This window comes from Nymphalis io, chromosome Z, assembly GCF_905147045.1.
Source record: "Nymphalis io chromosome Z, ilAglIoxx1.1, whole genome shotgun sequence".
NCBI classification, from domain to species: Eukaryota; Metazoa; Arthropoda; class Insecta; order Lepidoptera; family Nymphalidae; genus Nymphalis; species Nymphalis io.
Genome location: NC_065918.1, coordinates 7,101,088 through 7,173,176, shown reverse-complemented (window position 1 = coordinate 7,173,176; position 72,089 = coordinate 7,101,088). Strand labels below are relative to the sequence as shown.

At 36.4% G+C, this 72,089-nt stretch overlaps 1 protein-coding gene and 3 long non-coding RNA genes across 4 annotated transcripts; 3 read left to right on the top strand and 1 right to left on the bottom strand.

Moving 5' to 3' along the window:
- Positions 1-25,745: 25,745 nt before the first annotated feature.
- LOC126780432 (uncharacterized) lies at positions 25,746-29,999 on the bottom strand. The gene is made up of 6 exons (XR_007670500.1): positions 29,910-29,999; positions 29,629-29,725; positions 29,419-29,505; positions 29,107-29,183; positions 28,899-29,002; positions 25,746-26,143 (listed from the first exon to the last, which is right to left on the bottom strand). It is a non-coding gene; the product is annotated as an uncharacterized LOC126780432 (long non-coding RNA).
- Positions 30,000-36,293: 6,294 nt separating this feature from the next.
- LOC126780434 (uncharacterized) lies at positions 36,294-39,084 on the top strand. The gene is made up of 4 exons (XR_007670502.1): positions 36,294-36,437; positions 38,320-38,377; positions 38,788-38,891; positions 38,998-39,084. It is a non-coding gene; the product is annotated as an uncharacterized LOC126780434 (long non-coding RNA).
- Positions 39,085-51,168: 12,084 nt separating this feature from the next.
- LOC126780436 (uncharacterized) lies at positions 51,169-53,124 on the top strand. The gene is made up of 4 exons (XR_007670505.1): positions 51,169-51,237; positions 51,635-51,677; positions 52,080-52,204; positions 53,020-53,124. It is a non-coding gene; the product is annotated as an uncharacterized LOC126780436 (long non-coding RNA).
- Positions 53,125-66,161: 13,037 nt separating this feature from the next.
- On the top strand, positions 66,162-68,399 carry LOC126780414 (uncharacterized). Its single transcript, XM_050504889.1, has 6 exons — positions 66,162-66,277; positions 66,793-66,916; positions 66,993-67,073; positions 67,152-67,276; positions 67,353-67,439; positions 67,751-68,399. Exons 1-6 carry the CDS (start codon positions 66,239-66,241, stop codon positions 67,853-67,855), a joined length of 561 nt encoding a protein of 186 aa, XP_050360846.1. The 5' UTR covers positions 66,162-66,238; the 3' UTR covers positions 67,856-68,399.
- Positions 68,400-72,089: the final 3,690 nt, after the last annotated feature.

Genomic DNA, 72,089 nt, shown 5'->3' with positions numbered 1-72,089 from the left:
GTAACGGAGTAAGTGAAGTAGAGAGCCAAAAACTTACTACGATAGGGTTATAGGCATTCTCTACCAATATATTATTGATAGACGTGGAAGAATAATTTTATTTTTAGTTTTAATTTCTTCTATGTCCGAAGAAAAAATTTAATATTTCGATAGGTAACCCAGCAAAATCGTATTTCTCTAGTAATAATTTTACAAAATTGTATTTAGATTATATAGTTCATTAATGTAGATATCAAGCGTTAGGAAATTAGACTATTTTGCTCACATCATCTATCGATGTGGTACGTGAGCGATACTTTTATAATTATTTATTGAAAGGCACTTCCTAAGATATTTAATGTTTCTAGTTTCATTAAATTATTTCGCTGCTTATAGTACCGAAAGTTTTTTTTTACATGTAAAAAATAATTAATATTCTAGAAAATGTTGGGACTTATAATTGCTACGTGATAGTAGCGCATTTTTGATATTGGTCGACGTGGGCTAAATTATACTTTCTAGTTGTTTAATGTCTGGTGAAATATTTAAACTGTTTCTATTTATGAGAATATGTTTTATACCCCATCCATTAAAATATCATTAATGCATTATGAATATTTATATTGCTTAGTTATTATTAAAAGGTCAACAATCACCACAGCTCTATAGCTTTGTTTCTTTTTTGAAGTTATGATTCATAAATTTGAAAAAAGTCTTTCTAGTTAGTATCACAAGTTATATACAACATCAGCTTCACGAACATTTATCTTACCAGTTTTATTCACAAATAGTGGTTTTTTCTTTAAAAAAGTTTATTAGGATTGTCTACTACTATTTTAATTCATGAATATATGCTAAAGCTCCAACCTTTGAATCATTCCTATATTTGTAATAGTGTGTAGTTTATAATAAGCGTGTAATAATTAATTTGTATTTTAAAAGTATGAGCTTCATTTCTAATTACTTCGTAAGCTAATATGCATGGCCTTTCGACAGTTATCGAAAAGGCATTTTTATTTGTCAAATTTAGGCATTAAGATATAAGAAACTAAAAGCAACCTACTAGTTTGTAAGTACTTGATAGGTATGGATGTTTGTGTTATTTATTATATTTGGGAGTATTAATAGTAGGCTTATTTGGAATAGATTTTCTTACTGTGGATGTTCCAATCATGTACTTTATGGGAAAGTCAAATTCGTCATCGCTAGTTCATCTATTACGCTGTATAAGCACATTGGCTGTGTTGGAGATTGATCGGAAAATATTTTTATGTTTAATGGTAGCTTATCTCGGTTGCGCAAAAGTAGTTTTACGGGTTCTGATGAATTATAGCATACCTTAATACGACGGTTCTTTCCTGGCATATATTTACCAATTCTATAGATTTGAGTTGGTTTAGGAATATCCTTACTCACCAAGGATGTTATACTATATATATCAGCTTCATCTTTCATTAACCTTTCGTTTGCACCTCGGTAGTTCTGCTCCTCTAAGCCTGCAAATATGATATTCCTTTCCCTTTTATGGCAGGTTTGTGTTTCCCTAAATGTTTGTTCATTCATGCATAACTGATCGTTTAATTTAGAGGTTGAAGGTTGAGGTTCATATTTAAAGTCGTCTAAATTGGTTTCAAGAAATTTTACTCTATTTTTGCTCTGAGGGATTTGCTTTTCTGTAGGTGATACGGTGGCCATCTTTATTTCTTTTTGTTCAGCTGTTATGTTTAATGTAGATGCATTAGTCTCGTTATTTTGTGTAATATTTTCGTGGATCATGTTTAAAGTTTGCCCATTAGAAGATTTCGGCGTAGTTATTTGTGTTTTCACCTCTTTTATAATTTCTTGCATTTTAATAAGTATTTGTTCATTAGATCCAACATACTTCTCCAATAATAAGCCGATACGCGTCAATTCTAAACGTATTTCTTTGACTTCATTATTGCATACGCAGGTTTCATTTGAGGGGTATTTTCTGTTCCTAAAAGTTATCTGTGGATCCAATGCAGCTAAACTCAGTTTAGATAAATCGGGATGTGAACCACTGCTAAGCCCAGTAGCCTCAACAATCGAACGTGGTGGCGATCGTCGTCTGCTCATAATATCGCAGTAGTACAACTCAAATTAAACAAAATTAACTTCTATAAAATAGGCGTCCTGTTTTTATTACCGACGAAGTTGAGCTATACAGCTTCTAGCGGAGTTGGTGCATAAAAGAGTAAAAAAATGGCAATTGTCTTGCTTTCGCGGGGGTGAGGCCCTCCACCAAAGTGCGCGTCCGCTATTGACGCCGAGTAATATTCAGAATAAAAGCGTTTCAATGAAATCAACAGAAAATTTACAATTTAAATTCAATTGTATAATACACTAAGACTCATTTTTAAAGGACATCGATGATTATATTTTGAATATAAATCGACACACGTCTATTCTTGGCGACTAACGAACGACAAGTTACATAAAATATGGCAGTTAGCTATTTATTAACTATATTTATATTTTTGCAACTGAAAGTATTTTGTTTTATCATAATATATATATGCGTAATAATTAATTTTAAAATGATAGTGATTCTATATTTAAAATTATAATAAAATATTCATAGTTGGTTTTATATTTTAGCTGATATTGGCCTGCTGCAGGTGATTTATTATTCAAAATCCATCAGTGAATGGGTCAATTGATTAGTAAAATTGTCATTACACGGCTTTTTGTATCACTTATAGACTGAGAGCCAGCGATCGGCAGACTTGCGGTAAATTAGCAATACATCCATATTGATGCCAGGTACACTTTTTTACCTGACGTAGTTGAAATGGGAATTCACTATGATTTCCATCGATGGTTCCTTTGGGAGTGTTCAGACGACAAAAAACGTTAAAATTGACCTTAAAACATGATCGCTGGTTGTCTGTTGTGGATGGATGCGAATAGCTCAGAACCGAATAAGCCATAATGCGCCAGCACCGGTAAGGAGGACTTTTCTTTTTTTTTTTAACGCTGGAAAAACGCATTACGTGTTTCCCCTACGGGAACAGTGGGGTGGTATGTTGGGCTCGCCGGTGTCCGAGGCGCCGAGTGTGCCCCGAACATCGGAATACCCACTAAAAACCAGCGGTACCCTTTCCGTCTTGACGAGGAGCGCCACGGGATCGCTTTCGCATGCTACTGTGACGGCCGGTAAGGAGGCCTATATCAAGCAGTGGCTTAATATGGGATATTTTTAATTAAAAATAACAATTTATCCTAAATTTTAAATTGAAACATTAATGTTAAATCAGCTTAGTCCGTGTTCATCTCCAATCTCTCTATTTCTATTTCTTTATTGTTATCTTTGGCCAAACTTTCCCTATACTTTTTCACATATTTTACCAGCTCTCCTTACTTAGCAAAAAATAACTTAATTACAAATAACTCCAAGCCATCTTCGAATAACCCAAGTTCCCTGCAAGATGCCTGAATCGTAGGATACTCAACTTAATTAAGACCACGAATCTCATGCAGGAGAAGGCGCAAATAGTTACATTTAGTATTATCGGGAAGTTGTGTGTATTTTGTGAATAGTTTTGTGTATACTATAACCAACACGTCATCTTTTTTTATTCTTGAAAAACTTGTCACTTCCTTTACTCTTTTCCTGCAAATAAGTTTGTTTGTCTCCAAACGTAAAATAAGCTGGAATTTCACTATATAAAATATGTTCGTGAAAACATCTACTATTTCTCATTTTAATACCCGTCGATGTGTCACCGTACACCCGTAAAGACAAAGATTTATATCGTGTTATAGATTGTAAATTGAATAAAGAATTTCATACGATTACTTTGTATGTTTTAATTCTTCTTTTTAAAATATTAATGTTTTAATTAAAAATATACTACAATATTTTTAAATATTTGTAATCATTTTATAGTTTTATATATAATAATTTAGAATAATTACGTGAGACGATTGAAATGACTTCGAAGCAACAATTTCAGAACAAAAGTAAAATCAGCTTAAAAACGTTTTTGTTTTGTATTTTTTTTAATATCTTTCCAGAAACAGTTTAACAATCATGGACTGTATTTACAAACACATAAAAAAGTGACTTTATAAAACAATTGTTTTCAGGAGGTAAGTAATATTAAAAAAAGATAATTATGCAAAATCTTAGTTATTGTTACCAAAAAATATTAAATTTCAGAAATGTGGCTGTGGCAGACTGATTAGTGTCTATATTTAGATGCATAATGCTGTTGCATAGGTTGAAATTCTAGCGCCTGTATTATGAGCACCATCCTTACCTATGCAATCGTCGTTTTATACAGAAATGAACTTTTGTTTAATGTATTATTATATAAATATACCTAATATCTAATACTTGTTTAATTTGTTGAAATAGACCTTTTATTTTAGTCGCTGAGATGTATATAATGTTAGACGAATTAGTGGTTGATTATGTTGTAACAAGCCAGATATATTGATTTCGAGTCGACATCATAATTATGTCCTAGAATAAACCCAATAATTTAAACATGCATTTAAGCGCATATAGGTATTTTATTTATTTTTCAACTTTACTTTAACCTAATAATACGTCTCTATTGGTAGACCGGATAGGAACGTTGGACTTGGGGGTCTCAAAAATGGAGGACTTTATACTCCACGGTCGACGACGGGGTGCTCCCCGGAGGGGTGTGTATTGTCGTCTGGAATGGTAATAGAGGAAAATATTCGGATTATCTGGGCCTTATCCGGACGATGAAGATGAAATTTCGGGCACTTTGTTGAACTGGGTCCGAAGTTAGAAGGGTAAAGCCTTTCTGCGGAGACCGCAGAGGGTCATAGTGGTGAGGGCGATACGTGGTTACTGTATGGTGTCATAGACGGCGGCTACACTTCTTGCAAGCGATCCGCCTTGGCGACTCCAGGTAGAGGTGTTCGCAGAAATGTAACGGTTTCGGGTGGAAGCCAGAGCAAGCTGCGACCGTCCAGAATCCGTGGGGTTAATCAGGGATCTAGCCTAACATGCCCAGATACGCAGATGGACCTGAAGTTCCCATCAGCATGCCTGGTAACATTGGAGGCGATCCGTTTCCAGTCGCTAAGTTGCAGGGTAGTAAGGAAAAGCGGCACACTTATGTGTCGGTTGAAGCTTACCGGAAATTGCTTTTTCGGTAAGTTCCTACACGGCATTACGAGGTGGGTGGCATCAACCTCCTACCACAAGTGTGGTGAGCCAATGGTCACGGTACAACACACCCTGACCCTGGTCCTCAAAAGCATACCTTGGCGATGATAATTAGCGGGGATCTCTCGCTGCCAAGTGTAATTAACGCCATGCAGTGATGCAGGTGCTGGTTGAAAATGATCTCCTTCTGTGAGAGTGTCATGTCGGAGAGACAGGCCATGGAGCGACAGCGCGAGAAAAATACCTCCGCTGATTCGATCCGCCGAAGAAGACCAGGGAGGAGGCGTAGGCGCTATGCGCACCTTCTACTCCCGCCGATATAGTTGCCGGGGCTAGGTGGGTTTCCCGTATCCAAAAACCCCTTCTAGAAATGAAGGCCCGCACAGGTGAGCTGACCGTTGGGACATCACGGTAGCATGTGCAACCGATCCCGTGTTGCCCCCCAACCAGATGGAGAGGATACCACTGGTTTGTTAGTGGTTATTCCGGCGCCGTCAACGCAGGTTTCACGTGGGAGAAACTCGTAAACGCATTTTTTCAGATTCCGAAGAACTCCAAAGTTCATCACTGCCACTACCGCTTTAGGCCGTCTCCTACCCAACATGGGTAAATTATAAAAATAATTTGTAAAATTATTTATTGTACAAAATTTTGCTCTATCAAATAGTTTATTTGTCAATTGTGATCCCTTATGGATTAAAACGGGAATTATAACATTTCTTTGTTCTTTATTACCGATATAAATCCATACATATCTGAGGGGGGTGTATTAATTTTATCCGTTTTGCGTAGGTGCAACATGTAGGCAATACCCAATGGAGTTCAATGAAGGGTGGTCAAAGCCAGACCTCTTCCTCCATACCCATACCAAAACAGATAGATATTTATATTCCTATACACACTACAATTGGGATGTAATAGGATACTACAATCAATATTTGCACATGTAGGATGTTTTCGAACATTCCATGCAACTTTACGTAAGTTCGTCTCTCTCTCCCGAGCTTGGGGAGGTAGGGAGGTGCGCGACATGGTATGCGCGATTTAAACATAACCAATCAACGTGTAACCAGCAATATTATCCAGGTACACTAAAAAGGTAGGGTAAAAAGGAGGGAGGGGGTTTATTCCGTGGGCAGCTGTACGTTTTTATTTGAAATCTAGGAAAGAATTTCACCTGGTGAAAGGGCAGGGCGTAGCATTTTCCATAGCAGGAACAAAGGATGAGCAATCTATATTTACAATGCCATTTAAGATGCATACCTAGGCAGTTTTACCAAGTTTATTTATCGACGTTTTATTCTATATATGGGTAAGGCTATAGGTATTCAAGTAAAATTTTTCGACGTTTTATTAATTTTAAACCAAAATTTTGGTCAACAGATTGATGTTCGTGCTAATAACTTTAATTCTAATTCTATTTAAATTTTAATCTATGTAAATTTTAATTCTAAAAGTGTCAAGCGATTGATTAATAGTGTCAATTTTGTTCAAATGCGGATGTAATTGCACTTCAAGAAACATGGTAGTTTCCCGGCGAGTTCTCGTTTCTTTAAACGTTAGTAATGAATTTAGTAGTGCAGGCTCATCTACAATACATACAACAGCAGGAATGGTGTTAGGACGGTGTTGCACTACTGTGGCAATGATTGAAACAGATGAGTGCTGTGAGTGTTTATGAGAAGTTTGCCACAATACATTAGTTAAAAACGCACCCAAATCAACTAAGCCGTTTCAAAGATTAGCGCGCCGAAACGCACAGACAAACAGACAAAAATTCTAGCAATCAATGATTTAGATTTTATTGCGTTAATAAAGGCTAAAAAAATTGTTTTACTCATATATCTTCCATCTACAAACAACGATCAGATACATTTTTATTATATAAATAAATACGATAAGATAAGACGGTCTGATCACTTTCCATTAGTAATTGAATGCAACCTATCTATATAATATATGTATTTGGAACATGAATCGAGTAATTACATGTCTATAAATTATACATATAGTCTTTATCTATTTACATTAGAGTATTAAATAAATACAAATAAAAAAAATGTGAAAATAAAAAATAAACTTTCATGAAAAATACTACACCCCGTCTTACTGGTGACAAGAGGATTGGTTCATTTTTCGCCGGAATCGGAATTGTGACTAAAATGGGAAATGCTGCTAACATTCTTGCCACCATTCCACGTGGTCACGACTTGTACAGTAAATATTTTTAATTTTAATTTTTAATGTTCTAAATTCTTTTTAAAATAATTATCTAGATATTATATTATTAATAATAAAAAATAAAATGTCAAATATAAATGTATCATACATTTCAATATATCATTTGTAGTCATTATGTATGTAATAATTTAAGTCATACTATATATTAATAAAATGAACAATTATGTTATTAGTTATCTAAATGAGTCGGTTCTTTTAATGTCGGGAAAGAAATACATTTAAAAAACATAAAAAAATATTTGCAGGAACAGACAAAAACAATTCTTGTTATGATAAATACTGGAAAGCCCGTTGCAAGTCGTTTATATGAACAAATGTTTGAAGCTAGAAGAATATTTAAATCACTTCTGAAATTGTACCAAGATCATGAAAATCAAAATAAGATAACTATTTTAGCTTCATATTTAAAAAAAAAGTCTTCAACAGTTTTTGTAAACATTAAAATAATCTAAACAATAATACCTGTGACAACGATCACAGGTATTATATATGGTGTAAGTGATTCTATTGAGATAGCAAATATCTTTGTGAATCACTTTTCTGTTAAATCGTCTCTAGGTTCAGTAAAGTCTATGATTCATTCTCAGTCTGATCTGTAACTCATCACTGGCAATACACACTGATCGAAGACTTTCGATTTATGACATTGCGGTAATTAAAATAAGAAGATATCGCGTAGCTTCGCTGCCCAGCTGAGTTAGATTTGACGATTGACCACTTTTCCAAAGTTTCACCTACGTAGTTGGTCTCAACTAGGTAAAATTAATTTAGTTAGTAGTTAGTGGGTGCAAGTTACTCTTCATAAAATACAGTAATACCTTAATGCGAGTCATCATTCCTCTAATTGAAACATCGAATAACAAAATTGGTATGGATCAGCTCTAGCATTTCATTTGCCCGGAGTCGTTCAATAAACGATTGTCTGCTTCGTTTATCTTCTAGGCAGACATGACATATGCAATGCATAACAACTTTCTTTCACTTTTGCTTAAAACCGGTGTATAGGACTTAATTGACAACAATAAAATTCAAATGACCCATGCGTTGATGTCATAAGTAGAAGAAGAAGATCTTTTAATTTTTATATCAACTGTGTACTAGGTTTCACACCGAATAACAGCTTTCTATAATTTCAGAAAGTACCCTAACTGTTTTGATGATCATCAATCAGTGAGTGACGAAATCTGAGCATTTTCGATATTAATATATATTATATTGTATAATAACTATTGACATCATATTCTAAGAACTTTGCCTTGCTAACGCTGTCCAAACCGAATCTATAAGGGTACAAAATACTAAAAAAAATTTGGAGAAAAGGTAGGCAGTCTCTATGGAAGCGCCCATTATCTTGTTTTGGCGTTTGACAATGTAAGAAATATATCTTTTTTTTTAAATTGACCAGTGCTGCACAACAGAGACAAGATTTTTGATAAATTAAATGAAACAAAACATATTATATAACAATATACATTATAATGTATTCTATTTATTAATGAGTATATTTTAATGATTACGATAATGATCTCATTTCCTCGTTACTATTTTTATTTGTAGCTACATATAACAAAGCAACTTAAAAAAATTAAACAGTTTCTAAATATGGGCTGAGCTTCTTGTTCTTTTGACAAAAAGGCTTCGAGCTTAGTTCACCATGCTACTTTCAAGTAGGTTGATAGCGTGGATACACATATGGTATATTTTTATTCGATAAATGCATTCGTGTTTGAAAAGTCTATTTGAAGTTCGTCTATAGGTTTTAGAATAGAGCGCCTCTAGATGAAAAGTTTCTTTTTACAGCTTTAGAGAGAAGATTTCCAAAGTGAACACCGTGAAACCTTGAAAAAGAAAAGAACATTTATAAATAAAACGTTATTTTATTTTATACAATAAATTAAAAGAAGTAAATATAAATTTTAGTTAATTTAAAGTTCGTTTTTTAATAATTTGTATATTAAAAAAAAATAAAAGTAAAAAACTACCTTTCCAAAGTCATCAAAGTTTTGTGTTGCGCTTCCGTCTTCACTTCCATCAACTGCGCAGCGATACGCAGAGAGGGTTAAGCCTGAAATATATAATAATTATAAAAATGTTGACATAATATAATATATGATCATTATTATTCTAGTTATTTAATTAGGTTCTGTGTTTATATTTTACCTACATTTAATTATTTAGTTTTAGTTGTCGCCATTGCTCGAAATTTGACCGTAATTCATATATTGTTATTAAAAATGAGAGTGGATTATAAAAAATTATCTAAAGTTAATTCCAATAGATTGCATTTAATTCTTGATAATTCTAAATTGGAGATAATCTACAACAAAGTTTATATCTTTTAATTTTCATATATACAATAAATTACACGATGGATAACAACAACTTCACAACGCATCAACAAACAGCCAACGTGTACCTTATCCAGGCCGTCTGCCAACAAGGCGTTTGGATGTTGCCGCGCCACCATATCCGCTGCAGCGGCCCATCGACGCGCCGACGGTAATGCTGGGGCGCAGAACTTTATACGGGGGCGCCTACGCTGCTGGGAGGGCGCCAACGCGGCTGGCATGGGGCTATCGCTGCCGGCGAGGCCACCATGCTGTCGACGAGGCGCCGTTACTCCTGGTGCTGCTCCGACGCTCCCGACAAGTCGCTGATGCTGCCAATAAGGCGCTGACGCTACTATTGATGTGATGATACTGCCACCAGGCACCGACGCTGCGGCAGCCCACCGACGCACTGAAGGTTCTGCTGGGGCGCAGAACTTTATGCGAGGCCGCCTACGCTGTTCTGGGGGTGCCAATTCTGCTGGCAAGGTGCTATTGCTACCGACTAGGCTCCCATGCTCTCGACAAGGCACTACCACTGCTGGCGCTGCCCCGACGCTGCCAACGAGTCGCTGACGCTGCTGAAAATACGCTGACACTGCTGTTGATGCGCTGACGCAGCCACCAGTCACTGATGTTGCGGCAGCCCTCCGACGCGCCGACGGTTCTGCTGGGGCGCAGAACTTTATGCGGGGGCGCCTACGCTGCTGGGGGGGTGGCGATGCTACTGGCATGGTGCTTTCTTTGCTGGTGGGGCTCCCATGCTGTCGACTAGGTGCAGTCACTGCCGGCGCTGCCCCAGCGCTGCGGAGGAGTTGCTGTAGCTGCCGATAAGGAAATGACGCTGCAGTTGATGCAGCGACACTGCCATTAGGCACCAACGCTGTGGTTGGGCACCGACGCACTGATGCTACTGCTGATACGCTGACGCTGCTGTGGTGCCTACTCTGCTGGCATGCTGCTATCGCTGCTGGCGACTCACTAACGCTGCCGGGGAGGCTCCCACTCTGTTGGTGAGGCTCTAACGCTGCCGACGATGTACTAGCGATGCCAACAAGGCGCCATTGCTGCTGGCGAGGCGCCAACGCTGTTGATGGTGTACTGGCACTGCCAACAAGGCGCCACTGCTGCCGGCGAGGTGTCAACGCTGTCGACGATGAGCTAGCGTTGCCAACAAGGCGCCATTGCTGCTGGCGAAGTGCCAACGCTGCCGACGATGCGCTGGTGTTGTCAACACGACGCCACTGCTGCTGGCGAGGTGCCAATGCTGCCGACGATGAGCTGGCGATGTCATCAAGGTACCACTGCTGCCGGCGAGGCGCCATTACGGTCGGTTTGAGCGCTGTAGTTGCTGACAATGCGCTGACACTGCCGGGAAGATGGCAACACTGTCAACAAATAAGGAGCTCTTTATTGCTGACGAGGCACCGACTCTATCGGTGACGTTAGTACCGATGTTGCCGAAGAGGGGCCGATGCCACCGACAAAGCGCCAATGTAACTGATGTTAACAGCTCCACCGCCGATCTAAATGCTTGCCGAAATTAATTAAGAATATCGAAGCCTATATGCCTGAATATCGAAGGCTAGTTTTTATAGAAAATAAATATCATTATAGCTAAGAGGCAGAAATTAGTAGATTACATAGCACAAATTTATTAAAAAGATTTTTGAACATAAGCATCTGTGGAAGGCGTGACCAAATAATATAAAACCCCCTTCTAATAAAATCAAAGCACTGTCAATTGACAATGCAGCGCAGCTACTACGGTCGCAGACGCGTTACTTTACGTTTACCACATGCACAAATCATATATAAATTTTGCTCGCCAGCTCCCTAGCCATAGATATATTTAGATATTAATACAATTTATTAATTCGTTTGTGTTTTATGATTTCCTAGCCCGTATCTGTTGTATTTTTGACACAGTGTTGATTAATTTACTATTAAGCAAAATTTTAAAATACTCACAATATTTAATCTTCACCCCTCGTCGTTTCCATGTTTCGTTGTTTATCTTATTTCGACACTCCAACTGTAATTATTTTTATCACTATTTAACTATTTTAATTTTTGTATATATTACTCAGTAAACTATTATTCCAAAATATTATTCACATGGGTGCTGCCTACGTTAACAGCTATTTACTAGTAACTGCGTCTCCGGCGTAGACTGACATGCGCAGTAATGGCCTGAAATCAACAACCTCCAGAACTATTTAAATAGGAGTGGCACCTATTCTATATCAATGATGCTGACAAGTATAGATATGTGTACACTCATACACATTGTTTTACATAAAATATAAATATCATTTTACTACATTGCCGTGTAGGTACTACACATAATCTATTATATTTTACCAACAGAAAGCTACATTATGAGCGAGTAACATAGAATATTCAAAATAATACGTATATTATTTTGAAAATATCATACAATGAAGGTATCATTTTTTTCCTAGTTCCAAGTCATTATTTTGTTTGCGCTTCGAAAACTATTGATGGTACCTAAAATTTATGTATTACACGTTTATAGTATTTATTATTACTTATAAAAAAGTCCGCGAGGCTATGTATTTATCTATTATAGTTAAATCACAATAACTGTTTTTTGTTCAAATTAGTCAATAAAACACGGGTAGGATCAAAAGATGATGACATCCGTATCACGATATCAATATGCAATAAAATAATAAATTCTTAATAATAAAAGACCTTTATTATAAACCTATGTATCAACCTTTATTATAAAAATATGTAAATTCTACACAGTACACAGGAGACCTTATCGCTAAAGCGACCTCTACCAGGCAAACAATATAACAAAATCCTCAATTAAAAAATAAGATGCAATTTTATAATAATAAAAAAAGTTACAAAATTAAGCATATTTATGATACTATTATCCATACTAATATTATAACGAGGTAAAGTTTGTGAGGTTGTAGGGTGTAATCTCTGGATCTACTGAACCGATTTTGAAAATTCTAGTACCAATAGAAAGCCACATTATTAGTTAGTGTCATTGACTATATATTAACCCAAAAAATGAAAAGAATTTTTCGTGGTAATCGGATTTGCAAAGTAAGTCGGAGAAAAACGGTCGAACGCAAACGTTTCTTACGAACGCTGCCTTAATGATGATATATTACTGACTTCTAGAAAAAAGTGTTAGAGCTTAATAATTCCTACAAAAAAGTCAACAACAATATATATGTCTAACTTTTATATTTAAGTCACAAAAAGTAGTTTATATATTTATATATTTTATAATTTTTTTAACAAAAACGTCCAATCGTACCAATCATAATGACTCGCAATGTGGTTTACAAAAATGAATATACTTAGTGATGTGTATGTCTTGTTTTATTTAAAAAAAAGAATAGTCGATGCTAATAAATTCAGAATTGGGATCGCTCTTCACGCGCAAATCTGTTGCATACCTTTTATCGTGTTTTTATGTAACAAATTATGTCCAAATATTTTTAAATATTTCAGTAAGAATAATGAACGATTCAATGGAACAAAATCGTCAGTCAAGATCTCCAGGGTTAAGCATTGCCAAAATACATCGAAGCAGAGTGGCCTGTAGCAGAACTGTTTGCACGCCATTGCGCCGCAATCGACAAAGAAGATAAGCGGGAGAAATCGAAGTTGAAGTCGCTGCCGGAGCCGGGAACGAGACCGTTGTAGCGGTCAAAGAACGTGTAATGTCGGCAGGGAGTGACATCATTCACGGAGACCAGCAACATGAAATCGATCTCGAACTCGTGGAAGGTGGATGGATTCAGCGAGTGAGTTAATTTCAAAATTTACCGATATTATTCAGAGTATAAATGGTAGTTACAATAAGGAACACTTTTCAAGTTCTAATGTTGTCCCAGAGTTCGACCCATCTAAAATAAATCGGACAATAAGTAATAGGTTAACTAAGGTTAATGTGGTTATGTGCTATTTTGTATGGATGGAGCGATAGACATTATGCGTTACTAAAACTAAGCGGTGTACAAAAAAAAAAAACAAAAAATGGTATGAGAGATTACCAATGAATAGTTTTGTTTACGTAGGCAGAGTGGCAAACTAAATTTTTAAATGCGTTCAAGTCAGATTAAAATTATGGTCAGATGTTATCGGATACGTTAGATAAGAAAGCAAAATTGACAATTCTTTAGGGGATTACTTTATTTGCGCTTTGCGACATGGAATGCCCGAACGATGAGAACAGGCTTCCCGATCCCGATCCCGAGAACACCTACGGAAGCTCCGATTGCGCCCAAGAACTGCGCAAAAGGCTCAATATCGATATTGTAGCCTTACAAGAGACCAGAACTGAAGACGAAGGGTCTTTGCGTGAAGCTAACTACACTTTTTACTGGAAGGAAAAGAGTTCCTTGGAAACACGAGAGCATGGTGTAGGTTTCGCGGTTCGAAACCATCTCATCAACGCCATAGAGACACCTGTAGGCGTTTCCGAGCGGATTATGGTCTTGCGTCTAAACACAAAAAGCGGCTTTGTCACGTTAATTTCCGCTTACGCACCGACGCTTGATTCAAAACCCAAGACCAAGGATCAATTCTACGGCCAGCTCGATGAGACAGTGCGCAGGGTGAATCCAACTGACAGACTGCATATTTTGGGTGACTTTAATGCCCGCGTCGGTCAGGGCACATCAGCCTGGCCTGAATGCCACGGTGCACACGGCATAGGCAAGCTGAACGACAACGGACAACGACTGTTGGAGTTTTGCTCAAGGCGCCAGCTGTGTGTTACCAGGTGTTGGTAACACACAGCTGGTGCCTTGGTTTTTAAAGGCAAAATGATGCGGAAACTTGATAATTCAAAACGCCAAGCCACTTTAAATTTTCGCTTTAACCATTGCGATGCGACGCGTAAAGATCTCACGAAGGCAAAAGCCTCACTCCAGCGTAGCACGCGCTTCTTTGTAAATGCGTATTGGACAGAGCTTTGCCAAAGCATCAAAGCGTGTGCAAACGTGGGGGATATTGGCGGGGTGTACGCGGGCATCAAAAGAGCTCTTGGACCTACTCCAAAAAAGACGGCACCTCTCAAGGAAACCGACGGTTCTGTTATAACAGACAGCACCCGTCAGATGGCAAGATGGGTAGAATACTACAAGGGGCTCTACTCGTGCCCAGTGGATATTCAGCCAGAAGCAGTGGAGCTTGTCCCGAATCTGGCAACTTGGCACGAGCTAGACGTTGCACCCACAGTAGAGGAACTTTATCTGGCCGTCAAGAAGCTCAAATGCGGAAAGAGCCCCGGAAAAGACGATGTTGTCACCGAAGTCGTCAAGCTTGAGTGCCTCTTGCCCATGCATTTACTGGTGGTAGGGCTTTGTGCAAGCTCGTCTGGGTAGGTACCACCCAATCATCAGATATTCTACCGCAAAACAGCAATACTTGATATTGTTGTGTTCCGGTTTGAAGGGTGAGTGAGCCAGTGTAATTACAGGAACAAGGGACATAAAATCTTAGTTCTCAAGGTTGGTGGCGCATTGGCTATAAGCGATGGTTGACATTTCTTACAATGCCAATGTCTAAGGGCGTTTGGTGACCACTTACCATCAGGTGGCCCATATGCTCGTCCACCTTCCTATTCTATAAAAAAAAAATCCTTCATAACTACCTGGCTAAGTGCTGGGAAGAAAACTACGTCCCTCGGGATATGCGAGATGCTAACATCGTCACTCTTTATAAAGGCAAAGGCGATCATGGCGACTGCAACTGTTACCGCAGAATATCTCTTCTTAGCATCGTCGGTAAAGCCTTTGCTAGGGCCATTTTAGGCAAACTACAAAGGCTTGCCGACCGCGTATACCCTGAGGCATGTGGTTTTAGGTCCCAACGGTCAACTGTCGACATGATATTTTCACTCAGACAGCTACAAGAAAAGTGTAGGGAGCAACATACCCCCCTTTTTTTTTTTTTTTTTTTTTTTCGCTGGAAAAACACATTTATGTGTTTCCCCCACATAAGGTGGGGGGGTATGTGGGACTCGCCGGCGCTGAAGGCGCCGGAATACCCACTAAAAACCAGCGGTACCCACTCCATCTTGTCGGGGGACGTCACGGGATCGCTTGCGCATACTACCGTGCCGTCCCGACGGTTGGCCCGCTTCTGCGGGCCTCCAAATCCTAGGGGGTACTCGGGGTACAGAGACCCTCTGGCCCCGGCGACACTCACGGCGGGAGGAGAAGATGCGCATAGCGCTGGCGTCTTCTCCCCGGTCTTCTTCGACGAAGCGGGTCAGCGGAGGCACTCTCCTCGCGCTCCCGCTCCGCGGCCTCCTTCTGCGACATGACATTTTCGCAGAAGGAGACCATCTCCATCCAGCACCTTTCGCTACCAAGCATGGCATTTATCACGCTCGGCAGCGAAAGGTCTCCGCCGATTAAAGTCGCCAGGGAAAGGCGCTGAGGCCCCCAAGCGGCACACTCCATCAGAGTGTGGCATGCCGTGTCCGTAGGCGCACCACACTCGTGGCAGGAGGGCGTTACCTCCCGCCTGACTATTCCGTGCAGGTACTTACCGAAGCACCCATGTCCAGTAAGCACCTGAGTCAGTCTGAAGGTCAGTGTGCCGCCTTTTCTCGTTACCCAGCGACTCAAGTGGGGACGGATCGCCTCCACTGTCGCCAGGCCTGCTGATGGGGACCTCAGATCCTCCTCCCACCTGCGAATCAGGGCTTGCTGGGCGAGAGTCCTGATTCGCAGCACCTCCTCCAACCCTGGACGGTCGCCACGCGACCTCACTTCCGCCCGGAACCGGTACACTTCCGCGAGCACCTCCGCCTGGAGCTCCCAAGGCGGATCGCCCGCGAGAAGTGTTGCCGCCGTCCACGACACCGTACGATATCCGCGTATCACCCTCACCGCTATGATTCTTTGCGGCCTTCGCAAGAGAACCTTGTTCCGAGCGGTGAGAGCGTCCACCCAGATGGGAGCACCGTACAGAGCCATGGACCGCACAACACCGGCGTATAATCGCCGGCATGGCGTTTCCGGCCCTCCTACATTTGGTAGGAGCCGGCTTAAGGCAGCAGCAGCGTTGATGAGCTTCGGGCCAAGTTGGACAAAATGCTGCCCGAAGCTCCATCTTCCGTCCAGGGTCAGGCCCAGATACTTCATGTGGGCCTGCACCTTAATCACCGTCCCCTGGACGGTGATAAACGCCCCTCGAGGGGGGCCTCGACGTGGACCGTGGAATAAGAGGGCCTCCGTTTTTGAGATGGAGACCCTCAAGCCCAACATTCCTATGCGGTCCACTGTGAGCGACGTACCGACTTCGGCCAGGCGAGCCGCCTCCTGATAATTCCGCCCTGTCGCCGTGATGAGAGTGTCGTCCGCATAGCACAACACCCCCATTCTGGGAAGGACGGATGTCCGCAGGAGCCAGTCGAAGCCAACGTTCCACAGAATTGGGCCGAGAACTGACCCCTGTGGAACGCCACAGCCTACCCGACGCCGGACAAGACGCCCATCGCCCCCCTCCCAGAGGACTACCCGGTCCTGGAGGTATGCCCCCAACAGCCTCCTGAGATAGGAAGGCACCCCGTGGTATCGGAGTGCCTCCCCAATAGTCTCGAAAGGAAGACTATTGAAGGCGTTCGCAACATCTATCGATACCGCCAGAACTACGTCCCCTCGGGCCACCGCATCCGTGGTCCGGGTTTTCAGGGCGTCCAGGGCGTCGATAGTTGATCGACCCGCCCTGAACCCGTACTGAGCCTCTGACAGACCCGGCCCCACCTCGTCGAGGTGCTGAATAAGACGGGCAGCGAGAATTTTTTCGAAGAATTTGCCCGTCTCGTTCAGCAGCACAATCGGCCTGTATGCCGAGGAAGAATCTGGCGGTCGACCTTGCTTTGGCAACAAGACCAACTTTCCCTCTTTCCAAGGCTTCGGAAACTGCCCGCTGCACAGACATTGGTCGAACAGCTCCCGAAGCCTTACGCCTAGGTATTCCAGAGCGTCACATAGAACACGCCCTGGAATCCCGTCTGGGCCCGGCGCAGTGTTTTTGGCCCTCAAGCGGTCGAAGGCCACCTCCATCTCCCGCTCCGTGATCAGTGGTGGAGCCACTGTGTCGTCAATCATAGAGCGAGGGACCATCTGTGGAGGGACATGCTCACCTGGATGGGGGAAAAGTTCCCCGACCAGGCGCAGGAGGAGATCCGATGACATTGTCTCTGTCACGGGGGCACCCTGCGTGCGGAATTTTCCACGCACACCGCGGAACGGACGCCCCCAGGGGTCCCGGTTTAGGCCCGCCAGTAGTTCTTCCCTAGCTTTCTCCTTGGCCTGACTTATCGCCAGCTGTAGGTCTTTTTTCAGCTGACGATAAGCGGCCAATAGCTGTCCCTCCAAGTCCGCATCCAAACCGTTGCGCCTCCTACAACGGACGTAAGCCCTTCGCGCCCGGCTGCACGTCGCCCGAAGCTCTGCTATTTCGGGCGACCACCAATACACCTGCCGGCGCGGAACTCTTTGCCGGAACCTAGGCATGGCAGCATCGCAGACCTCTTTGAGGGCACTGCGCATGTGGCCCGCTAGCTCTTCTGCACTGGCGCCCTCCCACCTTCCTGTGGAACCCCATCGCTGTACGATGGCAGCCTCCCTGGCCAGCTCACGATCTAGCTGGCTAAGAGACCACCTTGGAAGCGTGGTTGGCACCCTAGAGGGTTCCACCGACCTGCGAGAGGTAGAGATCTCAAACCGGATGTACCTGTGGTCCGACAGAGTCTCCACCTCCTCCTCTACTCTCCAATTCAACACTCTGCGTGCTACAGCATGGGTGGCGAAAGAGAGATCCACCACGGACCCCCCCTGTTGCCGCACGCACGTGTAAACCTGCCCCCTGTTGAGTAGGGACAGGCTGGAGAGAAGTGCCCACACCTGAATAGCCCTTCCTCGTGGATTCGTGGCAGGGTTGCCCCAGGCACGTGACTTAGCATTGAAGTCGCCCAAGACCAGTATCGGCCTCGGTGACTGCCTGGTCACCGCAGCTCTGATCGAGCCGAGATAAATCTCGAACTCCGCCAGGCCGCGGTTGGGAGAGAAGTACGTACCCACAACAACGAATTCTCTCCACCCTGCCACTACGTAACCCGAGCCCCTCTCAATGAGTGAGAGAGAACTCGTTTCACTCCGGGTAGTAACCACCACGGTGCCGTCCAAGTCTCCTAACCAGTTAGGTAGGGGAGGGACATAATATGGCTCGCAGGCCACAGCCAGGTCGATCTGCCACTCCGCCATGGACTGCAGCAGCAGGTCCTGCGCCGCGGCGCAGTGGTTGACGTTCGTCTGGAGGAACTTTATGTTTGTGCTCATGTTGACATTGAAGCTTCCTCCTCGGCCTGGCGCCGTCCGACATTGGTGGTAGTCTGGGTGCCTAAGACCACCGTACCCTTTGTGATGGGGGGGTTGCACTCCCCTGATCCCATCACGTGCCCAGAGGGCTTGCCAGCGTCTGCGCACACAGCACAGCGCAGTTTCTCGGTACAGCCCGCCGACTTGTGGCCATCTACGCCACACCGGAAGCATAGACCCCCCCGTTCCGCTTTGGATGGGCAAAGCACCTTCGTGTGGCCAAGGCCCATACACTTGAAGCAGCGCAAAGGGCGCTGCTCCAATACGCATACCTTGGCCGAGCTCCATCCTACGAGGAGGCGACCGGCATCTGATATCTTCTTCGCCGCTGTGAGAGGACAGGTGACGCGGACCATTCCCATATATCCGGGACCACGCTGCAACACTCCGCATCTGACTGAGTCAGGGGAGCAGTTCCCTGCACGAGCAACTGCAGCGACCAATTTATCTTTGGTGACGGAATCATCCAATCCCGTCACCTTAAGGTCCACTCGCTTTACAGGTCGAACGACGCTTGCGACACCATCCAGCACAGTGCGGAGCTTCTCAGCAAGCTTATCCGCCTGCTCCGCCTGTGCTTTCGGCAGCTCGAGGAGTCTGGCTCCCGTCGCCGATCGTCGGACCCTAAGGCCGCCACAGATTCCAATATCCTGAAGCTTAACGCCCTGCTGCGCGCGCTCCAGGATGTGAGCGTATGTAACGCCCTTCTCCTGCGCATCCGGCTGCAGAGTGACCATTACTGCAGCCCTGCGAGGAGCAACCAGCCTCGGTTTGGCCACCGGCGGAGCCTTCGCCACTGTTGATGGTACTGTGGCGGACGCTGCGGCCGAGGGGGAAGCCTTTTTCTTCTTTCCCTTTTTAACCACGGTGGACCATGATGTCTCCTGGGCCTCCCGTGGTTGGGACTCCGACGTGGTCGGGGTGGCTGATAGGCACGTAGTCGGTGCCAGCGGGACTGACTCGACTGCAGGCACCCGTTTCGGCGCCTGTGCGGGTTTCGGTGGTGGGGTCGGATGGACCACTTGCGCGTATGTAGGTGCAGTTTTCTGCACTACAGCCTGTTTCTTGTCCGCGGCCAGAGGGGGACAGAGCACTTTAGCTGGAAGGAGACGGTCCTGAATTCCTTCCATTTGAGCTTTAATCATAAAGCCCACCGACGACATTATAGAGGCCTTAAATTCCTCCAAAGCCTGTGTGTCCCGCACAGTGCTGGTGGACGCCTCATTTGCCACTGCCACCGTGGTCCGCATTTCCGCAAACTCACGGCGGTGGGCTTTTAACTCAGTCTTGAGGCTGTCCACCTCCTTGCGCAGGCGGCCATTATCAGCGCGAAGCCTGCGCGTCTCTTCCGCCTCGGTCCTTAATGCCAGAGCATCTACGATGGACTGGAGCGAAGATGCAGATTCTTTGAGCTTCTTGATGAAGCCACCCTTCAGGTTGCTGGATTTCTGGGCAATCTCCAGAATAAGTGCTGCATTGCGACCAGCCTCCGCACGCAGCTCCTCTGCACCCAATTTTAGGGGATCCTCCCTACGGACCTCCGAGGAAGAGGATTCCTCAGAGTCAAGCGCGATCACAGCCGTCTCCTTACGGAAAGCCCGACTTCTCAAGGAGCGCTCAAACGCCTCCTCCCTAGCCTCGGCGGCCTTTGCTTTAAGCTCGGCTTTGGCGCGAGCGAGGCCAGTTCCGCGTCCCTTGGAAGTGAGCTTCCCCCGGCTAGCACTGTTACGTTTCGCCGCCGATCTGATTTCGGTCTCCGTATCCGAACCGGAATCAAAGAGCGCAAGGCCCACAAGTGGGCGTTTACGCCCAGCATTTGCGTCGGACGACGACAACTCCGTGTCGACGTCCATCAGAACAAAAAAAAAAAAAAAAAACCAACGAACAATCAAACGAAACAAAAGAAAACAAAAATACCCTATATAAATTTAAAAAATGAAAATAATTGAACAACAAAAACAGATCAACAAACAACAGTGAAAACCAACATAACCAATCTCAAGACGAAACAACAATCCATTTGCACAGCCGAGTTCAGAATATGTCACAACAGAAACAACAAAAACCCTTAAAGAAAGCCAAAGTAGTCGTAAAAACATCCACAACGCATAGATAACGCAGCCAAAGCCACGATGTTTCGCTTCAGTTAGTATTCGTAACTTGCTTAGCAACATTCGCTCGAGATAACGAACACGTCCGCACGCTACGACGGTCAACGACGAATCCGCAACATACCCCCCTAGTCATTGCATTTGTAGACCTAAACAAGGCTTTTGACTCCATGAGCAGAGAGGGGTTGTACTCGGTTCTTGTCAGAATTGGATGCTCCCCAAAACTCCTAAGGATAGTGCAATCGTTCCACGAAGGTATGGAAGTCACCACCCTGCACAATGGCAACACATCCACGCCATTCGACGTACGCCGTGGTGCTCGTCAAGGTTGTGCACTAGCCCCCACCTTGTTCGGAATATTCTTCTCGGTGCTTCTGAAGGTTGCTTTTGGAGATGAACAGCAAGGCGTCCACTTACACACGCGAACCGATGGTAGGCTGTACAACATCTCAATGCTCAAGTCCAAACGCCACAGGGAGGACCTATTTGTAGACAGTCTCCTCTTTGCTGACGACGCTGCCTTCGTTGCTCATGACCAAGCTCAACTCCAGAGTCTAATGGACAAATTTGCCAGAGCGTGCGACCTCTTTTCAATGTCCATAAACTCCAAGAAGACCGTTATTTTAGCGCAAGGATGTTTAGAGCAACCAGTCATCTTGCTTAACGGCGCACCTTTACAAGTGGTTAACAAATTTTGCTACCTTGGGTCGCATTAGTCGAGCAATCTCTCGCTTGATGCAGAGATCGACTTCCGCATCGGCAAAGCAGCCTCTACGTTCGGGAGGCTTTGTACAAGGGCTTGGGATAACAGACACCTTACGGTAAAAACGAAAATGCTTGTTTACCAATCATGTGTCCTAAGCACACTCTTGTATGGAGCAGAAACGTGGACAACGTACGCAAAACAAGAACGCCGACTAAACACATTTCACTTGTGCTGTCTTCGGAACATTCTGGGCATCACATGGCAGGATCGCGTGACAAACGAGTCTGTTCTAGGTGAGGCCTAGCATAATGGCCATTCTCAAAAAAAAAACGGTTACGGTGGTTGGGACACGTGCATCGAATGGAACAGACTCGTCTTCCAAGGCAAATACTACTGGGAGAGGTTGTGGATGCAAAGAGGTCTGTTGGGCGGCCTATGCTCCGTTACAAAGATTGCGCTAAGCGTGATATGGTTGCGTTTAACATCCCTAGCAATCGATGGGAGGAACTGGCAGTTGACCGTGCCAAGTGGCGACGCCTTATTCACGAAGGTCAATCAAAGCATGACAATGACTGGTTTAAATTACTAAAAGAAAAACGCACTAGGCGTCATGAGCGGGCTTCAAACCCCCGCCCATCTGGGGACGCATACACTTGTCGGAAGTGCGGCCGAAGGATCCTCTCTCGCATTGGTCTTTTCAGTCATGAACGCAAGTGCCTTCGCGATGCCGCTTAAATCATCTGTCAAAGATGCAGAGGCCTAAAGTAAAATAACAACTAACTTTACACACTATATAAATTTTAGTTACGCTTTTTTTAGAATAAACAAGAACATGTAATACATGCTTGTAACATCAATAGTCTCAATTCAAAGCAGGTGAAATCGCAGAACGCGGCCTCTTTTATTATTATATACTAAAACCTTTTCTTGTAACGAGCTGTATCTGATGGCTGGCTTAAGTTTCTGTACATTGGTTTAGTTTTTTTCAGTCTTAGTCTTTAGAAGTTTTCTTTTCCATATCATTTCAGTCGCTTGAATTAGGCTGAGATGCAAAATAACAATAACAAAATATTTTGTTCTATAACTTTTAGCTTGAATAGGATGCCAACGGTAAAGAAACACGTCTTGGGTCCGTATGTCATCCTGTCCTGTCACCTGTAACACAAATTGCTCGAACACAATCAACTTGAGGTTCTAAGATAATTTGATTGTTACATTTGTCTTAATACACATAAATATTTTTATTTTATTTTTAAATGAATGTAATTGACGAAAATAGGAATAAAAAAAACAGATTGTGAAGCGGATATATTTATTAAATACGACTAAATTAAATACATGATATCGATCATTTATTATATCAATTACATTGATTATTATTACAAATACTTAATCTAAAATGTAAATTTCATGAAACTAGGTAAAATTCAAAAATGGTAAAATATAATAAATATTATCATATATTGAACATAAATATGATGAACTTGAGGAACTAGCTTGTTACAGTATTGTTTGGTTTCCGTAAAAATCCGTAACAGCCTGTGAATGTCCCACTGCTGGGCTAAAGGCCTCCTCTCCTCTCTTCTTTTCTCACGATGTTTTCCTTCACCGTAAAGCACGAGATGAATCATAATCACAAATTAAGCACATGAAAATTCAGTGGTGCTTGCCCGGGTTTGAACCCACGATCATCGGTTAAGATTCACGCGTTCTTACCGCAGGGCCATCTCGGCTTTTCCACAGGGCCATCTCGGCTTTTGTTTGGTTTACATAAATATAATGTTACAATTTTTCATAATTATTACAAAACTGATTTTTAATAGCATTTAAAGTCAGTTCTATATAAAATTACAAATCAATATGATTGTTAATTAAAACATACCAGTTCCTTAAAAAATGTTTTCTATTTTATATTATCGTATAAAATTTATTAACCCTAATATATTTAATTAATGTTTTATTGAATATTTATTCAATAAAATTAATTTGAATATATATACAGAACATATTCTTATCCATACATTATTTTATGTTTTGTTCCTGTTGATATGAAACAATATTAATATAAAAAAGTATAATGATATCAACTTCAAATTACATAAAAGATACGTTGAATTTATAAAAATTAATTATATATTTCAGACATAAAATAAATGCAAAAATAATATATTAATAATGACTTTCAATGAGAAATTAACGAAGAGAGCCTTAGTAAAACCTTGGTAAAGCCTTATCTACAATATACTACATATCAATGACTACGTTTATTTTAGCTCTTTGCTCCGACATGCTAAGTTACTTACAAAAGTTGTATATAATTATGATAAATTATTCCAATTAATACTATTAAATGTTAAGTTACTACTAATACCATTAAGTGTTATGTTTTTTTATAATTAACTAAATATACAAAAATAATTTCAGATAAAGAGAAAATTTTGAATTAAATTAATTAGAATAATTTAAAAAACACTGAATTAAAATTATAATTCAGAAGACAAATGATAAATGAATGAATATAAAATAAATAAAAAAAAACTTAGTAATAATGATTCAACGAATAATCGCAAGTACAAGGATATCAATATATATAAAACCCCAATTGCAATATAATATTACCAATTATTTACAACTATTATTATTTTGACATTTTTTATTACAAATGCCAAAATTTACGATTGTATTCAATTAAAGAGAATTCAAGAACTACTTAATTTTAAATGCCTAACCTATACATTATAATTAAGAATTTCCCAATAAATTGCCATTATTTATTTTACTTATTTTCTACGACGCGTCCAAATTTAAGAAAAAATATTGATAATTACGTACGACTACTATTACATATACGAAGTCATTATTTAAAAACAGTGTTTCATCGCGATACAATTCCCTCATTTACCCATCAACCGACTTAGCCCATTCGTCTACATACCCTAAATAATAAGTCCATTCGAACCACCACCAAAGTAGTCAACCATTCACTTAACCTGATCTTTCTACTTTTCTACCCGTTAAATAAAATGAGGTGCATATTGAAGATATTGAGATAATGAAAGGCGATAATGACATTACAGAATTATACTTAACATATATTGTTAACGAACGAAGCCTTTTAATTGTGAACTGGTTGCAGTGCGAAACAATTATTTTGTGAATTTGATTAGTGCAAAATGTATCGGTGTATTCAAGAGAAACCGACTTATTACAGGTACAATATCAAACAGACTGACAAACATTTAAATTAATTAACTTAACTTACTTTATAAATCATTTGGGCTATAACCCTCTACTGGGTTTGCACGCCGGAATATATTTTTAATGCGATATTAAAGTTGAATAGATTTTTTACATAGCTTTGTGTAAACATTTAAGGTTAGTTCAGAGTTAAAATGTACAATGTTAATGCTCGTAAGATTCTTTATTTATGGTTAATTCACCTTTGTAACGGAGAATGTTACTCATTAAACGAAAGCGGTGTGTTTATATCGTGTATCTATTCTTAAAAAAATAGATTTTGAAAATCATAATTTTACGACTAGTACGCGACATTCTAGTACAATTTCTTTCTTATCCTAAGGTTCTATAAGGGTATATCATTTAACAAAATCATAAAACAACTTTTGCAAATTATAATTCCAAGCTAAGACTAAATTATTAAGATATCTCTAGAAGAAACCTCATGAATCAATATCTAATCAGGTTAATGTTATTAAGAATTGTTTGAATTCAGTAAAACGAAATTCAGAATCATTTAATTTATAATTAACTAATCGTTGAAGTAATTTCAACGGAATGCGAATTGTACTTGGTCGATAGGCGATTAATAAATAAAAAAATGAAAACGAACTGTAGAAAACGCGATTTCATGATCTAATTCAAATGAAATGAGAATATTTTTAAATTATATGATAAAATTAAGTCACCAGATTCCTTCTATATTTATATGTACAAAGATATCTTTTCTTCTTAGCAAATCTATTAACATATCTCCCATTTTGTTTTTTGATTTGACTTAAATAACCTTATATTAGAATTAAAATATGTATGTGATTATTATTATTTGTTTATAGGTATTTGAAATAGTTGGTTAATAATTTTTATAGTATAATATAGATTAGAAGTATCATACATAAATATAGGTTATATAATATTATATATCTGCTTCTGTCGAAGTGTAGATTCCATTATGAAGACTACGGCCCGGTCATGTACGTCTGTAATTAAGCAAATAAAAATTATTATTATTATTAATCATTACATACATTCTGGTTTAGTTACGGGCTAATTAACTGCATTAAAGAAAAATATAAATGCACAGTCAAAATTCGTAAATTTAATAATCCACGTGATATTCTAACGTTCGATTTATTAAGAAAAAGATGCAATAAAGTTTTAAAGGATTCCTACTCAAAGTACTTGGAGCGTCTTGAGTTATCATTAAGGTCTAATCCTAAGCTTATCTGGTCATATGTTAAACTGAAAAAAAGGCAATTTACACATACCCAACTAAATTAAATTGCAATTCTAATGTGGCTACCCAGGGTGAGGACATATGTAATCGCTTTGCTAAACACTTTTCCTGAGTCTTTAATCGGTCTGTATCTATTTCTACTCAGCCTAATCTTGTTAAGGCCTTAACCGTTAATAGTTGCCTTTACTCTCTATCATTCTCCTCCGGCCAAATCCTCAAAGTTTTAAAAGGTCTAGATTCTTCAAAAGGGGCTGGTGCGGATGGTATACCAGCATTATTTGTTACCAAGTGTGCTGATGAATTAGTCAAGCCACTTACCTTAATCATCAACCGATCATTGAGTACGGGTGTCTACCCTTCAGCTTGGAAGGAAGCCTTGGTTATACCATTGCATAAAAAAGGCGATAGGGCTTGTGTTGAAAATTATAGACTGATATCTGTGATCTCAGTGTTTGGTAAAATATTCGAACTTCTTGTGTACCCGTGTATCTTATCACAACTAAAGCAGACTATTGTACCGCAACAACACGGTTTTTTGAGGGCCCGTGCTACCACAACTAACCTTGTTTTGTTTGTTGAAGACCTATACCGACTTTAGTAAGGCCTTTGATAAAGTTAATCATCATAAACTGTTGCAAAAATTGAATCGATTGGTATAACGGGCACTCTTCTTAACTGGTGTGGGTCTTATCTCCACGATCGCAAATCAACTGTGGTTATTAATGGCTACGCATCCAACCCCTTCATATCTCACTCTGGAGTACCTCAGGGATCCCATCTGGGACCTTTACTGTTTAACATCTTTATTAATGACATTTTTTCATGTTTCAAACATACTAAATGCTATTTATTCGCTGACGATCTCAAGTGGTTTAGACCTGTATCCACTGTTTCAGATGCCATACTTCTGCAGAGAGATTTAAATAGTTTGGTCTCATGGTGTCACATAAACGATATGAGCTTAAACACTGAAAAATGTTTCGTTAAACGGTTCAGTAGGAAAAAAACCGCTTTCGTTAGATCGTACACCATCAATGGAGATTTGCTTGCAGAGGTGGACAATGTGGGTGATTTAGGCATCATTTTAGACTCTAAACTGCGATTTCATCTTCATGTGCACACTATAGTAACTAAGGCTTTCAGGATTTTGGGTTTTATCTTGCGAAATTGTAGGGATTTTAAAAAGCCTCAGACTAAAATTACTTTATACACTGCTTTAGTTCGCAGTATTTTAGAATACGGTAGCATTGTATGGAATCTTCACTACGATATTTACAAGAATACACTTGAAAGTGTACAAAAAAGGTTCTTATGGCATTTATCTTATAGTCAAATTTTAGCTAAAAAGCTGCCAAGTTACGAAGATAGACTCTCACATTTTAAGCTTCTTTCTCTTTATGATCGTAAACGCGTCCTCGATAACATTTTCCTATATAAGTTATTGAACGGAACTAGCGACTGTAGTTACCTCCTTTCTAAAATTATGATTCGTGCTCCTAAAAAGACCACTAGACCATCTGTGTATACTCCCTTCGTTGAAAAACTTATTTACTCCCGTCAGGGGCGCTACTCTCCAATTAACAGGCTAATCATTGATTATCATAATATCTACAAAATGCTCAATAATATGATTAACAATAAAAAAGTGTCAAACGAAGCTCTTAAAATTGATATTTTTAATGACAATTTGAATCACTTTCGTAAAAAATATATTTTTTTTCCTCAATAATAATGTATAAAATATTGTATAAATGTTTGTTTTTAACATTTTTTTTCTTTATGTATTAATGTACCTCTTAATTTTGTTTGCTTTTAATCAAATAATTAATATTAAAAAAAAATTAAATGTTCTCCGATATTTATATCTTACTCATTTTATACCAATCAAGTGATAATTTTATAATAATTTAATTGTTAATGTGTTTTCTATTTGTTATAAATATTTTGATTTTTAAAATTATTATTTTTTGTTAATTCGAAATGTTGATATATTTTGCAACACCTATAATTAACGAGACACTTGATTTGTATAACGTCATGTTTAAAGACTCAATTGTATTTATTAGTGTACTTCTTGTTGATGTTGATATAATAAATAAGTAAATATTCGTTATTAGAACTCTAACGATATAATATAGTAACTAGTGACATATAGGCGTAAACTTTATAAATCGGTTTTAATATTTTAAAGATTAATGATATGTAATTTAAGTTATAATATTATTTACGATTCAAACCTAAGTAGATAATTAATTATAAATACATACGCTGTGAAACTAGAAACATATATGTAAAGGACCAACAATCCCAACAACACAAGTAGTTTATTCTAATATTATCTGTTTAATTGTAAAACATATTGACATTGACAGTAAAACTTAGAAGAAAAAAAAAATTATACCACAAATAATCACAGAATAGAAAAAAGTATTAAAAATTTTTTTTTGGTTACAGTTTCTAAGCTTTATAATTTTAAAATAGTTAATAAGTATACATACCTAATCATTTGAAGTGTTGATTAGCTCGCAGAAGCTTTCATCTCCAAATTATTAGTCGTTATTGATGCTTTTTTTTGGCGGCAATAGACAAAACTGCGTAAAAACTGTAATAATAATCATAGCGTTAATTTTATTTATTTAATTCATCAATATTATTTATTTGCCCACATTCTATTTACTTGGTTTTGGCACAATGGTTAACACTTACAACATTCACTTTCAACATTTATCGACCGTCTTCTTTTTAATTCAGACCGTTTCTTTTGTTTTAACACTACACCCCGACTGTGAACAAAATAGTTTATATTATTATTAAATAATGTCTTACGATAAAATATAAAGTTATAAGATTAAAGACTAAAAGCAGTGAAAGTATATTACTTGAAACTATATAGTATGGAATAATAAACTGTAAATGTAATTAATTTACAACAGTGTAAATTTAAATATAAACAAATTTAATAATCTGTATTATATGTATATGAATTTATTATAACAAAAGATAACTATTTTATCTTACCGATTTAAAATGTTATAGGTATTTGATGCTACGTTCAGGCTGCAGCATCCTGCGTCATCTGCGCAGACTTATGTGCGTAGTTATGGCCTGAAATCCATATTATATATCTGAGATTCAAATTTAATTATTTATTTTAAAAAAAACCACTGTACTAATGTTATATCATGAAATCGTTTGTGTGAAAAACAATATAAAAGTTTCGATACCTACCTACCTACCTACACTCTCCTCAGCCACGTACAGCAACCGCACAGCTTCACACCCGTCCCCCTCCTTACTTCTGATTTCAGGAGGGGGAAGGGTAATCCTGAAATCAATTATATAACAATTTATAATTTTATTGACGAATATATTCTAGGAAATATAAAACCATAGTAATAACTGTTTATTTCATTCACATAGTCTTATTAAAGCATAACAAGTTTCACCACTTAATTATATTATTAAATCACAAATCATAGTTACTATTATATCCAGAAAAGTACGCTTACCATTATTAATACCACTGCTTAGTAAAGTATTTCTTTGTACACGTTCGAAGCGATAAAAAAAATAAATAAAATAAACATGTTAATGGTCCCGAAATAGGTAATAGAATGTCTGGGTTCCCGGGTTCAGTGTAAGCTAGACAGATTTGCGCATGCGTGCCTTTATTTCAATCGAAATATTGAAACATAAAAGGGTCCACAGAATGGAAAGCCTAACAGGAATTGGCATGCGTATCGATTTAATAACAATATCCTATAGTATCAAATGAGCAAGTCTTGCATATGTATACATTTATTTTGTAAATCTCTAAAACAGCTTAGACCATTCGGCCAGCCTGACAGTTTAATTTCAGTTAAAAAGTCGTATATTATCTACATTGAAACGAATATCTCTATTATTAAAAACTCTTTTTTTTCCAATAATGCAAGTCTAGTGATTGCATAATGTTGACGACTGAATGAATATCGACTGATACACTTAATAAAATGGATATATATATATATATTTATATTTATGTTAAAAGTTGGCTGGTACCTATTACACAGGCGTTATGTTGCCTACCTTATGAACAGACAACTGTGTTTAAGTATTTATTTACAAATAAAAATAGTTCGGAGTTTAAGATACCATTTTGTGCTAAGAACGGCGTTGTTAAAATTCAAACTCCTATTTTCTTGGTAGACAGAAAGATAAAGTAATGAATTAATTATTGGCACGACTTTTGTTTTGTTGAAGGTTATTTAAATACCTTATAATTATAATTATATTATATGGTCGCAATATTTATCAACATAAGAAGGGCTTAAAATTAATATGGTATTTATTTTGATAAGTATTTATACTTTGTAATAATTAAACTAAGCTACATGTACCATTTATCGTTTCTTTCTATCAATAATAGAAATAACAAATTACAGTAGTTAGAGTGAGTTATCTATAAAAGATAGACGCAAATTACTATAACGCATATGTTTGTCCTAAAACTATATTAAAGACGAAAATCTTTATTCAATATAAAACTTATAAGCGTTATACTTCCTTATTGATTGTAAAAAAACTACTTCCGGTACGAAAAAGAACACCTCAGACCTAAGAAGAACCGGCGAAACTTGAAATTTTGGCAGTTGATACATTTAATGATGTAAACAGCCACTAAGGAATAATTTCTAGAAATTCCACCTTCAAAGGTTCAAAATGTAAAAAAGCAAAAAAAAGTTCTTATTTTTTTATATATTTTAATACAATTTTATAAAGAGAGAAATGGTCTGCAAGTATGTTGCCTGTACATTGTCCATTAATAAAAACATTAAAAAAAGGGCCGCGCTATATAATTAGCTCATATCTGCTTCTCGGAGGTATAAAATCGATAAGGTAGCAAATATCCAGGCCATATTCGAATAACGATATGAATGTTTTCATTTAGTTAAAAAAAATACATCTCAAAATGAAAATAATTACTGTTACATAAGCAATAAATATATATTTTTTTCTAGATATAGAGCTAATATAAAAAGAAAAAAAAATAGAAAGAAAACACAGGATACCTTATCATAGGGATACTATAGGGATTTAATATTTTAATTTAACAGAATTAAAGAATATTCTCTTTCACTTTTGATTCGTCATCTTAATATTACAGTTTGCAATAATTCAACGTAACGTTATCCTCCTCTAATATAAAAATTCTACAAGGATCAATTCTTGGACAAATAAAAATCAAAATTATGTCCAATTTATTTCAATATTTATAAAATTAGTTCTTCTTCTTTGGCTTATTTCTTTTTGACTTTACCTACGTTTATATTTTTAATAGAGATCATTCTCTATTCTTATTATATAAAAAAGGTTCCTTTTAAAAAGGAAATCTTTTAATTATGATGTATTTTAAATATTATTTTTATTATTCATTTACGCTAAGCACATATTTTTGGCTTTGGTTTTGCTACGGAAGACTAGATGGCGTTGGGAGTAATTTAGATCGCGCTATCATTGTTTCCAATGAAAACCTTAAGAGTATTTTCCTTATTTCACTCCACGCAGCTTGTAGTCACTGCTAACATTCACAAAAAACGTATCAGGATTTTTTGGATTCGCATTAGTTTTAAATAACTCTATGCGAAATAAATTGTCTATCGAATAACATGTGTTATTTCCATTATTCACTGAACAACAAGAAGTAGTAACATACGTATTGTGAGGTTAAAAGAAAATGAACATAATGATATAATGTGAGTATGATATAGTTCGACACATACTATAATATTATTAACCTAGCTATAGTGCCGTCATATTTAAAAAAGACGCATCTACAAAAAGTTAAATATGGAATCATAAAATAAAATAATATAAAATATGTGTACAATGCTACAGGAGAACCTTTTAGACGGCGTGTTTTTTCTATAAATTTGTAATGTGTGTGTTTGTTTTTATTTAGTTCTAGAATATATTAAAAAGTATATAAATTGTTATAGTGATTTTATTCTAATCTTATTTGCTTTCATAGTATTATTAAATAAATTTAGTAAAACGTGGCGGAAATAAATATTTTATATTTTTAAAATTTAACTAGTTGCTGTAGAAAGCAAAATAAAAATAAAATTATTTTATTTGTTTATGGCTATGCATTATACATTTATCTAGCATAAGGTATTAAAAAATATATAAAAAATGTATTCAAAATAATTATGTAATATTTTCTATTTCATCTTAGTAAAAAATCATCGAAAAATAAGTAATACTATGTAAAAATGACGCAACTTGTTACTAACTTGTTACTTACATTACGTATACATACATAATTATTTTTCATAATCCGATATTTAATTATAAAAATCGATTTAAAATTGCCAGTAAGGGGTCGTTTCATTCCCAAGGTGTGCTATCATCATCAGTAAATTCACTAATTGCATTATAACATTTTGCACAAAAGTATAAATATGGAAAAAACACAATTTTGAAAAAAAGTGTTAGATGCTTCTATTTTTGTTATAACGGCAGTATAATGGGAAAATGTGCTACCAATAGTAAGAAATACGAAATTATATCCTCCAGCTACGAAAATAGTGAAGAACTGCCGTGGAGTACCGGTTTAGAATAGTACTCCCCCAATCTCATCCCGTGGGTGTCGTAAGAGGCGACTGAGGGACGGGGAAAAGGGGGGATGGGCAGCAGCGTCCCCCCCCATAAACATCTTACCCCCTATTGCGCTCGCCAACACGCCTGCCCAGCGCGGCGAGTATGGGCAAACCCTCCTTAATGACAGATGCTCCCAAAAAAAGGCTACCAGTTACCGGCAAGCCTGCTAGGCCCGACCAAGGTAGAGGACGCGGTATCGGCAGGGCAGGGGGTGCAAAGAATCACCGGTTCACGGCAGGCTTCCATATAAAACGATTTCACATGGCAACGTACAATGGACGCTCGATGAGGCTGGACCGTCACCTCGCCGAATTAGAAGTAGAGTTAAGTCATATAAACTGGCATATACTGGGGTTATCTGAAGTCCGAAGACAGGGGGGAGGACACGATAATTCTAGAGTCCGGTAACTTACTCTACTTCCGCGAAGATGATAACCTCTCCCAGGGTGGTGTCGGTTTTCTAGTTAAAAAGGATCTTATTAGCAGCATTGTGGAAATCAATAGTGTGTCGAACCGGGTAGCGTACCTTATCTTAAAACTTTTCGGCGGCTACTCCCTGAAGGTCGTATAGGTATATGCGCCAACTTCGACTCATTGCAGAGATGTCATATCGACTGGAGATATATCGAGGTACTGAGATGTGTGTACAACGCCACTTCAATGACTGTCCACATCCAGGACTGTAAGACGAACGCGATCCAACTACGCAGAGGGGTGAGACAGGGCCATTTAATATCCCCGAAACTGTTGACTAATGCGTTGGAAGACGTTTTCAAGACGCTGGATTGGACTGGGTATGGAGTCAATGTAAACAGCCAGTACATCTCACACCTTCGATTTGCCGACAATATCGTCATCCTAGCAGAGTCATTGGAACAACTTACCGAAATGCTGCGTAGCCTAGGCGAGTCTTCCCAGTGTGTCGGTCTCGGTATGAACTTGGACAAGACCAAGGTCATGTTCAATAGGCATGTCGTCGGGACCGATATATGTCGAGGGGAAACCTCTCGAAGTTGTTAGTGAATATACCTACCAAGGACAGATAATACAAGTCGGTAGGAACAACTTCGAGGAGGAAGCCGATCAAAGAATTCGCTTGGGATGGGCAGCATTTGGCAACCTGCGTCAAGTCTTCAAGTCACCTATACCGCAATGTTTGAAGACGAAAGTCTTCAACCAATGCGTCTTACCTGCCATGACATACGGTGCCAAAACGTGGACACTAACGGCGGGACTAGTCCACAAATTCAAAGTCCCTCAGCGTGCTATGGAGCGAGCTATGGTCGGAGTATCTTTAAAGGATAAGATCAGAAATGAGATTATCCGGAAAAGAACCGGAGTCATCGACATAGCTTGCAAAATTAGCAGGCTGAAGTGGCAGTGGGTTGGTCACGTATGTCGTAGGACCGATGGCCGTTGGAGCAGACGAGTCCTAGAGTGGAGACCGTGAATCGGGAAGCGCAGCGTAGGGCGCCCTCCAGCTAGGTGGACCGATGACCTTAAGAAGGTGGCGGGCACTAACTGGATGCGGAAGGCGGAGGACAGGGAGCTTTGGCACACCTTGGGAGAGGCCTATGTTCAGCAGTGGACGATGATTGGCTATTGATTGATTGATTGACGAAAATAGGCATGTATAATGGTACATATCTGTTTGCGCTACACGTAGACATTATCGATTTGGCGTAGAGTGTTCGAGATGTATTATTATTGTTATTATAAAAATTACTGAATATTGGTGGAATAAAAATCTACTGAGCGTAAAGAATAGCAAAAACAAAAGAAGGCCTTGACAACTACGACGTGTACGCTGCCAGAGCTACTGTCCACAAATAATCGCTAGCTATATAATACGTAAGGGTTACCCATAAAATTATTAACAATTCACCGTTATAGATTTAAAATACTACATATAGAGAGAAAGCACTAGCAAACAGTCAATGTCATTTATTTTAATGAAAAAATCCGATTTATTTTAAAATCAAGCCGATATACATAGCCGATAAAACGAAGCCGCGCATAATTCAAATTTTCACCGTGTCCCCAATAAGCAGTCGTGGCCTAGCGGCTATAGAGCCCGAAGGAAACTATCGTCCATTTGGGCGCGAACATACGTATTAATTGAGGTGGTCATATTCGTACTGGACTAAAGCATGTCTCAGTATAAATATGGCATCTCATTTTATTTATTTTTTGTATTTATCAATTTTGAAATGAAAATAAGTATAATATTTAAGATTAAATATAATATTGATTTCAAATCAATTATTAAGTTATTTTTTATAGTACAATATGAGTGTCTAATATAAAAAATAACAGCATATTAATTAATCGGTAACAAAGTAAATTTCATTGAAAAATCATTTCATCGTCAAAGCGACATGTCTTGGACATAATGTTCAATACATATTATAAAGAAGTTGTTTCTGACTGAATTATGACTACTATGATAACTGAATGTAACAATGTGATATGATAAATCAGTACTACTCAGTGAGGTACTCAAATCTTTCTAAGCTAAAACGAGTATGTCCTACGATATAATGTTATCGCTATATACCCGTATCTGATTTTAATGTGGCTTCGTTGTACAAGATTAAGTTATTTTAAGAAATATATTTAGTGATTTGTGTTCAAATGTTTGTTTAGAATAGAACAAGCGCACACGTAACGTGGAAGCGGTACTTACACGAAGTGATTTGAATTTAGATAAGTTTGGATGACTGTGTGTCATTTGCCGGTTAATTAACTATTATTTTATAAACAAATTCTAAAAAATGTATGTACATGTTCAAGCCTTGCAATATTTATTGGTACTGAAGTATCGGAGATTATTCTTGCGACCATTAGTAGGCAACCAGTATTTATTATTGCTTGTAGCGCTTTAATATTAAATATTTTTGGTACGTTAGCTTTTTACTGAAGTTTGTTAATATTTATACGCGCATAGTCTTTTATCTTTTATATATGTGACTTTAAATAAAGAATTTGAATTACGATCGCATCACAAAAATATTATTTGAATAAAGAACCTCGCCTTATTTTTTGTTTGCACATCGTAGTTTGCGGATGGCGCCATGTTTTATTGTATTGATTTTGTTCGAAACAATTGAACTACGCATGCGCAAAACTGTCTGTTTTTTGCTTAAGCTGTACTCGGAAATTCCAACAGTGTAGAGCAATTTTAGATTCTGTTAACACGTTTATATTAACTTAAAAGTTTTTTTTTTAAAAGTAATGAAAACTTAGTTTTACAAAAAATTAATTTTGAATCTAAATAAAAACAATAATCTGTGCATGTGTGTGTTTTTGTGTTCGCACGAGTTTGCTTCAAGCAGTGCGCAAATGCTGTACGCGGCGGAGACGGTTCAACAAAATAGTTCAGACGATATTTGAAGGTTAGTTATTGATGTCGAATAACTTTTATTTTTATAAATTTTTATAATAAAAATAAATTTTGTTAATATCCATGTTTTTTTCCAAGTATGTTTGAAGCATTATACTTCATATGCGTAAAGAGTAAAGTAAGATGGTTAACTCTTAAAGTTTCTCGCTAAGAGGTTTTAAAAGTATTCAAAAACAGCTGTAGATTTTTTATTTAATATGTTATATTCCAAATTTATGCCCATTTCAAAATTACTGACCTACCACATACTATTCAATTAATTAATTCTGACTTAGACAAAATTTTAAAGTGGAGTCTTTCTTTTGGTCTCAGAGTAAATCCTATTAAAAGCCAGGCTATTATAATTGGCAGTTATAAATTATTACCTCGTGTAGACTATTCTTGTTTGCCATATGTTGTCTTTAACAATACTGTAATATCATTAAGCAGCAAAGTTAAAAATTTAGAAATATATATAGATCAAAATTTCTCATGGATGTCACAAATAAGTGAAGTGAGCAGGAAAATGTTTCACTCAATTGGGTCCATTCGTAGATTACGTAATTTTCTACCTATTCCTACCAAAATAGCGTTAGCTCAAGCCATCCTCCTGCCCATCCTTGATTACGCTGACACCTGCTATCTTGACGTAAGAGAGGAGCAATTAAATAAACTCGAGCGTATTCAAAATCTCTGTATTCGGTTTATGTTCGGACTCCGCAAATTTGACCACATTTCTGAATTTCGCAAAAAACTCGAGTGGCTCCCAATCCGTCTTCGCAGGAATACTCATATTCTTTCTCTTCTTTACTGTATATTTTTTCATCCAAATTCTCCGCACAATCTTAAACACCGTTTTGAATTCCTTAAGGACTCGCACGGCCGCACTCTACGATCTGACGATAATCTAATTCTTAAAATTCCTTCTCACTCTTCTTTTTTTTATACCAATTCTTTCTCTGTCCAAGCAGTTCGCCTATGGAATTCTTTACCACTCCACTTAAGACAATCTCAAACTATTAACACATTTAAAATCCGACTCAAAGCATATTATTTATCTTTATAATTATCAGGGAGTGTTGTTTTATTATCTGCCGCACTTTATTGCTATTTATCATTATCATAATAACATTTTTTTAATGTTTTGTTTTATATATTATGTATGTATGTTTATGTATATATTATTTATTTATATGTATGTATATTTGGCTATAGTACTGTGTATATATATATATTTATTTAAAAAAATAAAAATTGAGATGATTAGTACACTTCCTTACCGCTTTATTTATTTATTTATTTCATGTCCTTCACCCAAAGGTTGTCTGGAAGAGATCGCTCTTTTAGCGATAAGACCGCCTTTTGTACAAAATAGTTTTTTCCTTTGTGTTTGTGTTTAAAATGGTTCTGTAACTCTTTTGGTGTACAATAAAGCATATTCTACTATTCTATTCTAATATTTCCCTTATACTAAACAGACTATTATAATATAAATGCGTAACTAATAACTTTGATTGTCTGTAAACTTATATGAAATCTGACAAATGTAAAATAAATTTAACAACTACTGCTTTGACATCTCTTTACTTACATCAAATTCGAGATGCGCGTGGCAGTTTCGCCATGTAAGGTAGGAGTTAAGGGATACATATTAATCAAACGAATGCCTACACATGACTGTCTTTATTATCATACTTCATATATTAATAGTATCTCATTGTACTATCTACTTATAAGAAATACAATTAATCTGTACGTTCATTAAATTTGCCACTACGCTTTCGGGCAAGGTTCGGAAACTATTATGTAATCTTATAAATGACTGTATTATTTCTATTTCGCTCTAAATACATTATTCAACATTTTTATATAAGCTTATTAATTATCTTTTGCAGGCTTCTTCTGGAGAGGAGGGTGAGAGATTCACGAGTTCAAGAGCAAAAGGGCGTGTTGGTAAATTTATCTTTTTATATAAATCAAACTTACAATGTGCTTCACTCATAATTGTTGTTCAATTTGAAACTCGACCATCTTTATCGAAAAGTATTATTTTAGTGCGTATTAATAATTATTGATTAATTTTGACTTAGTAAACTTTCTAAATTCGTTATACGGTAAAATTAGATTTTTCTGTTTTTTTCTGATATATGCGGAGGAATATGATCGGAGAAATAAGAAGTTATTTTTTATTTTGAAATAGGTAGGGAGACTGTCAAATAGGCTTGATTTTAGGTGGTCACCACCATCCTTAGCTCATGACCCAACAAAGAATAGGCAACTGCGCAGAACATATTATAGTGCACAAGTATTTGCGCTAACAGAGGTTATTTGTTTTTATAAATTGATTCATTTTAATTTTTCAGAAACTGACATCTTAAATTGCCCGTTTTAGTTGATAATTGGAATGGGTGTCTATCATCTCCATCTACATCATTTGCTCCGCAAAGGATGGAAATTACTACCACATGTATGTGTATGTTGTTATTCTTATTTATATGCATTTCCTATTTCTTTGAAATTATATGTTTATCTGCAATTAAAGATATCAAAGTAAAGATGTGTTAATATTTCAGCTCAAAACCTACAAAGCACTAACGAAATTATAGAAACTACGCCTTCAAAGATTGTTATTTCAGCTCGAAAGAAATTTGTGAAGACCACCTATGGTAATTATCTCTACTAATATAATAAATATAAAAGTTATTTTGTCTGTCGTTTTTTTACTTCTTCATACCTAAACTATCGAAATGATTTCGACAAAATTTGGTGCAGATATTACCTGTAGTCCACAGAAGGTATGTATTACTTTTTATCAGTATTTGACACGATATAACCTTAACCATAAATAATTATAAAGGAAAATAAATTAAATAAAGAAAAATTATACAAAGAAAATTATAAAGTAAAAAAACGAATGCAAGATATTTTATATTCTAAACAAAAGCGCAATTTACAAAAGTTGTAAAAAAGTGATAAAAACAAAACAACTTGCATAAGTTGTTTTGACGGAAGCGCAATATCTGCATCTGTAGTGTCATCCAAAGCTTTCGCAGGGATGACTCAATATTATTTAATTCAAATAAAGAGTTGTCATTTAAGTCAGGTTTGGATTGAAAATCATTTGAAGATTCTCTAACTCAATGTAAATATTGTGCAGCAGTGTACATATCACTATGATCTGAAGAACAGTAGAGGTTTTATTTAAGGGGATCTCTTTTACCCAGCACGGGCTACACCGTTTCCACACTCCAAAATATATCTCTATAGTATTTCGAAAAACAATATGACTTTTATTTTAAGCCTCAATTTTAATATAAAAAGAGCTTAATTTTGCTAGTTCACAAGTAAATTTTTGTACGATATGACAAACAAAGCCCAAAACAAAACCCAAAGAAATAAAGCCATCGATGGATTTATTTCTTTGGGTTTTGTTTTGGACCACTGATTCTAAATTAAGAATATTTAGAATTTGAAGAACTGCATCTTTCGAAATTCTATACCTGACACAAAACTCTATCATGTTTTGTAAATAAATTTCCACGTGTGTGCTGCATGGATAAAGTTGCGTGAAAATTATTGGTTCTTTGTAAAAGTTCGACAAATCACGCGGTAGGATATATCTATGTTAATCATCATATCTACATTCATCTATGGATAGTCAATGATGATTCGAGCTGCCTGTTGCCATTATACGTAATCAATAGGGAACAAGCTGGTATTGAGAGGAGCTAGTCCAAAGATGAGAACAGTTCTCCGTATGGAGACGGAGATCGGTTTAGTAGAGCAAAAGACGAAGTAGTGAAGTACCGTGCCTACCGTGATAAAAGGGGGTGCTTGTACCGAAGATTCATTAAGTTATTATCAAGATTTGAATTCGTTGCAAAGAGGGTAGGAAAGAGAACTTATGGAAGTTTCCTTCGACAGCTATGGCAAGAGCAAAAGGTACGACTTCCAGATGGAATTCTGTGAATGTGCTTAAACCTAGTTCTGATAGTTTACTTCTTGAGGATCTGAAGACGGCATTGTAATTCTAATAAGTTGTTGGACTCAATACAAATAAAAAATGCGTTGATCTTTATTTACTACGTGACATAGCTAAGCGAATTATTAGATGAGGAAGTTTTTTTTATTTTTTACTTTTTGCGATTGTACTTAATTTGTTATTACCGTTTGCGAATGTATTTTATTGCGGTAAGAAAATCTTCAATATCATCAAAAGAACCTGACCTAGCTTTATGAAATAAAGACTAAATTAAAGAATATTTTCATAGATAAAGAATAGCTTAATTATGTTAGCCAGCGAAACTAATAATATATTACTAAAACAAATAATTTCATATTATAATAAATATTTATGTCCAAAACGTTTTCTTTTGTTGATAAATATTATAAGCTAACACGCACCAACGCGTCGTCAGGCCAATCCCACCAGCCAGTGCAGACTAAATGAGGCGAAAGGGTCAAATCGCCTTCGGACTTCTGAAGGTAAGGTTTTACCAATTACCAATACGGTAATTACCTGTTTTAGAATGGATGCAATACGAAGACAATGTGCCTCTTGTAATTTTTATATATGTATATCAAGCTTCAATGTACCATAGGTACCCGTGCGTACCTGGGTATGACAATATTCAATAGAGAATAATAATGATGTCGAGAATAATTACTTTCCCCAGGCATACTTATTTTTATATTATGTATGGTAAAAATAATTTCGTTATAAGTCTTTCAAATAATTCGATCATTTGTTCATATTAAATAAACAATTTATGTATTAATCGGCGTATCAGTAGACACATTAGGAGATTCCATCTTATATTATAATTCAAGGGTAATTATAAAGCTAATTAATTAAAATTAAAGGTGATCCCTCGATGATGTTCAACCACGATACGGATGCCCGTTTGACGTTTTCCGCCAGAGTAACATCTACAAAAAGTATGCTTTCACTCTCGTATAAAATTAAATAGTTTAATTGATGGTAGCGCCATAGTCTCGCCGACATATTTATTATTTTGAATTATTATTATTTAACGATTATTAAATATATTTTTTTAAATATAAACAAATGAGTTGTTTGAAGTATTAGACGATTCGAACACATATTAATGGAGTTTGGTTTTACACACGTCACCGGTTTAAACTTTAATCCAATAAAGATGTTAAATTGGGTTTTTTAAACGTCACCTTTTTGTAGTTGTAGTCTTTTGGCTTTATTCTACTACGTATTGCACACCGACGCGACAGGAACTGCCTCATACATTCGCTTGGCTTCACACACGATTGACACGACATTTCTTCTTCAGCAGTATGCTATGCTACGCGGTCTAATTATTTTTATGTTAAATTGAATAAAACAGCACATTATATAACATTTTTATTTATAGGTATACATAAAACAAGAGCCAATAAACACTAACTTAAAATACTTATAGTAAGGTCATATAAATTAGTCAGTTATAGTAGTAATAGGCACTAGTAGGTTGATTTATATTAAGTACAACATTAAATTTATATTAAGTACAATACGCGTGGTCTAAGTTGGCAGGTTAGAAATTAGTCGATTAATTACGTTATTATTTACAGCTTATATATAAGAGACTAAGTTCTGGCCAGCCTTTCTAGATTGCGTGTATTATACTAGATTAAAGCTCTGTAAATCTTCCATTGAAATCATCCAACGCGCGTAGAATTGACGTTTCGTCGCAGAAGGAGTAGGCACATTGGCAGGCGGAATCTTGAAAGAGAAAAGATAAAATATATTAATAGAGCTCAATATTTTTTTGGTGGTAGGGATTTTGATCAAGCTCGTCTGGGAAAATACCACTCACTCATCGGTGTAACTAGAGGCACAACGGACAAACATCCTAATTTCCAAGGTTAGTGACGGATTGGCAATGTACGGATTGGTTAATATTTGTCACATGGTCAATGTTTTTGGGAGGAAGTGCCTTACGATTAGGTGGTCTATATGCCAGTACACCTGCATGCCTATAAAAATAACAATAAATTGCAACAATTTTTTCGAATTACTTATAGACTTTACTGTCTATAAATAATTTTTTAAAAGTTTTAGTTTTTCAATAAATTGTATATTAAAAAAAAACAAATACCGTTGAAAGTCGTCGTCGAAGTATGTGTTGCACCATCTCCCAGTTCATCCACTGCGCAGCTTCACTCCCTTCCCCCTCCTTACACCCAATTAAAGGAGGGGGAGGGGTAAGCCTGAAATCGAGAATGATTTTAAATAGGTTGGCAAATATAAAACTATACCTTTAATTGTTTACACGAATTCATATTATGCTTAGAAGTTACTTTAACGAGAAACTCTACTACCATCTTATAAATAATTTTGATCTTTTCAATTTCATAATATTATATTTTGCGATTTTATTACAGAAAATAGCAGTGAAACCAATAGTAATATAAAAGGGTCAGTTAAAATATACACTTACGGTTCTTAAAACCACTGCTAACAAATTATTTTTTTAAACACGTTCTAAATGAAATGAATATAAAATTATGATTTCAAAGTAAATTCTTTTAAAACAAATCACTTACAGAAATAATATAAAAATAATAAATACAGTAAACGTGTTATTCGTATCGAAACAAGGTCTAGAATGCCTGGATCGCCGGGTCCTGATTCCAGTAAGCTAGGAACAGATAGAATTGCGCATGCGTAGCTATATTTCAGTCAATACAAAAGTTTCCACAGACTATATTATAATACGAAATGACACGATTTCTTAGACATGCCACAGATAGTAATCTGCTATTCTAATATTCCAGTTGTAAAACATATCACTATTAAAAAACGCTTAAACTTAAAAAAAGAAAAATATTAAAATGTATTTGGTTGAAAACTATTCAAATTTAATAATATTTTTTAAATATAATGTCTTGATCTGCTCATATTATACATATAAGTAAGTAAGTTAAGTAAGTTTGTATAGCTGTTTAGCGGTGTCTATTGAGTAAGTGGTGTCTACCTAGGCAGCTTGCGAACCAAACACCTAGTTGCCAAATTAATACGTTTGGGAGAGCGCAACATAAGAGGTTACGCGGAGGTCACACGGATCGAGTGCGCAGGCGGTCTGCCATTATCAGTAGTAAATGAAGACTAAAAGTGGACTAATTAATTTAAAAGGTTCTTGAGAAGGCTAAGTACCAATGTTCTGAAGCGAATTTCAATTAATGGTATGTAATAATGTTTAATTTTTATGTATAATTATAGTGTAATTATTTATTTTAATAATTTTATTTTTAATTTGCTCAATTTTCAGAATATAATGCCTTTAATAGACGTTGCAAGATTAATCGATTTAATAGATTAGATCTGTCAAGTCAATTCTGAACTTACGTACGTCACGTACTAGAGGCTAAATTTATAAATGCTCTAATGAGATATGTGTCCATAGTTATAATGATGTCTTCTTTTTTCTCAGATATTTGTTAGTATATATTTCTGAGTTTGATAAAATATAATCTAGAAATAATCCATGATTATTGTTCGAGATTCGTAATTTTTTTTCCTTTAGTACATATCTATAGTGAACCTTGAACTACTCCTTAAAACTTTAAACTATCATGTAGACAGGTACTAGCATGTTAAGCCAAGTTCAAAGCTAACAGAACTGGCGAGCAGCACCATTTGTAATATTACACGAACTATTTGGACCCCCTCATAGCACAACAACTTTTTCACATAAACATGCCAAATATGGCTCATATATTGAGACTTGCAAAATACATATGTGCTCTAATTTTCATAAACACATATTAAACGGTAGCTTAGGTATTAACGTCAACAAAACTCGTCATTTTTATCACTATATGAAAGGAATCCGGGTTTTAAGAAAAGGGGAACATGTGAGCTGGTAAAGAATATAATTTTTTGGAAGTGCGTCAAAGAAAGGAGTTGGCAAATTTCTTCGTGTGCGATAGAATTGATGATCACAGTTAGACGGTGACATCGAGAGCCAAAACACGTAGACTTGTAAAGGAAGGAGGAAGTAGAAATTAGAGAGAATAATTTCTTAAACTCAAGCTTGCCATTATACAGTCGATAGAAAGCGCCCAGCACTTATATCACTCGATGCAATTGTAAAGGCTCGAGGGTGTTTGTGAACTTTACCTCGCCAATAATGCGAACCGCACGTTGCTGCAACCAACCCAAGGTCACCAGTAGGTACTTAGCGGAGCCATCCCAGAGGTGAGAGCAATACTCAATGCAGGACCGTACCTGTGCTTTTACAACAGCCATAGTTATTGTGGTATGAAAAAACACTGGACCTTCAAAACTCCGAGTTTCCGTGAGGCTGTTTTTATAACAGCCTCGATGTAATCACTTGGATTGAGGTCGCACTGAACGTCAATTCCCAGCGTGGCGATTTTGATTTTGTATCTCCAGTGTAGTGCCCTAGAGGGACAAAAGAGGGACAAGAGAGGGAAAAATGGTGATTATTTCGTATGAATTCTAACGTCCTATTGAGTTCAATAACAAGAACCCTCCGCTTCTCCTTAATTTCCGCTCGCCAGGCTACTGCTCGTCCGTGGTATCCCCACTTTCTCCTATAATCTGCACAGCAATGTATGTTGCCCAAGTGAAGAGATATCATAGAAATGCAGAAGAAATAATGTAGGGGATAGCACAGATGTCAAGATCAATTACAATACATGAAGGCTACGCTTATGCAGGAAGTGGGCTATCCAGGTGCAGAACTGAGTAGGGTGACGTAATAATATGCAGAAGGAGGGGTCCTTAAAACAGCTTAAATCAAAAATATAATAATAGAATTGTCATAAAAATTAATATGAATGAGAAATGTCAGTTTACTTACTCGTTCATTGTAATCTAAAATTATTGTGGCTCATTGTATACTGTCAATAATCTGATTAATGAGGTTCTTATTTTGAAATACTAATTCGAGAGAAAAAAGACATGAAATTTGAAACATATAATAAATGTGTACAACAGTAATTTCGAAACAATTATAAAAATACTGATTGTAATAATAAGAAGTGGAAATAAAAAATTATTAAAACATAATAATCTATTAATTTTAATGTGATTTTGTTTCTGACAAATTAAAATCGTTTTCATAAAAGGACCAGGACCAAAGAGTCCGGATCATAGTGATATCACACATGAGAATATGAATGCTGTTAAAATTAATTCATATTGATGTTCACATACGTAAATGTATTTTATACAAATTGTTGCTATGCACTGCCAGGTGCGCAAAAAGTATGCACGGAAAGGTACCGGTTATCGATTTTGTGAAGAATTGGTGGGGGAAATTCAAGGTTAGCATAAATTATTATACAAAAGTATATAACTTTTGCAATAGTTATATAGCTTGAGATAGATGTTATATTAGGTACTTTATAAAAGTGAATATAAATAATAAATTACAGCTAATATACATGTTTGTTTTAAAAAAAATGCAAATCGTGACCTTTGAAGAAGAAAATATATTCTAGTGAATTAAATAATGATAAAATCGTTCATAAGGCAATTGAAGCGACATGAGTAAAGCTCAGTCGGATAAGTTTTATTTTAAAACGTTAATAGAAGCTTTAAAATATGAATGTATTTAAAAACGTACAATAATGTCACCAAAAGAAGTACAATAATAGATTTGAAAAAATAAACAATGAAACGTAAATTTTGAAAATTTTTGTACGGTCTCTCTGCGTATAAGTTTGTTACTTTGTACTCGTGCGCACCTGTACCTTCCGCCTTTGCAGTGTATATTTAAAGTCCCACTTTCACTTATTCTTATTATAGGCTGCCTATCTTGCACTGCATATCAACACGCCAATTGGTTAGCACAGATCGTCAGAACTCAGAACAGTCTAAATCATGCAGCTGCTCCGGTAGCACCCAAACTATGCCGTGCGCACTATTGACGAGAAGAATCCATCCAAATGCCCTTCAAGGAAGGGCAAAGGCGATAAGAGGCAGCCCTGTTATCTGGAGTAAGCTGGTTTTTTCATTGTAAATCTCCGCCGTAACATCCTCAACTGCTGCAGATGAAGCTAAATTTAGGGCTCAATTTAAGCCTTTTCAAAGTCCACTAAAAAAGGAAAGATGTCACTTTAGAGTTCTGTTGCGTGGTTGAGTATGACACGAAGTGCGTGGAATGTGTAACAACGGATCCGGTGAACTTATTACGCTTACAAATATTTTGGAGTGTACATATAGATAGAAGTGAAATAACTATCTAGTTGCTGCAATTACATAGGTTACACTTTTTAGCAAAAGTAACAAGAAGACCAGGTTCCATTCGTCAGGTATAGCTTTTTAGTGTCAGATTTTGTGGATTAGTGGTGTAAGAATAGATGCAGCAGATTCTATTTCAGTCGTGCAACAGTAAGTACTTTTTAACTTTAATATACTGTTTTATGGAGAAATTAAAGAAGATTTTAATTATATTGTTTAATATCGTATACCATATGTATTATTTAATTCATCAAAATATAAGGTTGGTAAATTAATTACTTTTTTATGGTTTGACGTCGGTCTATTAAATAATTAAATGTACATATTATAATTACAAATACAATAAAGAAAATATGAAATGCATGGGGAACATAAAACAATGAATATTGTTTGCCCAGGAAATAGTTTTTAACTTTGCTTGATTCATTTGTTCATTACCGTACCCGACTTACCCGCGGGGCAACTGATAAATAAGACGAGGAATAATAATAATATATAAGTTGTTGTTCCTTTACCGCACATATTTTTTGCTGGTACACGTACATAACATAGGTGGTTCTATTTTTCGACGTAAATTCTAGTTAAGTAATTCTTAGTTTAAGATGATGTATTTGAATTGTTCCTGAACGCGTAGAGTATCACTGATAAAATAGTAATACGTCGATAGTTGGAATAAAATGGCCACATTTTTAAAAATCGTTAGAACACATCCTGTTTTTAAGCTATAAGGGTAATTTGCAGCAAGTTGGATCGCCTTCTTTCATCAGCTGCATACCCAGCCAGGGGACTTTTTTGTAATATTTATTTTACTCGTTGCACTTTTTTTAAGTACCATTATACAGATTTGAATAATTATCTAATAATTGTTAAGTTAAATTAAATTTTCGAAAAACCTTTTGACAGTTATCAATTGTTTTCTTTATTTTTATTAAAAAAAACGCACCGGCGTATAAGCGCCGGCAAAGTGATTCCAGCCTTTCCACCTTGGGTAGGAGGCGGCTCAAGGCAACAATAGCTATTGAGCTTCGGGCCCAGTTGGACTAAATTCTGCCTGCTGTATCTGGGCTTTCAGCTCTACTACATAATAGCCGAGACCGACTACGCCCTTTCTAAAAAAATATGTAACATGCTAGGTAGCAAAGGTATATGTAAAAAAGATATGTTCATCTCGGTAAAGTTTAATTTAGAATTAGTAATATCCGATTAGAACCGAAATAAATATATACAACTTATGACATAATTAAGATGTACGACAATAAATATTTGACAATCGGAAATACATTCAAATGCAGTCTAAGCAACATATATTTATATTAATCTATCCAAATAATTTAATTTTTCTAAGAATATTAACGATCCAAATTAACACATGACACATAGGTAGATATTAAGTATGTCTACAACAATAAAAAATAAACAATGCAACTACTGGTGGTAGTAGGGCTTTGTGCAAGCTCATCTGGGTAGGTACAGCAGTACTTAGTATTGTTGTGAAGTAGTTTGAAGGGTGAGTGAACCAGTGTTATTATAGGCACGAAGGACACATCTTGCACCCAAGGTAGGTGGCGCTTTGACGATGTAAGCGATGGTTAACATTTCAAACAACTAACTTACACACAATCTAGCAATTTTAGCTTTTGATGAAATTACAACAAAATAATAAGTTGTTAGCTAGTAAGTATGTTAAACTACAATTAAGTATGTAACAATTGAAGTGACATTCAAATACTGTGTTATGTATAATAAACTATATTTGTGTGCATGTATAACAAAAACAAATATTAAATTCACTCACATGCATAAAATATTTTGTAATAAGCTTTCCGGATTCTGTTATAATTGATTAGCACTGTAACGGAGAGATACATATCCGGTCTTCGAGCTAATGCAACAGAAACTCTTGAGCACAGGGAGGCCTTGGTAGAACGCATCAATTTGATATTGGAAGTGGTATCGGATTGGGGTGATGATAATCAAGTCAAATTTAATCCTACCAAGACTCAAGCGTGTTTGTTCACCGCCAAGAGGATTCCATTTCCCCTGACTCTGACTTTCCGAAATGTATCTGTACCCATCACCGACAGTATTGAGATTCTAGGAGTTACCTTAACATATAAACTCAACTTTGGGCAATGCATTGAATCCAAAGCTAAAACTGCTGGCAAAAACTTGGTATCCTCATTATTGAGGAGTACTGTTATCTTTGCAGCTAATGGTCATCTTTGCGATTTTTAAGGGCCTTTAAATTATACTCTTTATTGAAACTTACTTGAAATACTCAATAATTTGGTACTTTGCTTTAAGTTAAGTAAATCCTACATTCCAAACCTTCATTCCAAAATAACGTTGCGTTAAACAAATAACTTATCTAAGTTGCTTACGCTTAAACTTATATTATATATTGAATCTTTTAAATTAATGAAATAATAAAAAAATGTCTAAAACATGTAGACAACGCCCAATCGAGGTCAGTGGAGGGTGGTGTAGGCAGACCTGTTTCTCCAGACTCATACCAAAATAGGGAGATGCATCTGCTTTACTAAAATGTACTCAAGCTTTCTATGATATTGCATATAAGTTCGTCTCTCTTTCGCGTGCTTGGGGAGGTACGCAACGTGATGCATGCATATTAAAAACAACCAATCAACGATCAGCTAGCGAGAATATGTAGGTACACTAGATATGGGGATAGTATTGATTTATTTGAAACCTGGAAGAGGTCACCCTCAAAAGAGCAGAGCGTGGCATTTTCCACAGTGGTGACAGACTACGAGCATTCTGTATTAACAATGACATTGGTTAATTTTTATTCCATATCTACTATATCAATGAGTAACGAAGCGACACGTGACGGAAGTCATGACTCAAAATCGATTAACAAAGATGTGATAAAGTGTAAATAAAACTCTTATATTGCTGAAGCGTATTGTTTGAATTAGTACTGACATAGCTAAATACATATAAATGAAATAAAAAAAAACATAAGTTACAAACTTAATATGTTATTGCCATAATCTTATTTAATATAATTTTCTTAAAGAATAACATTATCTTATAAAATTTAAGGTTCATATTATTTTAATTAACTTCATTTATTAATTATGGTTACCTTATAGAATAATATTAGAATATTGACTTTTTTTTAAATTAATTAATATAATAATGATTTGAACATATATTTAAATTAGTGCCTAATTAACTTTTTAATAACATGGTGTTTTTGGTAGAATTTATATAAATGTAATATACAGACTAATAGACTAATATATATTAATTATGTAAATTTGTTAAAAGGATTTAATCATTCGCTTTTGTAATTTGAAGACAATTTATTCAGTAATTGGTTCAGTTTATTTGCAATCATTTGTTCGTAGTAATTTTATTTTATACTAGATTTCGTTTGTTCACTTTACCCCTGTTTTCCCGTGAGGCGGACGAGCAAATGGGCCACCTGATGGTAAGTGGTCACCACCCATAGACATTAGCGATCCAAGAAATAATAACCTTACCTTGCCAATGCGCCACTAATTTTACCGTAACAATAAATGGAAATGCCTTAATCGCAAAATGGAAACAATTTACTTAAATATTAATTTATGATTAATTATGGCTTATAAAAATATGTTATAAAATACTGTCTGAAATATTAAAAAAAGTTTATTTAAAAAAGGAAACGTTTTGGACTGTTATAAATCAGTAATAACTTTTTTTATATAGTTCACAAAATAACAACAATACTAACGCATTTTGCGTTTTCATTCACAATACGGTTCAAATATGCTATCAATCTTGTCGGTTGATTCATCAAAATCTATTGGTGTAGTATCTATCCAAAATACCAGTCTCAAAAAAATTATGCACGAACAAAGAAAAAATATATATTCATGACTCAATTTAGTTTTCAATTAAATTTCATCGATATATGTTCAGCTTTAATGATGTACATTTAAGTCTTTGTTTGATAAATAATAGCCTAATGTACTATTATAATGCGCGATTTTAGCTTTACATTCAATAGACTTAAATCTACTGACTTAAATCACCGCATCATTTGAAATAGACTTACAAAGACCAAGACAGTAAAATATTTATAATAATCGAAACACCTTTATTTGTATGATTAGTCCAGTGAAAAAATATTTAGTTTTTCGCTGCTACTTAATAATAATTTTAAATATTTTGTATCATTCAAATATGCATCATGTTCACGCTTCCCTATTCAATGTATCGATTTTAATAAAGCTACGCATGCGTAAATCTATCGTATTTACCCTGAACCCCTGAACCCAGACATTCTAGTAGGTACTTATTTTGGCATCGTTAACACGTTTATTTTTGTATAAAATTTATCATCCATTTAACTTAAAACGTGTATGAAAGCAATATTTATTACTAAGCATTGTTATAAGAATACAAAGTGTATATATTGATATAATTATGTATTATGATATATCATAATATGTTAAGTACTTTATACATACATAGTTTTAAAAAGTGGTGAAACCTATTATATAAGGCCTCATTGGCCGTCGTAGAGTTTCGTCTTGAAGTTATATTTTGTGAAGGTTTATTCGAATAAACAGCTGTGAGTATAGTATTTCATTTTCCTGAATTTAAAAACGATTATAAATAATTTTTGATTTCCGGCTTACTCCTCCCTCTTCTTTAATCTGCATACGATGCAACGTATCGGCAAATATGAATAACACTTTTTATCGGTAATTAAAAAAAAAAATTTTTTTTGTAATAATAAAATAATAATTATTAAAATTTTAGTATTTTATTATTATATTAAAATTTAGAATATTGTAAATTAACAACGAATACGTTTCATTATTTCATAGTACATAATTACGTATCAAATAGTCGTTGTCACTGTTTTTTGTCTTCTATCTTTAAAATATAATATAAACATTTTCACAACCACTAAAAATTTAAAAAAAAAATATAACATATATAAATGTTTTATGCATTGCTTACAGTTACCAACCATGAAAACGAATTTGGATAATAATTATGAACATTGTAAGTATTTTCTACGTTTGTCACATATCCTTTCATGCAGTATTAAATTCTGAATCGAAACTTGGATAGCAAATAAAAGATACTGATGGAACAACAGAAAAAAATGTTGAAAAAGTGAAAATGAAAGTGTTGTGTGTGGTTGGCGTGGTTGGTAGATACTTGCCTTTTACACCGAAGGTTGTGGGTTCGATTCCCACCCAGGACAGATATTTAAGTGCATGGATATGTCTGTTTGTCCCGAGTCTAGGTGTAATTATCTTTATAAGTATATATTTACTAAAGAAAAGTAGTATATGTAGTATTTCAGTTGTCTGGTTTCCATAGTACAAGCTCTGCTTAATTTTTGATCAGATCACCGTGTGTGAATAATGTCCCAGGATATTATTATAATTATTATTACAGGGTCTCAAACAGCACCATATCGATGTCGATTGTTTCTGCAATTTATTTGCATCAGCAATGGGTCAGACGATGATCCAGGTCAAAAGCGAGGCTTCTGGGAGGTAATCAACATTTCACATAAATAAGTATGTATACTTTTTTTATTATGTATATAAATATCTTGTATAAGAATTAGGATCCCATAATATAAAACAATTGAACAAATATTAGAATAGTAGATTATCTTGTAATCTTAATCATGACGTTTAAAACTCGAAAGCAAATGGATATGTGAATCACTCAGGTATAAATCTCGAGAGTAGCATTAATATTTAATGTTTTCTTAATATTGTTGTGTTACGGTTTGAAGGGTGTAAGACAGTGTAATTACAAGCATAAGGGAGATAACATCTTGGTTCCCAAGGTTGGCGCATTGGCGATGTAAGGAATGGTTAATACTTCTTACATCACCAATATCTATGGGCGGAGGTTGTCACTTAATCACAACCAGGTGGCAGATTTGACCGTCCGCCTTTATATAACATAAAAAAAATTAAAAAATATGATATCTCAAAAGTATTTAAGACCTCTACGTAAAGGAACTCTGTCGTACCTTAGAAAAAGAATACGTTGTTGTAAAATATGTCAAGTAACTAAACAATATTTTAAAATGTTTACTATATAATTATTATGAAAAGACAGAAATGAGTTGTTGGAGCCAATAGTCCTTTAAATACATTTCTAGTGCCCCGCTTCTGTATTTAAAATGAATTGTCAAGTTAGGGAGTTACTGAATCGAAATTTTTTATATTATAAATATGACTATTTATTCATTTTCAAAATCTTGGTTACCATTAATATTAAAACTGGTTTAAAAACTTTACCTGCATGCCACTTGTTATTATAAATCATTAAAGTTCTAATGACAAATGTTTTTATCATTTTTTTTGTTTAATTACAGGATGAAATGGATTTTTAAGACGGAAGCAGATAAATAATATTATATAACCAGATTTTATATTTATACTAGAAGTATCTACACTTCGACAATTTTATAAAAGTTTTAAGCAATTTTTTTATGTAAATTCTAATATAAGGTTGCTTAAGTCAAATGAGAAATATATGGGAAATACGTTAATAGGTTTGCTAAGAAGAAAAATATATATTTGTACATATAAGTATTGAAGAAATCTGATGAGTTAGTTTTATTAAAGTAACAATATTCTTATTTTATTCATTTAATAAAAATCCCTAATCCGTTAAAATTATTATTTTAAATTTCTTTTTACTGAATTCAAAAAGTTCTTGATAACATTAACACCTGATTTGATATTGGTTCGTGAGGTTTCTAGAGATATCTTAATATTTTAGTCTTAACTTGGAATTATAATTTGCAAAAGTTGTATTATGATTAATTATTACCTTAGGATACGAGACAAATTGTATTTGAATGTACGTATGTAATAACGGTCGATTAAGTTTACATTTTATCTAAGAGAAATAACGAATGGATTCATAATTAGATGAAGTTGATGGGCGACGACACACTGATTTTAGCAAATAACTTCGTATATTTAAGTTATTAATCATTTTTTCTTATTATGAACGCGTAGTAGAAAACTTGAGTAAATAGATCTATGGCTATGGTTTAGGAACGTCTTAATTATTAAATATATAGGTGTAGCGTATAAAAATTCAGTAATTCTTGCGCTGATGGGAAATTTTGGCGTCAGCAATAAAGATGTAAAAATTGCAGTAGTTGTAAATAATTAGTAATATATTATTGCAATTGGGGATGTTTATTTTGATATCCTTGCACTTACAACTTTTGTTTGAATAATAATTACAAAGTTATTAATTCATTTATCTCTTAATATATTTTAATTGTATGTATATTTTAGTATCTTAAACTATTATTGTATATTTGTAATATATAATAGTAATTTATCATAATTATATAGGATGTTTGCAATTAACGTAACGACGAATATAAAATAAAATAAAAGTAGTCATAAATATGTAGTTATAATCATATATTGTAAATAAGTTTAATGTTTTTTTTTAAAGCTGCCTTTGTTAATTTATTATTGAAATTTATATTTCGATATTATTATTAAATTAATAGTTTATCTTTAACTAATATTGAAAAATATATTTTTAATTTTCAGAACTTGATCTAAGCTTAAGATCCTTATCATTTCCACTGCACAGCTTATATCTTTTTTTATTTATATACAAGCGAGTCTACAGAATTCAAAACGTTAAAGAAAATAAATGTCTCGTATTATGGAGACAAAATGTTCCAGAAGTACCATCGATGGCTTTGTCATAATTATATTGTGCTAGTTTCTTGAATTCATCATTTTTATGTTCTATCTATAATAACAATTATTGTATTAATTTTACTATTTTATAAATAATTAAATTATTAATTTATTGTTATTTATATTTATCGTGTTATTTTTTATTTTACTTAGCTTAAAATGAGTCCTTTTACTAATTATAAGTAAGTATCAGTTACATAAACGAAAATAAATTTAATTGAATCGATATAAAACCAAATAAATCTAGTTTAGTCAAATGTAATAAATGGATCTGCCTCAACATCTGATAGTTTATTTACCCACGTTCTTCGATCTACTATTCTGTTGCTTGATACTGATTCACGCTATTGGACATAGTTAATATTGTAAATAAGCAAGCGTACGAACATATTTTTTGTTCTATCAAACTTAGTTTAAGCAAAAATAATCAAATCACTAAAAACTTCATTAATAATTAATAATCGAATCACCTCTTTGTAACCGGAATAGGGCTTTGTGCAAGCCCGTCTGGGTAGGTAACACCCACTCATCAGATCAGATTTTTTAACGCTAAGCAGCTTTACTTAGTATGGTTGCGTTCCTGTTTGAAGGATAAGTGAGCTAGTGTAATTGTACAGGGACATAACATCTTCGTTCCAACGGTTGGTAGCGCATTAGCGATTTAAAAAAAGCTTAATATTTATTACATCGCCAATGTGTATGGGTGGTGGTGATCACATAACATCAGGTGGCCCATTTGCCCGTCCGCCTATCTATAATATAAAAAACATCATATGTATACCACATAGGATGTTTATTTTTATGTTATATTCCTTTTGAGGCTTAAATTACTAAGTTAATCGTAGAGCTCACTCTGGTGCATGCCACATAAAAACTGTCCAAGTGATAAAAGTTCTCACTAAAATCAGTGCCAACTCTGTTCAACGACAGGCAATGGGACTAAAAACTAGATTTCAGAGAACTAGAAGATTTCCTTTCAAATATCATTCTTCTCACATCGAAAATGACGGAGTAGCCATACAAACTTTCAACACCCATTTTACTCTCTTAGAGGGTAGATTTTCGAAAACGCTAAAATTGATGAATCTATTCGTATATGTCGTTTCATGCCTCTAAACTTAAAAATGACGGGTTTCCATACAATCATTCATCCCGTATTTTAACCCTTTAGGGGTGGAATTTCCAGAAATCCTTCCTTCATGGTTGTTAACATCATAAAATGTATCAACCGCTAAAATTTCTAATTCCTGTGATTTAGACCCTGCGTTGATGGATCAGCCAGGAAAAGTCATCAATATGTGTGTATATAACAAAAAAAACGTATGTTTTAAAAATTTTGATAGGCTCAACCGTTTTTGATGAAGAAAAGACTAAACGGAACCTTGAAATACTTCTTATAATAATTTAAAGTTATTGTGATTTAACTATAATAGTTAGATGTATAACTTCGCTGACTTTTTTAGGTATGTAATAATCAGTCCTATAATAATGCAATACATTTTTACACTCACTGATAATTAGCTTTTTAAAATTGGTTTAGTAGTTTTTGAGTTTATCAATTAAAAAGAAACATTCAAAAAACAAAATTTTAACTCTTTATAATATTAGTATAGATAAATAATTACATTTTGCTATACGAAAAGCTATGTTTGAAGACGAAAGTCTTCAACCAATGCGTCTTACCTGCCATGACATACGGTGCCGAAACGTGGACACTAACTGCGGGACTAGTCCACAAATTCAAAGTCGCTCAGCGTGCTATGGAGCGAGCTATGCTCGGAGTATCTTTGAAGGATAAGATCAGAAATGAGATTATCCGGAAAAGAACCGGAGTCACCGACATAGCTTGCAAAATTAGCAGGCTGAAGTGGCAGTGGGCTGGTCACGTATGTCGTAGGACCGATGGCCGTTGGAGCAGACGAGTCCTAGAGTGGAGACCGCGAATCGGCAAGCGCAGCGTAGGGCGCCCTCCAGCCAGGTGGACCGACGACCTTAAGAAGGTGGCGGGCACCAACTGGATGCGGAAGGCGGAGGACAGGGAGCTTTGGCGCACCTAGGGAGAGGCCTATGTTCAGCAGTGGACAACGATTGGCTGTTGATGATACGAAAAGCTACCTACTAATAGGGAGTCCAATTTTTTTTTTTTTTTTTTTTTTCGAGCAGGATAGGCATTTACGCCTGCCGCCCGGACACGACCGGGACAGGTATGTGGGACTCACGGGGCAGAAGGCCATCGTCCTACCCACTAAAACCTCCTCGTTTCCTTCTCACCGCATGGTGGCGGGGTTACGGGAACGCGTTAGCACACCACCGCGACCCCACCTGCGGCCGTCGCTTTGGGTGAGCGACCCACCTGTTGTTTTTTATTGAGGTTTTCTCCTCTCGACCCGGCCGGTGAAGGCAAGGCCCTCGGTCCCACCACAGGCTGGCCTGGCCTGGATGGGGAAACGAGTTCGAGAAGGCGGTGACTGAAGTCTGTCCGCCCAGCATCGACACCGAAACTGGACGAACCCGCCTCTCCCTCCTCCTCTACTCCTCTACTCCTGTCTCCGGCAGCCCGAAAGGACTCCAGAGACCAACTCCTCCTCTCTCCGGCGGCCCAAAAGGACCCCGGAGTCCTCCTATTTGCCACGGAGCCGCTCGCTGGTCAACTCTGCGCAACAGAGAAGTCCCAGGAGCGGCCCGCGACACTTCCGCCGCGTCAGTCTCAGCCGCGATCGACAAGCATTCCGGAAAAACATCGGATTGCTGGTCGACCCCGTTGCCCAGGGTACACCACGTGGAGGTGACTGACATGCACCCCTAGTAATAGGGAGTCCCTGTTCTAATTTTTAATTTCTGTTCAACTTTGTGTATTTTTCTATTCTATTCTCTTTTATTCGAGTCTATGACTACATATTTTTTTCGATTTCTACTTTCGATGAAACAAACCAAATAAATAAATATTGTTCTGTTATTGTATGAATTAGTTGTAATCGGTTGAGATCGATTGAGGCAAACCTTAAAAATATAAACAGCGCCATCTATGTTTGTTTTGAGTAACAACACTATAACTAACTTATTGTGTGTTATTGACATTAAATGACGTAACGTAATATTAAATTAAAAATAATCGGAATAAGATATTTTCCTAAGGTAAAATGTATTGCCTATAATATTTTAAGTTAGACCTCCAGTATTGGAAGACATCTGTGAAAATAGCATTTAATTACGTGCAGTAGTTTTTGCGTGATGTGGGTAAAAACATACGGACAGGCAAGAATTCCAAAAAACGTTGTTTTGGCTTCTGTTGGTTTAATGAAAATATTAGTTTTTTCCAATATCTTTTATGTATCGACCTGCTACAATTGAATTATATGTATAGAAGATATCCAGATATTGTTACAGTACGTGTGATATTTTGAAAATAAATTAAACATCAAATGTACTTAAAAGCTTCTAGCATTCAAAACAGTCTACTATAAAAATATAAAAAGCTTGATAAATAATGATCTTATCTTATCGATAACTATAGGAATATAATTTTCGTGTACTATAGACATTTATAAAATAAATTATAATTATTTAAACTTATATTATATATGATAACTTAAAACAAAAAGATAAATATTTGACAATTACTCGGTAGTAACGTATATGGCGATATGCTCCCATAACATATACTACACTCACATTTCTTTTTTTGCCACCCGCTACCTTCGAAGTGCTCTTTTAAAACTCAGCACGCGTCCAAGGCAAGGCCCAGGTTTTTTATGTAACTGGACATTAGGACGTTTGAATTACCAATGCAGACGTGTGAGTCGGAAGAAAAGAATATACTCTGACTTGAGAAGAACCGGCAAAAGAAAGACAGCGACTTTTTTGTCAGATCTTGTAATTGTTTACAAATTTTAGGTAAAACATAAAAATAGCCAAGAGGCAGTCGTTTCATTCTCAAGGTCATCATGAACTACCTATTGAAATTAACTAATTAATTACCTTTTGCTAACGAGCGGACTTATACATTTTTTTCACTTTAGCATTATGAGCGTTTTAACCGCTTTCTGGGACAGAACCAACAAAGATATTACATAAAATTACAAAATATGTATTGAGAAGCAGCAGTTAATATAATATTAAGGATAAGTATGTTTTTTTTTGTAAAAATGCGATAGTGGACTTGGACATTTGAAAAATATTGCGTTCGACATGGGTATGGATTTTGGGTAAATGCCCGTATAAATTCTAATTCTAATTTTAGATGTCATTTCTATGTAGTTCAAAACTATTTTGGTGTGTGTGGGTACCGTAGTAGGTTATAATTGTGTTTTATTGGTATTACTAGACTACAGGATAATTGTAGAGGTATATACTTATGTCATGTTTTGTTGGGCATGCGCAAATCTCTTATCGTCTATTTTTAGCCGAGCCCTGGACGAATTCCCGGGTTAGCTGCATCGATTGGTACTCCAGATAGCCCGAATGTACTCGTATCAGTACTAAAGTTCTATAAAGTAAGTATAAATTAAATAAAAGTTTATTCGTTCGTTATATTTTAGTATCAAACAAATATTTTAAGCCCTTTTTACGTATAATATGATAGAGTTTTTAAATATTTTAAATAATTCGCCTCTAATTTTGCTCGGATTTGGATTAAGAAATGTCATTTAGGTGTTATTACCTTTTGTGATTAATGTATCGTATCAAAAAGCCTCGTCTGTGCCTTTAATGTACCCCATGAGAAATTCTGACTATATTTAAAACATTAAGCTAAAATTAGTAATACGATTATAAAAAATAGAGTCAATCTGGCACACATATTAAAAAATTAAATTTCAATTTTTTTGTAACAAATGCCTTTTTTACTGAACTTATTATAAGCCTAAATACTGGTTTTCATATTTCTAATATTAGAAATGACGAAATACGAAGTGAAGCTATTGCTTACAATACAATAATGGTTAGTAAAAGTTATAATTTTAGTAGCAACTAAATATTATAAAGTATTAATATATAAACAAAATATTATTAATAACATACATTAATAATAGCCGGTCGTTTTGAATATATTTCGATAGATTTAACAAACCAGCATAAAATTTAACCAAAAAAGATACAATTATTATTTTTAGAAAGTATGATCTCTGAACAACAGCAATCCTTTAAAAATATTTTAAAACTCGATTTTACTTCCAAAACGAGCTCAAAATAACGTATAGACATTATTTTAAGCTCGTTGTGAAAATAACTCTCCGCTGTAAGCATGGAAGTTCTTAAGCATTCTATTGCAGAATTATCCGAGAATCTTAAAATTAGCGTGAATTAATTCCAATAGCATATTCAAAATACCTTTATCCCTGCAAGTCCATCTTCTATTGACAGATGACCCCTACAGGAAAGTAGTTATGAGAATTTTAAGGGCATCGCAAAGGTTAACGATCGAAATGAAGCCTTTTTACTTGCTCGAAAGTAGTTTCCAATTAATAATTTCTATACTACATTATGATCAGACATAGCCAAGTGGTTTCAATAATTTAATAATTATTTTCTAAAAACCCGAGTCGCGAGATCGCCACTGAATTTTCATGTGCTTAATTTGTGTTTATAATTTATCCTGTGATCAGCGGTCAGAACTCGGAATCACCAGTTAAGATTCACGTATTTTAACCACCGAGCCATCACGACTCAATTCTAGTTAATATTCCATAAAAATAACTATATCTACTTCATTCACTTTTATTATTGTAATAATTGATTCACGTTCGGTGAGACACCATATGGACACCATAAGGAAATTTACATATTTTATTAATACCATATGTACCTGCCCTTCCGCCGCTAGCCTGCCTTTCCACTGCTATTAGTGGATAAAATTGTAAAACTCTTTATGATATAAGAGGACTTAATAGTAGCAGAGGCATATTTATGTGGTGGATACCTTAAACTATATATATATATATAATGTTACTTACATACATGTCTTCACCTCTTATTACCAGTTATTATTTAGGTTTTTTATTGCGTTTTCGGTTGAATTGCTTAAATACTTTGATATAATATTGCAAATATATTTAATAACATAATGATCCTAACGATCAAATAATAAATTTTCTAGACGCATGAAGATTACAATTTATTTCAACAGTCACGTTTGTATTTAAATGGAGTTTTAGGATTAAATGAATTATATTTTAATTTTTTTCAAAAACAGTAATCACAAACATTACATCAAAACTGAGCATAAACTAGAAATTCAATCGATGCAGCTAGCCCCGCCCGGATGTGTCTCATCTAAATTTAGACAAGGCTACGTTTGTGCATGTGCGCAACAATGCATTAATTAATCAAATCATCTGACTATTACGATTTTATGTAAATACTTTTAAAAACATAATATTATGATGAAGGATAAGGATATATTAAGAACATTTTATGTTTCTAGAAAGATATTTAGAAGACACCAAATAAATAATACGTCACCATTTCAAATAATATAATGCAGTATCATACATACAATGTGATTTAATGTGGATAAAATAATGTCTTCATGGCAGAATATCATCCACGGCGGTCTTACTCGACGAAAATAAGCAATTACAAAGGAGATACAAGTAAATAGCGACACATTGGATAAGTGTTTGCGATTAAGCAAGTGACAATGCATCGAGCTACAAACAGCTCTATAAAAACCTTTAAAATTTTATCCAGTCATAATAACTACCTAACTATAACTAAACGAGGCAGTTGAGGCGATCCGCCCCAAATTTAGTCGCTGGATAAGCACCATGCTTGGTATCGAGAGGTGCTGAATGTAGGTGCTGCATCGGATAGATATGATTTTGTTTTTAAGAGAAAGAGATCGACATAATTGGTGCATAGTGGTAGTTTATGTTTATCACAGAATGACATAGGGTACTTTTTATCCTAGAAAAGGCGCGTTTCCTAAAGGATAGCATAATAACTTATCTTACAGAAACAGTGTATTTAAAAGGAATACACTGTTTCTTTAATCCGTGCAGTGACGGAGAAAGAATACATTTCACTGCCCCTCTCTTTCCCATGGGTGTCGTAAGAGGCGACTAAAGGATATCTGAGCGACCATCTGCTCATCTGGTGGTAGGATGCTAACATCCGCCGGGCTTGTTACCACCGTACGCATAGTGAAAAACTCGTGAAGTGGCTTGCAGCCGCGTTTCGAAGTCAGCCAGCGTACAGCCAGTGCCCGAGCGAGTATTGCCGCGATGGGTGTTGGTACAGTGAAGACGGCTGTTGAACCAATGCCGGGGGAAACTGTATTGACCTGCCGGATAGGGAGATCTGAAGAAACGGCTGTTCCGCTGGTCGCCTGTGGCATAGTACAGGGGCCCGAGCGTGCCTAACCAGCTCGCGAGGCTGCTCCACCAGGCCACGCATAATCTCGAGGTGGACCGTCGTGCCGGTTGGTGACCGGAAAGTGGGGTTCCAGCGGCCACTTCCGTGGGGGTTCGGGGGCCCTTCCAACCGGCGGTTCAGTATATTTTCCCTTTTGGAAACCATTTGGGGACACACGCCTCCATACTTTGCCCATTCCCATCGTGGCAATACGTCGCTCGCTTCACGTCTCTTTTCCTTATTTTTCCAAATGGTAGCGCAACTAAGAAATAACGGTCGTTCAGCGGTGCACACCCCCACCATACAAACGCTGTTTGAGGTCGAGTTCTCTAACATCCGAGGACTCCACGCTAACCTCGACGCTGTCCACCACCATCTTGAGATAGCACGTCCAACAATGTTGTTTCTCACGGAGACGCAAATACTCCGCCCTGCCAACACCAGCTACCTTAACTATCCCGGCTACATACTTGAAGAATCTTTCAAAGCGAAATCCGGAGTATGCTTGTTCGTCAGGGCGGATGTTTGTTGTCACCGACTGTGCTGCTTGGAGGACCCCTCCTTCTCCATGTTGGTGGTACGTGTGGACCTGGTTCGTCAGAGTCGAGTCTACGTGAGCCTCTACAGATCCCACAATGGTGACTTGGAGACAAGCCGATTATTTGACCATCTTAGTCGGGTGGCAGATGCTGCGCAAGAGCAGTTTCCTAACGCGGAATTGGTGTTTTTGGGTGATTTTAATGCTCACCATGAATCATAGTTGAAAGCCCTCAAAACTGACCATGCTGGAAGAACTGCTCATGCTTTTGGTCTCACACTCGACTTGACCCAACTGGTTGATAAGCCCACCAGGATCCCAGACATTGATGGGCAAGCGCCTTCTCTACTGGATCTTCTGCTGACTTCTCACCCGGTGGAATATCAGGTTGTGGTTCAAAATCCACTTGGTTCTTCGGATCACGGCCTTATATCTACCAAAGTGCCACAGGCCAAGCTGCCGCCATCAGCAGTATGCAAACGTCGCGTTTGGCACTATAAGTCGGCAGATTGGGACGGTATGCGCGATTACTATGCGTCAGTCCCTTGGAAGGAACGTTGCTTCAGTGGGAATAACCCGACAGCTAGTGCCGCTGCTGTTGCTGATGAGATCATGTTAGGAATGGAATACTACATTCTTAGCTCAGATCTCATCAGTAGGTGTACGCGTAACCGTTGGTTCACTCGTGAATGTGCCGACGATGTATGATCTAAGCAGGCGGCATATCGCGCCTGGATCAACGGCTGCGTTAGCGGGGCATCTAACATTGACTCACTGAAAGCAAACTACAATAAAAATTCCAAGTCCTTTAGGAAGGCATACATGAGAGCAAACTGTGGGATGCACAGCGCATTGTACAGATCATGACAGGTCATGACCTTATTTCGCATCCTAGAGACTCCCATAGCTTCTGGCATCTGACCAAGTCTGTGCAAAATAATTTCTGCCAACCTTCGCTGCCACCGCTCAGAAATCCGGACGGATTGCTAGCTCACAGTTCGCAGGAGAAAGCCGACCTCCTGGCTAAACTCTTTGCCGACAACTCTGTGATCGATGATTGTAGTGCGCTGCCACCAACAATGCCTTCATGTGGCCACACGATGCCTGATATCAAAATCAGGCAACGTGATGTGCGTGCAGAGCTGCAATCACTTGATATACGGAAAGCTAGCGGTCCCGATGGAATACCAGTTATAGTGCTGAAGAAGTACGCGGTGGAGCTGTCTCCTGTGTTAACGCGCCTGTTCCAACGTTCTCTCTCTTCGGGATGTGTGCCGGAGGCTTGGAGAAGAGCTAATGTGCAAGCGGTTCCCAAAAAAGGGGATCGGTCTGACCCGGCAAATTATCGACCAATAGTTATCACCTCAGAACTTTGTAAGGTGATGGAACGGATTCTAAACAACCAACTGATCCATTACCTAGAAGATCACTGTCTAATTAATGATCGTCAGTACGGGTTTCGACTAAAACGGTCTACAGGTGATCTTCTAGTGTACGTAAAACACCTTTGGGGTGAAGCTATCGACAAGCATGGAGAATCGTTGGCTGTCAGCCTCGATATCTCCAAGGCTTTCGACAGGTTCTGGCACAGAAGTCTTCTCTCCAAGCTACCGGCCTATGGTCTGCCTGCTCAGCTATGCACCTGGATTGCCAGCCTCCTACACAAGCGTAGCCTTCGTGTTTTAGTAGATGGTTGCGCTTCACAATTCTATGTAGTGAATGCTGGGGTCCCCGAGGGATCTGTGCTATCTCCCACACTCTTTCTTTTTTTTCTCTTTCTTTTCATATCAATGATATGCTCTCTCTTGGGAACATACATTGCTATGCAGATGATATCTTTATAGTTTTAGATAGATAGTACAGTGCATGGTGGATACCACGGACGCGCAGTGGCTGGGCGGGCGGAAACTGAGGAGAGGCGGGAGAATCTTGTTATTGAACTCGATAGGACGTTAGAGCTCATCGCCAAATGGGGTTCTGATAATCTTGTTGAGTTTAATGCCAAGAAAACACAGGTATGCGCTCTCACAGCGAAAAAGTCACCATTTTACCCTCATCCCTCCCTCTGTGGCACACCGCTGATGATACAAAGCAAAATCGCCATGCTGGGGATGGACGTTCGCTGCGACCTTAGTCCAAGGGATTACATCGAGGCTATTATAAAAACAGCTTCACGAAAACTCGGAGTTCTAAACAAGGTGCGACGTTTTTTCACGCCACAACAACTGTGCCTGTTATACAAAACACAGGTACGGTCTGAATATTGTTGAATATTGCTCGCACCTTTGGGATGGCTCCGCTAAGTACCTACTGGAGGCCTTGGACCGGTTGCAGCGACGTGCAGTACGCATTATTGGCGACGTAAAGGTCACAAACACCCTTGAACCTTTACAATTGCGTCGCAAGATAGCAGCACTGAGCGCTTTCTATCGACTGTATCACGGCGAGTGCTCTGAGGTATTATTCTCTCTAATTCCTGCTTCCCCCTTCCTTCTTAAGTCTCGATGTCACCGCCTAACTGTGACATCAATTCCATTGCGAACAAAGAAATTTGCCGTCGTCGCGTTTGGACTCTACTACCATTAACCATGCGGTGGAGTAGTCATTTGCCATCCCGGCGCATATAAAAAAAGGAGTAATTTAATTATGCATTTTAATTAGAAAATAATATTATTTAAACGTTAACTTGGCACGAGGACAGATTTTGAAAGATTTGCGTAATGCAAAAACAAATTTAACGCTACGCGCGGCGTGTTTCCACTAGTGAAATGAAAAACTCGACATCTAAATTGTTAGATATTTTTATTAACATGTGCGAACTAAGCAACAGCAAAACTAACTAACGTGAGGTGCACCGTACACGTCACCGTGCTTCGGCACGACGCCGTCTAGTAGCGGCACCATGCCGTTATACGGTGTCTGGTGCTGCACCGTAGATATGTGTCTTTATCTTTTGTAAGTTATAAATATTTATATTATATTGGTAACTACGACAAATTACATCTTGGTATAAGAAACATAAATAAAAAAAACTATTTATTTTTATATTAATATACTTTTATTTCCGATTTTATATTTAGAAGGCATAAACCAAACAAATATTCATCGCCATTTTAAATAACATAATCGTCATACAAATAAGGCACTTTAATCTTGACAAAAGTTATCATAACAGAATAATAACAATCTCTAAATATATCCAAATACCAACAGATTGACTTTTAAAATTTTTTGAACATACATATTATCTCAAATATATTTAACTGGGTATACATTCTAAATGATAATATATCTAACCATTTAATTGACACCGATGACGGATAATTTTGGAATTATCTTTATAGTTTTACAAAGTGGTAGCAAGAAGCAAATTATTATGACCTATATTATTTACTCGGTAATTTACTCTAATTTTCTGATCATTTTATTAGGATATATACTAGTATTTAAAGTTGATCTATTAAAAAATCAGATATCATAAAATATATCAGTCAAAAATATTTTATATTCAATAAACTAAAACTTACTAAAATTTTTTTTAGTTCAAATTTGATTGCATTTGTTTAACGTGTTTTGTCTACGAAAACACATGTGTGATGTCGCTCAAAAGTGTGGCTTTAATCATCCACCCTACAGCCCAGGCTAGGCTGCCAGTAAACTTTTTTTTCCCTACCATAAAAAACAACTTCGTCGGAAACGTTTTTCCAACGATGAAGAGCTCAAGGTGGAATGGTAGCGAGGATTTTTAGTATTTTTTTTAATTTAATCGGCATTTTCTGTCTATTCCTTAATACCGAGAATATATTGAACATTCCTCCCGCCTCTAGATACAATTCAGACATGCGCAAACTTATCTATCGGCTAGAGGCATTGTGGCTCCGGCCTAGGAACTGTGAAGACGTATATTCCATATAAGTAATTGTGCTTTGTTTAAGATTCATATCATAAAGAAGTTTTAACTTGTGACAATGTTAAAATATTGTGAGGTGGACTCCGACGCGGAAACCGTATGTATTTTATTATTTTGTGTTTATTATTCCATGCGTATTTTTATATTATATATTTGATGTCTGGAATGAATATTATTTATAAAATTAATAAAATATATTAATAATTTAATATATAAATATTAACCGCTGCGAATGAATATCTTTACGCAAGTAAATTTATAAAATATAAGACTGCCTCTTAATTATGCGAATTTTCTGTATACATTAATATTATAAATTATGTAAATAAGAATCGCTTTATGTAATTTTATAAATACGGAATTCTGTTGCTAAGGTAGATGATCTAAAATTTTTAAGAGGTATTATTGATTTTGTCCCTCCAGTCCTCGCCCAGAGGTGAGGGCGGGAGGAGGTTAACAAAGGACACGGGAAGGGGGAACTTTTGCAGCTGCGCACTAATATTGTTCTCTGCTATCACCTACTATTGTGAATTGATTGCTTTGACGTACGTTTGATGTACCTTGACAGACTTGAACATTTAAGAAAATAAAAAGTGATAATTTTCGTCACAGTATCGCAGAACAATGAGTGGCGAAAGTGAACTGGAAATCAGCGTATATCCAGAGCCCCACGGCGAGTCGCCGCCTGAAGAGGGATCGGCTCAACCGACTGACGATATGAGCAAATATGCTTACGGTACATTTTCATCTACCTCTTTTTCATTTTTTTTATTCGAAAGATTTTATTAATTAAAAAAAATATTTTCACACAGATCAAGTCATAGCGGATTCACTTGCGGAAAATATGTACAATCTATCAGTGGAGTCAGATTTAGACGATGACGACGGTGATTGTAAGTATCTAACGCAATAAATATGACTATATTAATTTTTACCTAATAATTTTGTAATTTAAATTAATAACTTTACAGTCAGCCCATACGCCTCTTCTCGCGGACCACCACTTCCATTTGTTTTGAGCGACTATCTAGGAATCGATGCCGAAGAATCTGATATCGATTATAAGATAAGCAAAATTGAAGGCTTGGAACACATGGTACTATTGTTTATCGCTTATCGAGACTATTTATTATGTTTTGGAATATTGTTTTAATTTAAAAATCAATTTGCAGGTTGTAAATAGTCCTCTCTGGTATATTCATGTCAGGCCACACTTGACTTTTCTAGAACGACAAGAATTGTGGGACAGGACTCCTTGGGTGAGTAATAATTTAATAAATTGATGTAATTACTGAGATTGGATTTGATAAAATCAAACAAAATAAAATCAAAATATACTTTATTAAAGTAGACTCGTATCTGGGGAGCAATTTTGTAACGTCACATTATAAGATTTTATAATATTAAATTGAAAGCTATCACCATCTTCGGAATGTAAATTATACCAAGAAGAACCAGCAAGAAACTCAGTTGTTATCCATTTTCTACATTCAAGTTACACAGATACATAGATAGATAATTAAAAACATTTGATTTACATATATATATACCACCTTTTTTGTTTATGCAGGCAGTAAAATTTTATTGGGATGACTCCGACAATGCTGGTGCTGATGACGATGATCCTGCCGCTCCTCCGTTATATACGGATCAGTACTATAACGATATTATTTAAAAGTTTTTCTGAAGTATGTTTCGTTTAATGTAAAATCATGTCATTTTGTTTTTTCCTTGACATAACATATGATATCGTTTATAGTCCATTATTTTATTCGAGATATGTTGTCCTCAAGTTAGTAGCTTTCGAGTAGGGTTATGCGACATTGAAGATTGTTTAGAATGGTCTTATAAAAATATTATAATAAGGTTCTACTTTTTCAACCTGAATCTTTAATCCTTTTAATATTATATAACGTTTATGTAACGTGCTAATGTAACTTGTCAGAATAACTGGCATTTTTTATTTATCGAAAATATATAGAATAACATAATTATATATTATATTATATATATATTATAATAAACCAGACAAACATCGTAACGATAGTAATAATATATGAGTAGAGTTTTTGTTAAGCAAGAGATGTCTTTGTGAATATATAAATAGAAGAAGTCTGATATTCCCATGAAAATAATCGCACTACAATAATGAAAAAATGAATAAAATTTCATACATTGTTCACGTTTATAAATAACACTTGCTATAATAATGCGACGAGTTTTTTTATATTATTTACTAGAGAGAATTATACTGATATCATTTTGAAAAAGTTTGTTTTTGATAACAAATATCTTTTATAATAAATGACCCCTCGTTGGTAAATATTGATAGTGTACGCTGATTTTACAATGAAATATGAGGTTTCTTCTAGAGATATCTCACAGTATGAGTTCTTAGCTAATTATTTTGAATTGCAAGCATTTTATTAAGTTCGGGTAAACGTAGTCGAGATATTTTTTTATAGATATAAGTAAAAGATGATAAGCTCTCAGGAATATGCGGAATAGAATTTGAAAGATCAAATATGTCGACTGTATGTGTAGTCTACATTAGAAAATTAATATTATTAATGACAAGAATAGGAAGATGATAAATAATGAAAGTAGTATGTCAATAAGAATATATGTAATCTTTAGAAATTAAATATAATTATAATGTCTATCTCTTAATTACTTTTTTATTGAAATAAGTAATCTATATTTCTATTTATCATAATATAACTCAATTTTTACGCGTTTATTTTTCAAGTATCGCTTATAAATCTTCCGCCTATAACGTGTTTTAAATCTGCTATCCTTAGCTATATAACATATTATGTATATGATACAGTAGAACATGTATGTGACCTTTCACACTATTATTCAAATTTTAAACATGGCGCGTTACATCTCAAACATTCCAATCTAAAAATCATTAGCTACGTGGCTGTATCAAAGAATTTCTGTCTCGTCATATCGCTTTTTGTATGTTCTTGTAAATCATAGTCGAGAAATTGTTTTATAGATATAACATAAATATTATAAGCTCTTGTGCATATGTGAAATCGAAAGTGGAAGGTCCTGTATCGTGATTCTATGCATAGTATATAGATACATAACAAGTAGATTATTCATAAGTATTAGTCTATAGATAATCGTAAGGACGTGAAAACACTAAATGATGATATCAAGGTAGTATGTAAATAAAAAAATATGTGTAATCATTAGAATTAAAATATAGTTACTTCATTTCTATTGTTAATTTTATTTTAATTTATATACAATTATTTACATTTTTATGTCTCTCACATTAATTTATTAAATAACAAGATTTTTGATGCATTTTTTAAAAAATGAATCACCAAATATTATTAAATCTTCCGTCTAAAATTGTTTTTGTATTTGTACAAATAATTTAAAAAAATTCTTAGCTATATTATATTACATGTATATCGCATAACAGAACATATTATGTATAATATTTGATAATATTCAATATTGCAAACATGGCGCGCTACTTCTCAAACATTCCAGTCTGAAAATCATCAGCTAAATGGCTGCATCAGATATTTTCTGTCTCATCAGGTAAATAACGTTGTAATACGTCGAATGTTTTATGTGTAGTTTAGAAGAAGTCGTACATGTTCATTACCTTCTCTCATGTAATCGTAAAGTTAATCAAATTGTTATTAAGTAGTTTTAGAACATTGAAATGTATTACATTGGAGTTATAACTACATCAATATTGGATTTCAAATAAAAATAATATACCCTTGTTGTTTTTTTAATGTATCACATTTATACTAACTTACTTATCTCAGTAGTTGCGCAAGTGCTAATAATAATTTTTAATTAATTTATTTGTTTTAAAATTTCTCTTAATGTCCTAATGTTAAAGTATATCAAAGCGGTTACAAATAAATATAGTATAGTTTAAGGTTGAATTTCAAAACGAATGTCTGCGTCTATGGCAAATATCAAACAGTGACCAACTTCAGACATATGTGTCTTTCTACTCTTTTATGTTCAATGGGAAAATATTCTATACTTATGCAATTAAATAGCTTCATAACAAAGCTTGATTATATACTTAATCCCTATATAAATTATTAGAATCAGACCTTTCGTTTAGAAGTTAAGGCTGATATAACAACGCAAAAAGTAAGAAAAATGCCGCGTTGTGAGCAAGAATAAAATAAATGAAATATAATGATGGTGGTTAATGGGGCTAAAGATTCTCACATTATCACATATTTTACCACCAAACAGCACTTATTCGTATTGATGTATTCCGGTTCGAAGCACAAGAGTGGTGGTGCATTGGCCATGTTAGGGTCGGTTAATATTTTTATAGTGCCAATGTCTATGGTGACCAGTTTCATCTATTATAAAAAACATATAACAAATAACCTTTATCAAAAGGTCTGTCTAATAAAGTGGGACGAATGTACGATGAGCCACCGATCACACATAGAAGCCATTTTGCGGTACAATATCTGCTAAGTGGGTGATACCTACCCAGATGAGCTTACACAAAGCCCTACCACCTGTAAAGTTACGTTAGGTTAGGTTAGTTTAGGTTAGTAGCCATCTCTATGCCGTTGTCGTGCGATCGATGGCCCTCTACGGGGCACCCGTTTGGTCTCACAGGCTATTGGGCGTCCGCCGCTGCAGGACTAGGATCCAAAGTTCGCAGCGGAGAGTGGCCATCCGCATAGTGCGGGGATATCGCACGATATCTTATGAGGCGGCAACCATCCTAGCGTGCATTCCGCCCTTGGATATTCTGCCACCAGAATACCGTCGCGTCCATATCCGCATATGGACGCGAAGGTCTATCAACAGACCCGCATCCTCCGCCAGAACAGTGAAAGCGCGCCCTCTTCGAGTGCGCTCGAGGCGTTGAAGCGGCAGAAACACCGGAGGGCTCTTGCGACGTGGCGCGACCGTCTCTGTGAAGAACGCTATGCACACAAACGCGTCGTTGGAGCGATCCTGCCAGCTTTCGAAGCCAGCTTCGAAAGCTGGCAGGATCACAGCTGGATGAGACGAAAGCGACGAGTCATCTTATGACTTACGCAGTTAATGACCGGTCACGGTTGTTTTGGAGAATACGTGATCCGTGCTGAGGATGGCCATCGCAGTGGTTTTAGTGGGTAAGAATCCCACATAACCCGGTTCAACCCCCATGGGACCCGGGTACCTTTCTGAAGGTTTCCACTGCGAGAAAAAAAAAGTTTGGGTTAGAAGTAAATAGCACATGCTTTATGTATATATATTATTATTATATTACCGTATATTACCCTTAGCACTTTACTATATGGGCGAAAAGATCGATTTATGTGCTTTTCAAAGTAAGAAGCATGAAATTTCATTCTGGTTACAAAAAAGTATATACCTCCGTTTTATTTTTAAGAGTTATGTTTATTATTTTTATCAACAGCTATTAAGTAAATTATACTTATTGATTGGCATGGAAAAGCACATTTTAAGAGGGAATTTTATTGTTTTAAATTGAATGAAATTATATTCCGATGAAATAAGTGATACTCTTTCAATGAAAACAACATCTTCTTGAGCACATCCGGTTATGACTGTGGCTTCTATGATGTTTTATGAAATTTTGTAGTTTGGTGCCATTTCACAATTAAAGCAGATTAAGATTTCTTTACAACATAACAAGTGCTTAGATTTTAAGTGTAAGCTTATGTTATAGCAGTCAAACTATCACGAAACTCTATGGGATAATAAGCCTCAACTGTTTCAAACAAAGAAACAAAAGGCCTGTATTTAACGTCTTGTTGGTTATTCTATTTTAACAAAAGGTCATTAATTGAATGCGCTCTATCATTTTTAGGAGTTGAAATAGCACGCTTGCATTTGCATTTATTTCATCTACCCATGCACCTCTAACTATGTCTAATGTTTGT

Coding starts and splice junctions, on each gene's coding strand:
- LOC126780414 (XM_050504889.1), top strand. CDS start 66,239: ATGTTAAAATATTGTGAGGTGGACTCCGACGCGGAAACC. Junction 66,278..66,792: donor TGGACTCCGACGCGGAAACC/GTATGTATTTTA, acceptor TTTTCGTCACAG/TATCGCAGAACAATGAGTGG. Junction 66,917..66,992: donor TATGAGCAAATATGCTTACG/GTACATTTTCAT, acceptor ATTTTCACACAG/ATCAAGTCATAGCGGATTCA.